This window comes from Bos indicus, chromosome 29 (genome assembly GCF_029378745.1).
Source record: "Bos indicus isolate NIAB-ARS_2022 breed Sahiwal x Tharparkar chromosome 29, NIAB-ARS_B.indTharparkar_mat_pri_1.0, whole genome shotgun sequence".
In the NCBI taxonomy this organism is placed as follows: Eukaryota; Metazoa; Chordata; class Mammalia; order Artiodactyla; family Bovidae; genus Bos; species Bos indicus.
Genome location: NC_091788.1, coordinates 9,599,187 through 9,671,275, shown reverse-complemented (window position 1 = coordinate 9,671,275; position 72,089 = coordinate 9,599,187). Strand labels below are relative to the sequence as shown.

At 39.0% G+C, this 72,089-nt stretch overlaps 1 protein-coding gene across 3 annotated transcripts; it reads left to right on the top strand.

The window, feature by feature from the left end:
• The first annotated feature begins 34,478 nt into the window (after positions 1-34,478).
• EED (embryonic ectoderm development) lies at positions 34,479-65,365 on the top strand. Of its 3 annotated transcripts, XM_019955017.2 has the most exons (13): positions 34,479-34,989; positions 39,711-39,863; positions 41,517-41,609; positions 45,233-45,298; positions 46,617-46,742; positions 47,363-47,444; positions 49,855-49,946; positions 51,700-51,833; positions 53,793-53,898; positions 55,049-55,123; positions 63,782-63,940; positions 64,686-64,759; positions 65,031-65,365. In XM_019955017.2, the coding sequence occupies exons 1-13, from the start codon at positions 34,876-34,878 to the stop codon at positions 65,155-65,157; spliced, it is 1,401 nt and encodes a 466-aa protein (XP_019810576.1). In that variant the 5' UTR covers positions 34,479-34,875; the 3' UTR covers positions 65,158-65,365. The 3 variants fall into 3 exon arrangements, with proteins under 3 accessions (XP_019810576.1, XP_019810575.1, XP_070639065.1); XM_019955016.2 differs by lacking the exon at positions 55,049-55,123; XM_070782964.1 differs by lacking the exons at positions 64,686-64,759; positions 65,031-65,365 and adding an exon at positions 54,864-54,948 and having other exon boundaries at positions 34,746-34,989.
• The last annotated feature ends 6,724 nt before the right edge of the window (positions 65,366-72,089 follow it).

The window sequence follows — 72,089 nt, the reverse complement described above, 5'->3', positions numbered from 1 at the left end:
GTCGTGTCCGACTCTGTGTGACCCCATAGACGGCAGCCCCCCAGGCTTCCCCATCCCTGGGATTCTCCAGGCAAGAACACTGGAGTGGGTTGCCATTTCCTTCTCCAATGCATGAAAGTGAAAAGTGAAAGTGAAGTCACTCATTCATGTCCGACTCTAGCGATCCCATGGACTGCAGCCTACCAGGCTCCTCCGTCCATGGGATCTTCCAGGCAAAAGCACTGGAGTGGGTTGCCATTGCCTGACATAAATCAGTTAAAGGGATAAGTAAACCATCTCCTTATAGAGATATTAACACAGCATCATAATTGTGGGCCTGCAAAGGCTTAGAAATATTTTCACCAGAAATCATCCTGGAAGTGAAATCTGTTCCCCAGAATTTGACCTGAAAGAACAGAACTTGGTCTTCAAGTTTCAAATATGTGGCAGATGGTGGGGAGGACATGACAGCCATCTTCACTCCTGGGAGCAGGGAGAGCTTTCCAGTTAGAGGGGGAATTGACATCAGATTGGTTCATTGGTTATCAGGGACACTAGCAGAACAGTATGCCTCCTCATTGCACCTTTAATAAGCCATCATGGTGGTTAAAGTTAGAACAACCGTTAGCTGGGGCCTGGGGCAAGCCTGTAGGAAGGTCTGCCAGGCGAAGGTTTAAGTGAAGCAGGCACTGGTCAAGCAGGGGATGTATAGAGAACAAGAGAACAGGCCATCTTGGGTGGCCTGATCCTACAGATGGCATGTGGCGAAACTGGTGTTTTGGTACGAAAGTTGAAAAGCCTGGTTGGTATTTTCTCACTGTTGTCACTACGCTTCCTGCTCCCAGTGGAAGGATCCTTACAATTTTGACAGCGCTTTCAGCATCTGGCCCCTAACTCATTACAGGTCTTTTAGTCATCAGATGATAACCCATCTCTACTGGCAGTTTGGTTTTTTTTTTTTGACTTTAGTTGCAGCACGCAGATCTTCGCTGAGTCACGAAGGACCTTTCATCGTGGCATACAGACTCTCTAGTTGCAGAGTACAGGCTTCAGTAGTTGTGGCACTTGGGTTTAGTTGTCCCACAGCATGTAGGATCTTAGTTCCCTGAACAGAGATGGAAACTGTGTCCCTTGCTGCACAAGGCAGATTCTTTTTTTTTTTTATTTTATTTTATTTTTTAAATTTACAATGTTGTATTGGTTTTGCCATATATCAACATGAATCCGCCACAGGTATACACGTGTTCCCCATTCCGAACCCTCCTCCCTCCTCCCTCCCCATACCATCCCTCTGGGTCGTCCCAGTGCACTAGCCCCAAGCATCCAGTATTGTGCATGAAACTTGGACTGGTGACTCGTTTCATATATGATATTATACATGCTTCAATGCCATTCTCCCAAATCATACCACCCTCTCCCTCTCCCACAGAGTCCAAAAGACTGTTCTACATATCAGTGTCTCTTTTGCTGTCTCGCATACAGGGTTATCATTACCATCTTTCTAAATTCCATATATATGCATTAGTATACTGTATTGGTGTTTTTCTTTCTGGCTTACTTCACTCTGTATAATAGGCTCCAGTTTCATCCACCTCATTAGAACTGATTCAAATGTATTCTTTTTAATGGCTGAGTAATACTCCATTATGTATATGTACCACAGCTTTTCAGCCACTATGGAGAACAGTGTGGAGATTCCTTAAAAAACTGGAAATAGAACTGCCATATGACCCAGCAATCTCACTGCTGGGCATACACACTGAGAATTGAAAGAGACATGTGTACCCCAATGTTCATCGCAGCACTGTTTATAATAGCCAGGACATGGAAGCAACCTAGATGTCCATCAGCAGATGCAAGGCAGATTCTCAGCACTGGACCACCAGGGAAGTCCCCTGGGAGTGTTAACTCATACAGCTTTGCCAGAGTGAAACAGTAACTTTGAATGAATGATTTAGCTTCCTCCCCTTTCCCTCTCCTAAGGAAACATTAAGACTCAGATATACATATGTACATATGTATGAAGAGATCAGAGACATTTTAAATGTGAAATGTTTGGGGTGTGGTTAAATAAATTACATATATATGAAGAGATCAGAGACATTTTAAATGTGAAACGTTTGGGGTGTGGTTAAATAAATTATAAATATCCTATGCAACCTGATGTGAAGAGCTGACTTACTGGAAAAGACCCTGATGCTGGGAAAGACTGAAGGCAGAAGGGGAAGACAGAAGATGAGATGGTTGGATGGCATCACTGACTCAATGGACGTGAATTTGAGTAAACTCTGGGAGTTGGTGATGGACAGGGAGGCCTGACGTGCTGCAGTCCATGGGGTTGCCAAGAGGCTGACACCACTGAGCGACTGAACAACATGCAGCCATGAACGATGTAATACTATATGGCCATAAAAACAATGCTTTAGGAAAACAAAGGAAAATATTCTATATGCTGTTGTAAAAATTGCTTACAACATGTAACATGGTATCAATTATATTTTCCAAATACGTGTATATTCATATTTGTGTGTGCAGAGAGAAACATTAGAAGACTAGAACACTCAAGTATTAATAGTGACTACCTCTGAGTGGTAAGATTATAAGACAGTTTTTGTTTTTGTAGTTTTCCTTGTATTTTATAGATTATCCAAAATGTACATGTGTTACTTTCAATATTTGAAACAAATATATTTTCAAAAAGAAGGACCAAAAAGTGGTCTAGCTCTTCCTATTTTGTAGCTGGTTTTGACAAAGAAGTTTTACCAAATTCCCCAAGGGCTGGAACGGAAGGCTATTTTAGTGATGCCAACTCTGCCAACTCAAAACATTACTCACAGCACTTGAATCGAGAAGCAGTGAAGAGTCACTTGCCAATCTGTCTGGGACACACTCACCAGGAGCTGCAGGGAGCATCCTTCCTACATCATTCTATGCCTTTATTTATTTATTTTTGACTGTGCTGGGTCTTCGGTGCTGTGAGTGGGCTTCTCACTGCGGTGGCTTCTCTTGTTGCAGAGCACGGGCCCTAGGGTGTGCAGGCTTGGTAGTTGTGGCTCACGGGCTTAGTTGCCCAGTGGCATGTGGGATCTTCCCGGACCAGGGATCAAACCTGTGTCCCCTGCACTGACAGGTGGATTCTTAACAACTGGGCCATCAGGGAAGTCCTTTCATACATCATCTTTTGTTCGGAGTTTTAAAATTATGGTATCCCTGGGACCTCACAAGTAATGCAAAGCTCCTCATCATCTCTTCCTGTATACTAGGTGGCCATGTGCAAATAGGATTATTCATGCCCTTCAGTCGTATCTAAGATTTCCTGAGCGAGGCTGGCAAAATAGGCTGTATGTGGAGACAGGACATCATATCAGTCAGGAATTCAGACTCTGTTGTCAACGCACTTTAGTTAGGACCCTAACACTAAAATGTACTAATTGTCTCAATTTCCTTATCTGTCACAATAATAATGTCTACCTATAATATATTATCTACCTAAATAATGTTTCTATGATGATTAAAAATAATAATACATGTTAAATACTTAAAACAGTGTCTGGCTCATAGTAAATAATCAATCAATACAAGGTGTTGAGCATTAAAATAAACTGTTAGAGGAGAGAACAAGAAGGTGGAGGAGTAGGTGGGCGTGGAGTACATCTCTCTCCACGGATACATCAGGAACACACCTTCAGACAGAGAAGTGCGTGCAGAACACCCGCTGAGAATGGACATGAGGACCTGACCAGCAGAAAAGAATATACAGACCCACACAAAACTCGGTAGGATGAAGGAACTAGTGGGGGAAACAGGAGTGTTAGTAGGATGGGACCTGCCCTCGGTAGGTGGGGGAACTGAAGCAGGGGTCCAATCCCCACATCGGGGCAATTGTAGAGTCAGAGGAGAAACCTTTAAGGATGAGAGTGAAACAGCTGACCTGTGGCAGCCTAAATGGAATGAGAATCAGACAGTCCTTGCTGCAGCCATACATACCCCAAATGACACAGTGGCTGGGAGTTGGAGTTTAGGGATTGTGGAGCAATCCCACGGCGAGGGCTGCTGGTGACTGTGGAGAGAAGGATCGAGGGAATGTGAGGGAGGAGATCGTGGTGGGAAATGCCTGGGAGGAAAGCAGGGCAGACATGGAAGCAAGGCGATACTGCTGAGTCACGCGTAGGGAGTGGAGCCATCATCATAGCCTCCCTCCCACCACACGCCAGCATCGGCAGCTGCACAGTAGAGAGGCTGGCCCGTCAAGCGCCTGACACACTCAACTACAGAGTAGGACCCCATCCAGGTTGATCCTTTAAGTGCCTGATGCACCCATGATCTACAGAGCAGGACCCCAGCCAGGGAGGCCCCTCTATATGCCTGATGCACCAAACAACAGAGAAGGACCCCAGGCAAGGGAGCCCTCTAAGTGCCTGAATGGGTGGAGTTAGGGAGAAAGATTGGCCAAAGAGGCCTTCTGATCGCCAGCTACAAGAGGCTCGAAAAAAGACTCTGATAGGGCCATAACTCCTGCGGTGGAGGCAGTCTATGTCCCTGCACACTTGGCACCACCAGGGTCCCCGCAAGCCAAGCAGCTGTGCCACCTTCATGCTCAATGCTCACTGGGGCAGAGCTGCCGCAGGCAAAAAAAAGTCTTGTGTCTATGTGAGCAGGGTAGGTTACTGAAGCAATCAAAAGGGAAATAAAAAAATTTCTAGAAACAAATGACAATGAAAACACGACAACTCAAAACCTATGGGACACAGCAAAAGCAGTCCGAAGAGGGAAGTTTATAGCAATATAATCTTACAAGAAACAAGAAAAACATAGAATAGACAACCTAATTTTACACCCAAAACAACTGGGAAAAAAAGAACAAAAAAACCCCCCAAAATTAGTAGAAGGAAAGAAATCATAAAGATCCAAGCAGAAATAAATGAAAAAGAAATGAAAGAAACAATAGTAAAGATCAATAAAACTAAAAGCTGGTTCTTTGAGAAGATAAACAAAATTGACAAACATTTAGCCAGACTCATCAAGAAAAAAAGAGAGAAGAGTCAAATCAACAAAATTAGAAATTAAAAAAGAGAGGTTACAACAGACCATGAAGAAATACAAAGGATTATAAGAGACTATTATGAACAACTATATGGCAATACAATGGATAACCTGAAAGAAATGGACAGATTCTTAGAAAAGTTCAATCTTCCAAGACTCAACCAGGAAGAAATAGAAATTGTGAACAAACCAATTACAAGCACTGAAATTGAAGCTGTGATAAAAAAAAATCTCCCAAAAAACAAAAGCCCAGGACCAGATGGCTTCACAGGAGAATTCTATCACACATTCAGAGAAAAGCTAATGCCTCTCCTTCTAACTCTCTTTCAAAAAATTGCAGAGGAAGGAACACTTCCAAACTCATTTTACAAGGCCACTCTCACCCTGATACCAAAACCAAACAAAGACAACAACAACAAGAAGAAAACTACAGGCCAATATCACTGATGAACATAGATGCAAACATTCTCAGCAAACAGAATTCAACAACACATCAAAAAGCTCATACACCATGATCAAGTTGGGTTTACTCTAGGGATGCAAGGATTCTTCAATATATGCAAATCAATTAATGTGATATACCATACTAACAAACTGAAAGATAAAAACCATGTGATCATCTCAGTAGAAGCAGAAAAAGCCTTTGACAAAATCCAGCACCCATTTATGATTAAAACTCTTCAAAAAATGGGCATAGAAGGAACCTACCTCAACACAAGTAAGGCCATATATGATAAACCTACAACAAACATTCTCAGTGGTGAAAACCAAAAGCATTCCCCCTAAGATCAGGAATAACACAAGAGTGTCCACTTTCACCACTATTATTCAATATGGTTCTGGAAGTCCTAGCTACAGCAATCAGAGAAGAAAAAGAAATAAAAGGAATCCAGATTGGAAAAGAAGAAGTAAAGCTGTTACTGTGTGCAGACGACATGAATCAGTTCAGTTCAGTCGCTCAGTCGTGTCCGACTCTTTGTGACCCCATGAATTGCAACACGCCAGGCCTCCCTGTCCATCACCAACTCCCGGAGTTCATTCAGACTCACGTCCATCAAGTCAGTGATGCCATCCAGCCATCTCATCCTCTGTCATCCCCTTCTCTTCCGGCCCCCAATCCCTCCCAGCATCAGAGTCTTTTCCAATGAGTCAACTCTTCGCATGAGGTGGCCAAAGTACTGGAGTTTCAGCTTCAGCATCATTCCTTCCAAAGAAATCCCAGGGCTGATCTTCTTCAGAATGGACTGGTTGGATCTCCTTGCAGTCCAAAGGACTCTCAAGAGTCTTCTCCAACACCACAGTTCAAAAGCATCAATTCTTCGGCACTCAGCCTTCTTCACATCCATACATGACCACAGGAAAAACCATAGCCTTGACTAGACGGACCTTTGTTGGCAAAGTAATGTCTCTGCTTTTGAATATGCTATCTAGGTTGGTCATAACTTTCCTTCCAAGGAGTAAGCGTCTTTTAATTTCATGGCTGCAGTCACCATCTGCAGTGATTTTGGAGCCCCCCAAAATAAAGCCTGACACTGTTTCCACTGTTTCCCTGTCTATTTGCCATAAAGTGATGGGACCAGATGCCATGATCTTCATTTTCTAAATGTTGAGTTTTAAGCCAACTTTTTCACGCTCCACTTTCACTTTCATCAAGAGGCTTTTTAGTTCCTTTTCACTTTCTGCCATAAGGGTGGTGTCATCTGCATATCTGAGGTTACTGATATTTCTCCCAGCAATCTTGATTCCAGCTTGTGTTTCTTCCAGCCCAGCGTTTCTCATGATGTACTCTGCATATAAGTTAAATAAGCAGGGTGACAATATACAGCCTTGACCTACTCCTTTTCCTATTTGGAACCAGTCTGTTGGTCCATGTCCAGTTCTAACTGTTGCTTCCTGACCTGCATACAAATTTCTCAAGAGGCAGGTCAGGTGGTCTGGTATTCCCATCTCTTTCAGAGTTTTCCACCGTTTATTGTGATCCACACAGTCAAAGGCTTTGGCATAGTCATGAATAGAAAACCCTAAAGATAGTATCAGAAAATTACTAGAACTAATCAGTGAACTTAGCAAAGTTGCAGGATACAAAATCAATACACAGAAATCACTTGCATTTCTATATACTAACAATGAAAAACCAGAAAGAGAAATTAAGGAATCAATCCCATTCACATTGCAACAAAAAGAATTAAGAATCTAGGAGTAAACTTACCTAAGGAGACAAAAGAACTGTACACAGAAAATTATAAGACACTGACGAAAGAAATCAAAGATGACATAAACAGATGGAGAGAGAGTTCATGTTCCTGGGTAGGAAGAATCAATATTGTGAAAATTACTATACTACCAAATGCAACCTACAGATTCAATGTGATCCCTATCAAATTACCAGTGGCATTTTTTTCACAGAGCTAGAACAAAAAATTTCACAATTCATATGGAAACACAAAAGACCCTGAATAGCCAAAGCAGTCTTGAGAAAGAAGAATGGAGCTGGAGGAATCAACCTTCCTGACTTCAGATTATACTACAAAGCTACGGTCATCAAGACAGTATGGTGCTGGCACAAAAACAGAAATATAGACCAATGGAACAAGATAGAAAGCCCAGAAATAAACCCTTGCACCTATGTGCACCTTATTTTTGACAAAGGAGGCAAGAATATACAATGGGGCAAAGACAGTCTCTTCAATAAATGGTGCTGGGAAAACTGGACAGCTACATGTAAAAGAATGAAATTAGAATACTTCTTAACACCATAGACAAAGATAAACTCAAAATGGATTAAAGACCTAAATGTAAGACCACACATTATAAAACTCTTAGAGGAAAACATAGGCAGAACACTTGCTTTGACATAAATCAAAGCAAGATCCTCTATGACACACCTCCTAGAGTAATGGAAATAAAAACAAAAGTAAACACATGGGACCTGACTAAACTTAAAAGCTTTTGCACAGCAAAGGAAACTATAAGCAAGGTGAAAAGCAACCCTCACAATGGGAGAAAATAATAGCAAATGAAACAACTGACAAAGGATTAATTTCCAAAATATACAAGCAGCTCATACAACTCAATGCCAGAAAAACAAACAACCCAATCAAAAGGTGGGGAAAAGACCTAAACAGACATTTCTCCAAAGAAGACATACAGAGGGCTAACAAACCCATGAAAAGATGCTCAACATCACTCATTATTAGAGAAATACAAATCAAAACCAGAATGAGATATCACCTCACACCAGGCAGAATGGCCATCATTAAAAAGTCTACAAACAATAAATGCTGGAGAGGGTGTGGAAAAAAGGGAACACTCTTGCACTGTTGGTGGGAATGTAAATTGGTACAGCCACTATGGAAGACAGTATGGAGTTTCCTTATAAAGCTAGGAATAAAACCACCATATGACCCAGCAATCCCACTCCTAGGCATATACTCAGAGGAAAACAAAATTGAGAAAGATATATGTATCCCATTGTTCATTGCAGCACTATTTACTATAGCTAGAACATGAAAGCAACCTAGATGTCCATCGACAGATGAATGTGTACAGAAGTTGTGGTACATATACACAATGGAATATCACTCAGCCATAAAAAGGAACACATTTGAGTAAGTTCTCTTGAGATGGATGAACCTAGACCTTATTATACAGAGTGAAGTGTGTCAGAAAGAGAAAGATAAATATTATATTCTAACGTGCATATACGGAATCTAGAAAAATGGTACTGAAGAATTTATTTACAGGGCAGCAATGGAGAAACAGACATAGAAAACAGACTTATGGACCTGGGGAGAGGGGAGGAGAGGGTGAGATGTGTGGAAAGAGTAACATGGAAACTTACATTCAGTTCAGTTCAGTCACTCAGTTGTGTCTGACTCTTTGCGAACCCATAAATTGCAGCACGCCAGGCCTCCTTGTCCATCACCAGCTCCTGGAGTTCACTCAGACTCACATCCATCGAGTCAGTGATGCCATCCAGCCATCTCATCCTCTGTCATCCCCTTCTCCTCCTGCCCCCAATCCCTCCCAGCATCAGAGTCTTTTCCAATGAGTCAACTCTTCGCATGAGGCAGCCAAAGTACTGGAGTTTCAGCTTCAGCATCATTCCCTCCAAAGAAATCCCAGGGCTGATCTCCTTCAGAATGGACTGGTTGGATCTCCTTGCAGTCCAAGGGACTCTCAAGAGTCTTTTCCAACACCACACTTCAAAAGCATCAATTCTTCGGTGCTCAACTTTCTTCACAGTCCAACTCTCACATCCATACATGACCACAGGAAAAACCATAGCCTTGACTAGACGGACCTTTGTTGGCAAAGTAATGTCTCTGCTTTTGAATATGCTATCTAGGTTGGTCATAACTTTTCTTCCAAGAAGTAAGCGTCTTTTAATGTCATGGCTGCAGTCACCATCTGCAGTGATTTTGGAGCCCAAAAAAATAAATTCTGACACTGTTTCCACTTTTCCCCATCTATTTCCCATGAAGTGGTGGGACCAGATGCCATGATCTTTGTTTTCTGAATGTTGAGCTTTAAGCCAACTTTTTCACTCTCCACTTTCACTTTCATCAAGAGGCTTTTGAGTTCCTCTTCACTTTCTGCCATAAGGGTGATGTCATCTGCATATCTAAGGTTATTGATATTTCTCCCGGCAATCTAGATTCCAGCTTGTGTTTCTTCCAGTCTAGCGTTTCTCATGATGTACTCTGCATATAAGTTAAATAAGCAGGGTGACAATATACAGCCTTGACCTACTCCTTTTCCTACATTACCATATGTAAAATAGATAGCCAACAGGAATTTGCTGTATGGCTCAGGAAACTCAAACAGGAGCTCTGTATCAACCTAGAGGGGTGGGATGGGGAGGGAGATGGGAGGGAGGTTCAAGAAGGAGGGGATATATGTTTACCTATGGCTGATTCATGTTGAGGTTTGACAGAAAACAACAAAATTCTGTAAAGCAATTATCCTTCAGTAAAAAATAAATTAAAAAGAAAAAAATAAAGTGTTAGATGCTTGCTGTTGCTGCTGCTGTTAAGTCGCTTCAGTCATGTCCGACTCTGTGCGATCCCGTAGACTGTAGCCCACCAGGCTCCTCCGTCCCTGGGATTCTCCAGGCAAGAATACTGGAGTGGGTTGCCATTTCCTCCTCCAGTTTTATGCTAAGACTCTGAAAAAAAGATACAAGGTGTTATATTACTATGATAAATGCAATGAAGAGATAAATATAAGCATCACAGGAGAGCTAGAAAAGGCATAATCACTCCTGGTTGATAAAATAACAAAAAGTTTCCCAGAAGGAGAAAATTTAGATATTCTAAGATGAAGGGTAAAGTCATTTCAAGAGATGGCAGTGTAAGAGCACAGAGATGAGGAAGCTATAGAACATAAATGTTGTACAGTTTTCCTGCTGTATCACATACATGAAGAAGCCTTTAGGAAACAAGAATGTCAGGTAAAGAAGTTTAGTCTTAGCTTATGGGTAGTAAAGACATGCTTCATCTATTTGTCATACTTTTCATCCTCAAATAACTTTTGTAAAATTACACAGAAATTTGGACTTCCTTGGAGGTCTAGTGACCAAGACTCCATGCTCCTGATGCAGGGGGCCCAGGTTCAATCCCTGGTCAGGGAACTAGATCCCATAGGCTGCAGCTAAAGATTCTTCATCTAACAATTAAAAGACACAGCTGAGTCAAAAAAATAAGTAAATAAATAAACATTTTTAAAAAATAGACAGAAATCTCTTTGCAATTCATCCGAGCATATGTGAAAGTTCCCCCTCATGACCCTATATATTATCTAGTTAAAACAAGTTGTAGTCATTGGTCAGCCAAAAAATTTCCTGGGTGTTTGATGCAGGAGACAGGGTGCTCAGGGCTGATGCACTGGGATGACCTTGAGGGATTGGATGAGGAGGGAGGTGGGAGGGGGGTTCAGGATGGGGAACACATGTACACCCATGACTGATTCATGTCAATGTATGGCAAAAACCCCTACAGTAATGTAAAGTAATTAGCCTCCAATTAAAATAAATTAATTAATTTAAAAAAATTTTTAAAAGAAAAAAAAAAAAAAAAAAAAAGACCACAGGCCAAGCATTAAAACAAACAAACAAACCCAAAGAATCTCCTGGCTAAGTGGTCTCTTGGGACAGAGGAATAAACTAGAGATGGCAGAGTAAGGAAAGCCTGATCCTTTCAAGTTACGGCTTCAGAAACACTTTAAGTTATCAAGGGCTATGAAAAGAAGTAAGGTTATGCTTGTCCTGTTAAATAGGCTCACCTCTGGGATAAACACTGAAATGACATAAAAAATATATGCAGAAAAAGAACAAAAGTTCATGACAGATTGATTTCAAGATTCACTATAAAAGCTAAAGTATTTCACTATTTGTGAAAGGATAAACATGCAGATCAATGAAATAGAAGAGAAAACCCAGAACTAGAGCTACACATTGGCAATCAGTTGATTTTTTGACAGTGGTGCCAAATTATTCAATGGGGAAAGAAAGTCTTTACAACAAATGGATATACACATGAGAAAAAATTAAACCTCAATCTTTATCTCACATCATACATGAAGATTAACTCGAGATTAACTCATATATATCTAAATACAAAAGCTAAAGCTATGAAACTGTAGAATAAAACATAAAATAAACAATTTTGTGACCTTAGAGTGGGATTTCTCAGAGAAAAGAAAAAAAGAAGAAATTATTTAAAAACTGATCATTTGAACTTAATCAAAATTTAGAACTTTTTACTACTTAAGAGATATCATTAAGCAAGTGAAAACACAGTTATGGACTAGAAAAAACTTTCCATAGTTTTTTATATAATAGACAAAGGACTTGTAAATAGGACGTATAAAGAACTCCTATAATTCAGTAAAAGAAAGGCAAACAATTTTTAAAAATAGACTGAAGACTTGGACAGATCCCTCACCAAAGAAGATAACTGGATTGAACAATGTGTTCAATATCAGAAAAATGCACATAAAAACCATAGTAAGACACCACTACCCACCCACCAAAATGGCTAAAATTAAAAAGACTGAGAATACCAAGTGGTGGGAAGAGTACTTGCAGAGCAAATGGAACTCTCAAGTATTTGCTGCTGATAATAAAAATATGGTACAACCACTTGGAAAATGATTTGATAGCTTCTTATATTGACTATCATACATTTGCCATATAATCAAGAATTCTACTCCTAGGCATTCACCCAAGGAAAATGGAAACATACATCTACCCAAAAACTTATCCATGAATATTTATAGAGGCCTTATTCATAATAGCCTCAAACTATAAAAAATTCAATTATCTATCAACAGGTGAATAGGTAAACAAATTATTATGTATGCATACAATGAAATGCATACTCAGCAGTAAAAAGAAACAAGCTATATATGCATGCAACAACAGAATGAATCTCAAGAAGTTATGCATGCGTAAAAGAGCACACACTGTGTGATCAAATTTATATAAAGTTCCAGCAAGTGCAAACTAGTCTACAGCAACAGAAAACAAATCAGTGGCTGTATGGGATGGAGGTAGAGGATAAAAACGACTACCAAGGGGCTAGGGAAGGTTTTGGAATGATGGAAAATTCTGTATCTCAGTGGCAGCTGTTAACACTGGTTTCAAAACTCATTGAGCTGCATACTCTAAATGAATGCAGTTTATTACATGTAAATTATACCTCAATAAAGAATAAGAGATCCTAGGCATGCCAGGTGCAGTGTTAGGGCCTTGTGGAACACACAGAAGAGTAGATTTTACAGCTTCCCAGACTTCAGAGTAGAACATGAAATGGGCATAGTGTTCGGTAAAGATAGAAGTCTTTTCCTTTGCCATCTTTCCTGACTTACCTGCCCAACTAATATTTTTTTAAAGTCAAATTTCATGCCAGGCATTTGGCTTAAAGTTAAAAGTTTCCAAAGGCAGGTAAACAACCTTGACGAGGTCCCTGAACTCCCAGAGCCTCCAGTGTTGGGTTGGCAGTGGGGAGACAGCAATGCCTACTACAATCCAGAATGATGATTTCTGTCAGGGGAAGGGGAGCATATAGGATGTCAGTGACTTGCATTTGTTTGGTTAGTGATGACTGATGACTTCCTGGAGCAAGTAACATCTAAACTTATATTGAAAGAGTTAATTTTTGTTAATCAAAACAATGCTAGCTGTCACCCCAGAAATGCTCCCTTTCAGCATCAACAGTGACATCTAACACTTGTGTATATATTTTGGGTTAATGCTTCCCCAACTAACCAGTTTTTCAAAAAAGTTTTTAAAATTGGGGGTAATTTATACATGCTTTTAGTTTAAAACCAAAAATGTACATGTGCGTTAACCAAAATCCTAATACTTTCATGACTAAAGTCCCAACCCACCTTTGCACACTATAGCTTAGTATACTGTTACACATTATAAGTAAGTGTTAGTCCCTCAGTAGTGCCCGACTCCTTGCAACCCCATGGACTGCAGCCCACCAGGTTCCTCTGTCCAAGAGATTTTCCAGGCCAGGCAAGGATACTGGAGTGGGTTGCCATTTCCTTCTCCAGGGGATCTTCTGAACCCAGGGATCAAACCCGGGTCTCTTGCACTGCAGGCAGATTCTTTACTGACTGAGCTACAAGGGAAGCCCAATACATTATGTTATACATTATAGCTTGTTATAACTACACACACACACACACACATATATATATATGCATAATTAATTCACAGTGTTTCAGGTGTACAGTCAAGTGATTCAGTTATACATATACATATACGGAGATATATATCTATTCCTTTTTTTTCTTGGCCACACCACATGGCATGTGGGATACTTATCCCTGACTAGGGACTGAACCTGTCCCCCTTGTATTGGAAGGGCAGAATCTTAACCACTGGACTGCCAAGGAAGTCTCTCAAATACATATATATATACATATATATATATACACAGACACACACACACACACACATATATATATATATTCAATTCAGTTCAGTTCAGTAGCTCAGTTGTGTCTGACTCTTTGCGACCCCACGGACTGCAGCACGCCAGGCCTACCTGTCCATCACCAACTCCCAGAGTTTACTCAAACTCATGTCCATTGAGTTGCTGATGCCTTCCAACCATCCCATTTTCTGTCGTCCCCTTCTCCTCCTGCCTTCAATCTTTCCCAGCATCAGGGTCTTTTCAAATGAGTCACCTCTTTGCATCAGATGGCCAAAGTATTGGAGTTTCAGCTTTAACATCAGTCCTTCCAATGAACACTCAGGAATAATCTCCTTTAGGATGGACTGGTTGGATCTCCTTTCTGTCCAAGGCACTCTCAAGAATCTGCTCCAACACCACAGTTCAAAAGCATCAATTCTTCAATGCGTAGCTTTCTTTATAATCCAACTCTCACATCCATACATGACTACTGGAAGAACCATAGCCTTGACTAGACGGACCTTTGCTGGCAAAGTAATGTCTCTGCTTTTTAATATGCAGTCTAGGTTGGTCATAACATTCCTTCCAAGGAGTAAGCGTCTTTTCATTTCATGGCTGCAATCACCATCTGCAGTGATTTTGGAACCCAAAAAAATTAAGTCAGCCACTGTTTCCACTGTTTCCCCATCCATTTGCCATGAAGTGATGGGACCAGATGCCATGATCTTTGTTTTCTGAATGTTGAGCTTTAAGCCAACTTTTTCACTCTCCTCTTTCACTTTCATCAAGAGGCTCTTTAGTTCTTCTTCACTTTATGCCATAAGGGTGATGTCATCTGCATATCTGAGGTTATTGATTTTTCTCCCGGCAATCTTGATTCCAGCTTGTGCTTCTTCCAGCCCAGCGTTTCTCATGATGTACTCTGCATATAAGTTAAATAAACAGGGTGACAATACACAGCCTTGACATAGTCCTTTTCCTATTTGGAACTAGACTCTTGTTCCATGTCCAGTTCTAACTGTTGCTTTTTGACCTGCATACAGATTTCTCAGGAGACAGATCAGGTGGTCTGGTATTCCCATCTCTTTCAGAATTTTCCACAGTTTATTGTGATCCACACAGTCAAAGGCTTTGACATAGTCAATAAGCAGATGTTTTTCTGGAACTCTCTTGCTTTTTCCATGATCCAGCGGATGTTGGCAGTTTGATCTCTGTTTCCTCTGCCTTTTCTAAAACCAGCTTGAACATCTGGAAGTTCACGGTTCACATATTGTTGAAGTCTGGCTTGGAGAATTTTGAGCATTACTTTACTAGTGTGTGAGATGAGTGCAATTGTGCAGTAGTTTGAGCATTCTTTGGCATTGCCTTTCTTAGGGATTGGAATGAAACTGACCTTTTCCAGTCCTGTGGATACTGCTGAGTTTTCCAAATTTGCTGGCATATTGAGTGCAGCACTTTCACAGCATCATCTTTCAGGATTTGAAATAGCTCAACTGGAATTCCATCACCTCCACTAGTTTTGTTTGTAGTGATGCTGTACTTGACTTCACATTGCAGGATGTCTGGCTCTAGGTGAATGATCACACCATAGTGATTATCTGGGTCATGAAGCTCTTTTTTGTATAGTTCTTCTGTGTATTCTTGCCACCTCTTCTTAATAATTTCTGCTTCTGTTAGGTCCATACCATTTGTGTCCTTTATCAAGCCCATATTTGCATGAAATATTCCCTTGCTATCTCAGATTTTCTTGAAGAAATCTCTAGTTTTTCCCATTCTATTGTTGTCCTCTATTTCTTTGCACTGATAACTGAGGAAGGCTTTCTTATGTCTCCTTGCTATTCTTTGGAACTCTGCATTCAAATGGGAATATCTTTCCTTTCCTCTTTTGCTTTTCACTTCTCTTCTTTTCACAGCTATTTGTAAGACCTCCTCAGACAGACATATTGCTTTTTTGCATTTCTTTTTCTTGGGGATGGTCTTGATCCCTGTCTCCTGTACAAAGTCACGAACCTCCATTCATAGTTCATCAGGCACTCTATCTATCAGATCTAGTCCCTTAAGTTATTTCTCACTTCCACTGTATAATCACAAGGGATTTGATTTAGGTCATACCTGAATGGTCTAGTGGTTTTCCCTACTTACTTCAATTTAAGTCTGAATTTGGCACTAAGGAGTTCATGATCTGAGCCACAGTCAGCTCCTGGTTTTGTTTTTGCTGACTGCATAGAGCTTCTCCATCATACGTATTCTTTTTCAGATTTCTTCCATTGTAGATTATTACAAAATATTGAATATAGTTCCCTGTGCTACACAGTAGGTCCCTGTTGTTTATCTCTTTTATTGTATAGTACTGTACATTGCTAATCCCAAATTCCAAGTTTATCCCCCTCCTTCAGAGTTTACAGGTTAAACTTTATTTTGTGTAGTTTAATTATAGCTTTACACATTATTTACAGTGACATAATCTGATACAATTAATTACCCTGTAAAGTCAGAATTAAAAAGAGAGAAAGCAATAGTCTTCATATAAGACATGGCAAAAGGAACCTTATTGAATCTATTTCCTCCTCTAAGAGAGAGCAGGAGGTGTTTCTTAATGAAGAGGGTTAACCCTATGCTAGGGTGTCTGGAGGTTCGTGACATTGTACAGGAGGCAGGGATCAAGACCATCCCCATGGAAAAGAAATGCAATCAAGCAAATGTCTGTCTGAGGAGGCCTTACAAATAGATGTGAAAAGAAGAGAAGCCAAAAGCAAAGGAGAAAAGGAAAGATATAAGCATCTGAATGCAGAGTTCCAAAGAATAGCAAGGAGAGATAAGAAAGCCTTCCTCAGAAATCAATGCAAAGAAATAGAGGAAAACAATAGAATGGGAAAGACTAGAGATCTCTTCAGGAAAATTAGAGATACCAAGGGAACATTTCATGCAAAGATGGGCTCGATAAAGGACACAAATGGTATGGACCTAAGAGAAGCAGAAATTATTAAGAAGAGGTGGCAAGAATACACAGAAGAACTATACAAAAAAGAGCTTCATGACCCAGATAATCATGATGATGTGATCACTCACCTAGAGCCAGACATCCTGGAATGTGAAGTCAAGTGGGCCTTAGAAAGCAAAGCTACGAACAAAGCTAGTGGAGGTGATGGAATTCCAGTTGAGCTATTTCAAATCCTGAAAGATGATGCTGTGAAAGTGCTGCACTCAACATGCCAGCAAATTTGGAAAACTCAGCAGTGGCCACAGGACTGGAAAAGGTCAGTTTCATTCCAATCCCAAAGAAAGGCAATGCCAAAGAATGTTCAAACTACCGCACAATTGCACTCATCTCACATGCTAGCAAAGTAATGCTCAAAATTCTCCAAACCAGGCTTCAGCAATATGTGAACCATGAACTTCCAGATGTTCAAGCTGGATTTAGAAAAAGCAGAGGAACAAGAGATCAAATTGCCAACATTCGCTGGATCATGGAAAAAGCAAGAGAGTTCCAGAAAAACATCTATTTCTGCTTTATTGACTATGCCAAAGCCTTTGACTCTGTGGATCACAATAAACTGTGGAAAATTCTGAAAGAGATGGGAATACCAGACCACCTGACCTGCCTCTTGAGAAACCTATATGCAGGTCAGGAAGCAACAGTTGGAACTGGACATGAAACAGACTGGTTCCAAATAGGGAAAGGAATACGTCAAGGCTGTATATTTTCACTCTGCTTATTTAACTTATATGCAGACTACATCATGAGAAACGCTGGGCTGGAAGAAGCACAAGTTGGAATCAAGATTGCTGGGAGAAAAATCAATAACCTCAGATATGCAGATGACACCACCCTTATGGCAGAAAGTGAAGAAGAACTAAAGAGCCTTTTGATAAAAGTGAAAGAGGAGAGTGAAAAAGTTGGCTTAAAGCTCAACATTCAGAAAATGAAGATCATGGCAGCTGGTCCCATCACTTCATGGCAAATAGATGGGGAAACAGTGGAAACAGTGTCAAACTTTATTTTGGGGGGCTCCAAAATCACTGCAGATAGTGATTGCAGCCATGATTTAAAAGATGCTTACTCCTTGGAAGGAAAGTTATGACCAACCTAGACAGCATATTGAAAAGCAGAGACATTAGTTTGCCAACAAAGGTCCGTCTAGTCAAGGCTATGGTTTTTCCAGTAGTCATGTATGGATGTGAGAGTTGGACTGTGAAGAAAGCTGAGCACAGAAGAACTGATGCTTTTGAACTGTGGTGTTGGAGAAGACTCTTGAGAGTCCCTTGGACTGCAAGGAGATCCAACCAGTTCATTCTGAAGGAGATCAGCCCCTGGGATTTCTTTGGAAGGAATGATGGTAAAGATGAAACTCCAGTACTTTGGCCACCTCATGCAAAGAGTTGACTCATTGGAAAAGACTCTGATGCTGGGAGGGATCGGGGGCAGGAGGAGAAGGGGATGACAGAGGATGAGATGGCTGGATGGCATCACCGACTCGATGGACAAGAGTTTGAGTGAACTCCAGGAGTAGGTGATGGACAGGGAGGCCTGGTGTGCTGCAATTCATGGGGTCGCAAAGAGTAGGACACAAGTGAGTGACGGAACTGAGGGTGTCTGAAAAACTGAGGGATAGTTTTGTGGTTGTCACAAAGATTGGGAGAGCTATTTTCATTCAGAAGTTAAAGCCAGGGATGCCAAATGCCCTTCAGTACTCATAACAATCCCCCACATACAAAATTACTTGCCCTCAATGCTAAAAGCATCCACACTGAGAAAGGCCGTTAGAAGATCTCCAATGGCCTTTCCAGATCTAAAAGTCTGTTAGTGAATTCTAGGCACTCATTTGAACTAGTATTGCTTTACTGTTCTAAATGTCAAATATAATAAGCAGATAATATCAGCCAACTAGGCATCTGTGATGATTGATTTTATGTGTCTATTTGGCCCAGCAATGGTACTAACATTAACAGTCAAACATTATTCTTAATTAAACCTGTGATGGTTTTTGGGTGAGAAAGTGAAAGTGAAGTCGCTCAGCCGTGTCCGACTCTTTGCAACCCCATGGACTGTAGCCCACCAGGCTCCTCTGTCCATGGAATTCTCCAGGCAAGAGTACTGGAGTGGGTTGCCATTTCCTTTGGATGAAATTAACATTTAAATCAGTGGACTGAAAAAAAAAAACTTTTTAATTTACATTGGAGTATAGCTGATTAACAATTCTGTGATAGTTTAAGGTGAAGCGTGAAGGGAACAATTCTGTGATAGTTTAAGGTGGAGCGTGAAGGGGCTCAGCCATACATATACATGTATGCGTTCTTCCCCAAACACCCTCCCACCCAAGCCCCAACATAACATTGAGCAGAGTTGCCTGTGCTATACAGTAGGAACTTTTTGGTTATTCATTTTCAATATAGCGGTGTGTACATGTAGATCCCAGACTCCCTAACTATCCCTTCCCCCATCTTTTTTCCCGGGCAACCATAAGTTCATTCTCTAAGACTGTGAGTCTGTTTCTGTTTTGCAAATAAGTTAATTTGTATCATTTCTTTTTAGATTCCACAAATAAGGAATGTCATGATGTAAATCAGTGGACTTTGAGTAAAGCCGATTGTCCTCCATAATGCAGGTGGGCTTCATTCAATCAGTTGAAGGCCTGAATAGAATAAAAAAATGACTGCCCACAAGCAAGAGAGAATTCTGCCAGCAGATGGGCTTTGAACCTGAACTGCAGATTTTGAACTTTCCAGACTTCATAACTGAGCGAGTGAATTCCTTTAAACCTGCCTCCCCACCCCCACACACACTTCCCATTGCTCCCATTTCTCTGGAGAACTCTCACTAATATAGCCTCCTTGAACTTTGACAGAAGATTTAGAAAATGTGCAATGGATAAATGAAGTTAAAGGAAATTATCACGTTTACCCTAGCTATGGATAGCCATGATCTCATTAAGTGCACATCTCAAATCTTAAACATTTCAAGTATTTGAATTTTAGAATGTCCCTGAGCATTTTACTAAGCATGTTTTCCTGTGCACTTTTAAATTCAAGTACATTGTGAGGGCTTCCCTGATAGCTCAGTTGGTAAAGAATCTGCCTGCAGTGCAGAAGACGCTGGTTGGATTCCTGGGTCAGGAAGATCTGCTGGAGAAGGGATAGACTACCCACTCCAGTATTCTTGGGCTTCCCTTGTGGCTCAGCTGGTAAAGAATCAGCCTGCAGTGTGGGAGACCTGGGTTTGATTCTTGGGTTGGGAAGATCCCCTGGAGGAGGGAAAGACCACCCACCCCAGTATTCTGGCCTGGAGAATTCCATGGAATATATAGTCCATGGTGTCACAAAGAGTCGGACACTACTGAGTGACTTTCACTTTCACACTTTGAGGAGTGTGTGTGTGTGTGTGTGTCTGTTAGTTGCTCAGTTGTGTCCAACTCTTGGTAACCCCATGGACTATAGCCCATCAGGCTCCTCTGTCCATGGATTTCTCCAGGCAAGAATACTGGAGTGGGTTGCCATTTCCTTCTCCAGGGGATCTTCCGGACCCAGGGATTGAACCTGGGTCTCCTGCATTGCAGGCAGATGCTTTACTATCTGAGGCACTGTAATGCATATGTTTCTAATTATTTATACTTAATTGATCAAAATCTCTTTCCTCAGTTGTCACTCTGAGCCTTCTGAATGCTTTAGCTCTACCAAGTCTTTGTTCTAAGAATCTGAAGTCACTTTTTGCTCACTCAAAGAAATGAAATACAGTAAAAACCCAAGTTGGACTAAATTTGAAATGTATAATTTTTTAATTTAGTTCTCACTCCCCTTCTAGAGGCACATTTATTTTTACTTATCACATTTTCATTAGGAAAAAACTGCCTTGGACCTAAAACCTATTGAAGGTTTTAAAAACCTATTGACATATTTTTAAATATAGATCTTCAAAGGCAGCAAATCATTTTTGTATCAAGCTTATTTACATTAAGTATATTTCTTTTCTTGCCTTGGTTATATATATACTTATGATGGACTAGTATCAAGTTGAGTGAATCCAAGTGTATTAGAGGTTGGTTTTCTTTTCCCCTTTAAGTGCCTCAGGTAGTACTGCAAAGTCCAAGTAATTTAATCTACGTAATTACCTTTTCAACACAAAAAACTTCCGTGGTGTTGCCTTGCTGCTGCTGCTGCTTCAGTCGTATCCGACTCTGTGCAACCCCATAGACGGCAGCCCACCAGGCTTCCCGGTCCCTGGGATTCTCCAGGCAAGAACACCGGAGTGGGTTGCCATTTCCTTCTCCATTCCAACAAAACTAGCCCTATCTGATCCAACAGATGAATATTCCTGAGACACCATACAACAACAATCCAATATTGACACAAGAAATAGGAAAAGTAGATACTGACAAAGAAATTAGAAATGCAACTTTGCACCTCTAAGGTGCTAACTCACATTTTTAATTTAAATATGAGATCTCAGGACTTTTACTTTAGTTTTTACTCCCCTTCTAGAGGCACATTGAGAGAAGGACATGAAGGACACATTTAGTCAGGGCACTGACTTTAACTTATAGATAGTAGTGAATTTCTTAAGGCTGATTAATAGTCTTTTAAACAATTTAAAGATTATAAATATTTTTAAGAAAACCTCCTGTTTCTCTGTCTTTGACAGCTAAACTTTAATTTCAGAATTGTTCATTTATCTCTATTATTCCAGACTCTAAAATAGTAACAGTTAATTAACCTGGCAATGATTGTCATCTGTTTTTGGAGAACTAAGCATACAATATGAACCATGCACCAGACAAAAGTTGGTCTTCAAACAGCTAGGTACTTAATCCTTAAAATGTATCAAGTTAGATACAGAGATGCTTTTTAAGGGAATGAAAGAGAATTAAGCAATTTTTAAAAATTCATGTATTTGATTGCTTTTCAAATTAAAATAAACTTTTCCTCAATCCCAAAGTAATACATGCTTATTAACAAAAATACAGAGAAGCAGAAAGAAAGAAATAAGGATACACTCAGGTCCACTACCCACCCAGAGATAAACATGTTGACAATTCAGTGCAAAGCCATGTGGTGCAGAGATGAACTCAGATCCCACAGTGAGACCGTATACTTTCAAATTTGGCTCCACAGTTTACCACTATTTACATCTGTGAGCTAGTGATTTAATTTCTCTGTCTCTTCTTCTTCATCTGTAAAATACAGGTGCAAGGATGTGGTGAAGATTATGAGACAAATCATGCAAGGTCCCAGGCATATAGCAAACCTTCAGTGAACATTAACTCTTTGTTCAAATTTCTAGATCCTTTTGTCTTAGCATTTTCATCTTAGGACAATGCTGAGTTTGATTTACATTTGAAAAGAGCACTGTCTCAGAAGATAGTCACTGAAAATAGTTATAATCAGATAATGTCTCAGAAGATCAGGTCAGTTCAGTTGCTCAGTTGTGTCCGACTCTTTGCGACCCCATGGACTGCAACATACCAGGCTTCCCTGTCCATCACCAACTCCCGGAGCTTGCTCAAACTCATGTCCATCGAGAAGGTGATGCCATCCAACCATCTCATTCTCTATCTTCCCCTTCTCCTTCCACCTTTGATCTTTTCCAGCATCAGGGTCTTTTCCAATGAGTAGTTCTTTGCATCAGGTAGCCAAAAGTATTGGAGTTTCAGCTTCAGCATCAGACCTTCCAATAAATATTCAGGACTGATTTCCTTTAGGATGGACTTGATGGATCTCCTTGCAGTCCAAGGGACTCTCAAGAGTCTTCTCCAACACCTTCAAAAGCATCAATTCTTTGGCACTCAGCTTTCTTTATAGTCCAACTCTCACATCCATACATGACTACTGGAAAAACCATAGCTTTGAGTAGATGGACATTTGTCAGTAAAGTAATGTCTCTGCTTTTTAATATGCTGTCTAGGTTTGTCATAGCTTTTCTTCCAAAAAGCAAGTGTCTTTTAGTTTCATGGCTGCAGTCACCATCTGCAGTGATTTTGGAGCCCCAAAAAAATAAAGTCAGCCACTGTTTCCACTGTTTTCCCATCTATTTGCCATGAAATGATGGGATAGGATGCCATGATCTTAGTTTTCAGAATGTTGAGTTTTAAGCCAACTTCTTCACTCTCCTCTTCACTTTCATCAAGAGGCTCTTTAGTTCTTTACTTTCTGCCATAAGGGTGGTGCCATCTGCATATCTGAGGTTATTGATATTTCTCCCAGCAATCTTGATTCCAGCTTGTGCTTCATCCAGCCTGGCATTTCTCATGATGTACTACTCTGCATATAAGTTAAATAAGCAAGGTGACAATATACAGCCTCACATACACATTTCCAGCACTGTTGGAACCAGTCTGTTGTTCCATGTCCAGTTCTAACTGTTGCTTCTTGACCTGCAAACAGATTTCTCAGCAGCCAGGTCAGGTGGTCTAGTATTCCCATCTCTTGAAGAATTTTCCACAGTTTATTGTGATCCACACAGTCAAAGGCTTTGGTGTAGTCAAGCAAAAGTAGATGTTTTTCTGGAACTCTCTTGCTTTTTCCATGATCCAGCAGATGTTGGCAATTTGATTTCTTGTCCCTCTGCCTTTTCTAAATCCAATTTGAACATCTGGAAGTTCACAGTTCACATACTATTGAAGCCTGGCTTGGAGAATTTTGAGCATTACTTTGCTAGCATGTGAGATGAGTGCAATTGTGTGGTAGTTTGAACATTCTTTAGCATTGCCTTTCTTTGGGATTATAATCAAAATATATTTTCCTTCTTGCTGTTGTTTAGTCACTAAGTCGTGTCCTTCTCTTTGGCAGCCTTCCAGGCTTCTCTGTCCATAGGATTTTCCAGCAAGAATACTGGAGTGGGTTGCCATTTCCTTTTCCAGGGAATCTTCCCGAGCCAGGGATCAAACCTGCGTCTCCTACATCTCCTGCATGGACAGGTGGGTTCTTTACTGCTGCACCACTAACGAAGCCCAATTTCATCCTATCTTTTTTAAACTTTTATTTTAGAAGGAGGACATTGTGGGTAAAATCTTATTATTCCTAAAATCAAGGCTGGTGATTTTAAAGCCCAAGCAAGCTCTTCTTCCAAAAAAACAAAATATATTTATCATTCAACAACTTTTCATGCAGTAACAAATGTTTCAGTCTCTCCTACACAGATTGTCTCATTTAATGCTCACACAAAACTCTTTTGACAGCATAAAACATTAGAATTAACTCTATTTTTTTAGCTAGCTCTTCCCTTAGATAAAGGACAGATTATTATCTTTTCCACTGGCTCTTGAAGACCATATTTAGATTTGGGGAGAAGTAAAATCACGAGTCTCTCTGCTCAACACTGAAAGTTAAAAATTCCATGTGCTTCTCCTCTTATTTTTTTTTTTTTTAATCTTATTTAGAGATGCCTCCACCCAGGAATTCAGGCATACTATTAACCTGAGTCACTCTGTGCCCCTCTCTCTTCATCCCTCACATTCCATGAATTACCGAGTCCAGTTGATTATGTCTCTTAAATGCCTTTGGAAACAACTCTTTACCTTCCATCTTCTTTGGCCACTGTCTGCAGCAGTGGCCTTGGAGTTCATCTCCCTGCCTCCAGTCACACCCACTGACGTCTGCCAAAGGGAAAACTCTTCTTTGACCACCCATTATTTACAGACTAATGGCAGAAGGCTTTTCATAATCTGGCCCCTTCCCAACTAACAAGACACCCATTTATAAATGATATGCCCAAGTATTAACGTTATGCTGTAAAATATACCTCTCCAGTGACAAAAACACGAATGTCTACACTTTAGAGCACTGTCTTCTGGTTATCAAGGAAACCAGAAAGTCGAACTAATGATTATAAGGTAGTATTTGGTAAGCAAAGTCACTGCATAATCACGACAGAGATTTTATTCAGGCTATCACTGATCCCAATAAACTTTCCTTTATTCACAATGGAGTGTGCTTCTCCTGTGATTGGAATATAGTATTTGCATCCACTGAGTTATCTTTGCTTCTCAGACTCTGTTAGAAAAGACTGATAAAAATGTATTTCCCAAGATAATTGCCACCTCTTTATGAAGACTTCTCATATGTCCACTCAATTAGTGTTATATATCCCCCTACCCATCCTATTCTAGTTCTGTATTCAGTGTTGGGAATTTCTACTGTAGGACTCATTTGTATTTTTATCACTATAATAATTCATTTTCTTCTAGAAAGCTGAATGTTAGTGATAAAAAGGACTAGCACATGGGTCGGCCAGATGTGGGTTTGAATTCTGATTCTCCCGCTCACTTTTTGAGTGGCCTTTCTCTAGTGCCTTAACCTCTCCAGCTACTCTTCCCTCATCCATAAGAAGCAGATAATACGGTACTGGCTTCACAGAGTTATTGAGAGAATTAAAGGGCAAGCTGCATGGAAAACACTTTCCACAGTACTGGACGCACTCAATAAAGAAAACACTCGGTAAAGTCAATCTAAGGGATCGTCCTTTTATTCAGCCATGGCAGTGAGGAGCCCTGTGTGTAGGATGGGAATGATTAGACAGTCTTGCTTTACTCTTAGTGGTTTATCGATCTTGGAAAGCAAGAGCACTTTCTCTTTTAAAATATCTTGTCCATTATTGAGTGAAAAGACTTTCTCAGATAGCTGGAAATATGCATTTGGTTTACCTGTCTTCTTACCAGACTGTCAGTTACTCGAGGAGAAGCATAATATTTAGTTAATTTTGAATCCCCAGCACCTAGAAAGTGCCTGGCACATGAAGTGAAGTGAAGTGAAGTTGCTCTCAGTCGTGTCCGAGTCTTTGCGACCCCATGGACTGTAGCCTGCCAGTCTCCTCTGTCCATGAGATTCTCCAGGCAAGAATACTGGAGTGGGTTGCCATTTCCTTCTCCAGGGGATCTTCCCGACCCAGGGATCAAAGCCAGGTCTCCTGCATTGTAGGCAGACACTTTACCATAAAAATATGTTTAACTAAGTGAATAGCTAAATTTCTAGAAACTGTTCATAAGACATTTCTGAATTTATCGTCTAGACCAGTGGTTCTGAAAGTGTGGTTTTTGAATCAGCAGCTCAGGCATATCCTTCAGTTTATTGGAAATGTACACGAAAGGGCCCTTTCCCAACGTAGTGCATCAGAGGTTCCGGGGGGGAGTCTGTTAAACTGTGACTTAACAAGATATTCAGCTGACTTAAAAGCCTCTTATAGTTTGGGAACCACTGATCCAGATAACTGGGCTTCCCTGGTGGCTCAGTGGTAAAGAATCCATCTGCCAATGCAGGAGATGTGGGTCTGATCCCTGAGTCAGGTAGATCCTCTGAAGAAGGAAATGGCAACCCACTGCACTATTATTGCCCAGAGAATCCTGGACAGAGGAACCCGGAGGGCTACAGTCCATGGGGTCACAAAGAATCGGACATGACTTAGCAACTAAACAACAACGATTCAGGTAATTAACACCATTTTATAAATCTCAAAAACATTAAGCTGAGCAAAAGAAGTCAGAGACAGGACTTCGCTGGTGGTTCAGTGGTTAAGAATCCACATGCCAGTGCAGGGGACAAGGGTTCAGTCCCTGGTCTGGGAAGATTTCACAGTCTTGGAGCAACTAAGCCTGTGTGCCACAACTACCAACTCTGCTGTGCTCTAGAGCCCAGGAGCCGCGACTCCTGAAGCCCTTGTGCCCTGGAGCCCGTGCTCTGCAACAGGAGAAGCCGCTGCAGTGAGCAGTCCATACGCTGTAACTACAGAGTAGCCCCACTCGCTGCAACTAGAGAAAAGTCTGCACAGCAAAAAAGACCCAGTACAGTCAAATATAAATAAATTAAAAAAATAAAAAGCAGTCAGAGACAAAAGAATTGCTCCTTTTACATGAAGTTCTAGAACAGGCAAAACTAATAGAAGGTGCACAAATCCATAATAGTGTTTTCCCTGGAGGGTGGGGTGGGGGTTCGAACAGAAAGAGGCAGGAGGAAAGCAGACTGCGTGGGTATACGCTTATGTTAAAACCCAACAATCTGTGTACTGAAGATCTGTGAATTTTGCTGCACTTAAATGCAATACCAACAAAAAATTAAGATGAAATAAATTAATGCCCTTTGAGTTCTTTCTGTGTGAGTCTTATCAGCAGGAGATCTATTTTCACATTGCAGTCTTCAGCTGGTCTACAAGGCTCCACATGATCTGACCCCTACCTGCTTTCTCTAACCTTATCTGTCAGCACTCTTCCTGTCACTGTTTCAGTCCTTCTCCAGCAGCGACCTTTCAGTTTCCCGATGGTATACATTCCTATCCTGCCCCAGGGCCTTTGCACATGTTGCTACCACTCCCTGGAATGTTTCTTGCTCTTTCTTTTCACCTGGTTAACTCCCATTCTCCTTTGGTTCTTATTCCCTGTTTTGCAGGGAAACCGTACCAAATCCTACTTAACTGCGTGTCCACAGAACCTTCTGTAGGGCTGCTGTGTACACTCGTGCAGGTTATTCATCTAAAGAACGGTTCCCAGCTGAGGTAACGGTGGCTGAAATCTGCTTTAGTCCACTTACAATGCCTTGCACAAAGATCAAGGCTGTGTCACCAGGCTGAAGGGCTGCCTTTTTCTAATTCATCGAAGGCACAGTCTGCTTGTCAAGCTGGGTTGTTTCTGCCTATGGAGGTGCCTCTTGAAAAATAGCACAAAGACACTATACGGATTAACAGCAGTCCCGGTTTTGCACTTTCTCTTCATAGTACTTCACAGTTGTAGTTTTACCATTATCTGCGTGAATCTTTGGTTACTGTTTATTTCCCCCACGACACAGTAAGCTCTACGTCACTAGGAAACTGTCTAGTTTTATTATCAAGTATTTCTAGCACCTAGAACAGTGCCTGGCACACAGCGGTGGTGGTGGTGGTTTAGTCGTTCAGTCGTGTCCGACTCTGGCGATCACATGGACTGTAGCCTGCCAGGCTCCTGTGACCATGGGATTCTCCAGGCAAGCATACTGGAGTGGGTTGCCATTTCCTTCTCCAGGGGATCTTCCCGACCCAGGAATCGAACCTGGGTCTCCTGCGTAGCAGATTCTTTATGGGCTGAGCTATGAGGGAGCACTCAGCAAATATTTCTGAAATGCATGAGACATTTCTCACTGCAGGAAGACCAGGTTGCTGCTGCTGCTGCTAAGTTGCTTCAGTCGTGTCCGACTCTGTGTGACCCCAGAGACGGCAGCCCACCAGGCTCCCCCGTCCCTGGGATTCTCCAGGCAAGAACACTGGAGTGGGTTGCCATTTCCTTCTCCAATGCATGAAAGTGAAAAGTGAAAGTGAAGTCACTCAGTTGTGTCTGACTCTTTAGCGACCCCATAGACTGCAGCCTACCAGGCTCCTCCGTCCATGAGATTTTCCAGGCAAGAGTACTGGAGTGGGGTGCCATTGCCTTCTCCGGGAAAACTAGGTAGATCCTCTTATTTTCCCTCTTTCCCTCCCCCACTCTCCCCCACAATTACCACACTGCTTTGCACATAAATGACATTCAGTAAATTCCTTCTGATTGACTTTAAAATGTTCAAAGAAGCCATATGATGTTCTTTTCAGAGAAAAGTGGATCTGCAAGCATCTGATTTCACACTGCCTGAGCGATGATGAACAGCTGCTATTTATGAAGCAGAAGAGACAAAAAATGTTGAATGAATGAGAAATAGACTTCAATTGAAATGGTAAGGATTTAATTTAGCTTTTGAAATTCATTTCCTGATATGAAGCTTACAAAATACTAAAAGGCAACACAAAGGAGACTGTGAAAAAATTTCATTCTTTATAAATAGATTATCTTTGAACGTTTCCCAAAATAGATCAAGTACTTATTTGAAGGTTAACGGGTATTTCTGACCTGAGTTCTCAACAGTCTGATATGAGACAGATTTTTTTTTTTAAATAAAGTTTTTCATAGGGGATAATTTTACAGGAAAGTTGGAAAGTTTTTCTCATTAACATCTTACATTACCATGGTACACTTACCAAAATTAAGAAATTGGAACATGTAATTGTTAAAAAAAACTTCAAACTTTATTTGAATTTCCTGCTTCTCCAGTTATCTCCTCTTTCTGACCCAAGTGAGACAGCCTTCTGATATTCTTCAGTGGTGTGTAAAAGACTGTGTGTTCTAGACATCAAGCTCTGTAAGTAGAAATACACATGTCTAGAGTTGCCTCGGGTCCTTCATCTTGAGGCAGAAGTATTTTCCGATCAACCAGACTTGATTAGGATCCTTAGCTCTATCACTTGGAAGAGCTGTGTGCTTGTGGGCAACTTGTTTAATTACACTGAACCATGCTTTCCACAGGGTTTCTCTGGTGGTTCAGAGGGAAAGAATCTGCCTGCAATTTAGGAGACCCAGGTTTGATCCCTAAGTTGGGAAGATCCCCTGGAGAATAATCTCCATTATTCTTGCCTGGAGAATTTAATGGACAGAGTAAACTGGCGAGCTACAGTCCAGGGGGTTGCAAAGAATCAGACATGAATGAGCAACTAACACACACGTGTTCTACACATCTGTTTTGTTTTTGGCCACCGCATGGCTTCCTGGATCTTTTTCCCCGACCAGGGACTGAATCCAGGGCCCTCAGCAGATTGGAGTCCTAACCACCAGATCACCAGGGAATTACCTCCACATTTGTAAAATGTAGGTAGTAAGACCTCTCCAACTGTGATGGTTTTTGAAATCTTTCACAGTAAGAGAATTCAGTATTGAAAAACTTGATTTTTAATAGGTAGTCTTTCGTATTTATTAAACTAGTGTCATAAGAATAGCACTCTAAATAGCATACCTGTGATATTTTACACGTTGAATTAAAAGAGGGTTCAGAGAAGCCTGACTAAAGACTCTTTAACTAAACATTAGTCAGGCTCTTCTGAGCCCTGTCCTCAACTTGACCTTATCCTAGGACTTGCCTAATTCAGTTTTCACAAGAATTCTGCTAAGTTGGTTTGGAAAGAATTTTCCAGGTTTGATATCTTATAACCCTGGCATAAAGCTCAACATTCAGAAAACTAAGATCATGGCATCTGGTCCCATCACTTCATGGCAAATAGATGGGGAAACAGTGGAAACAGTGTCAGACTTTATTTTTGGGGGCTCCAAAATCACTGCAGATGGTGACTGCAGCCATGAAATTAAAAGACGCTTACTCCTTGGAAGGAAAGTTATGACCAACTTAGATAGCATATTCAAAAGCAGAGACATTACTTTGCCAGCAAAGGTCTGTCTAGTCAAGGCTATGGTTTTTCCAGTGGTCACGAATGGATGTGAGAGTTGTACTGTGAAGAAAGCTGAGTGCCGAAGAATAGATGCTTTTGAACTGTGGTGTTGGAGAAGATTCTTGAGAGTCCCTTGGACTGCAAGGAGATCCAACCAGTCCATCCTAAAGGAGATCAGTCCTCGGTGTTCTTTGGAAGGATTGATGTTGAAGCTGAAACTCCAATACTTTGGCCATCTCATGCGAAGAGTCGACTCATTGGAAAAGACTCTGATGCTGGGAGGGATTGGGGGCAGGAGGAGAAGGGGACGACAGAGGATGAGATGGCTGGATGGCATCACTGACTCAATGGACGTGGGTTTGGGTGAACTCCGGGAGTTGGTGATGGACAGGGAGGCCTGATGTGCTGCAGTCCATGGGGTCACAAAGAGTCAGACACGACTGAGCCACTGAACTGAACTGAACTGAACTGAACCCTGGCGAGTTGGATTAGGAAGAATCCCCCTACTCTTGATGTCTCCTTTAGCAAATTTCCACCCACCAACTTCCCTGAAGGAGAGACAAACTTTCCCTCTAACCTTCTAGGTTTGATAGCGATGCCTAAGAAACAAACTAAAAGCAAGCAAGTTACCAAAATAAAAGGTATATAAATCTATTAATTTTTAATAACACATGCACAGGGGCATCATTGGGGGGAAATTGAATATCTAAAAAAGCAGTGATCTTTGACAGTTCATACCAATCTCAGTAGGGGAAGGGGAAGGAGATGTATGCCACTTGAGCAACAGTAATGTTTTAGAAAGATGAATGGGCTCAGAATAGAGGGGAGGTAATGACAATGTGTTGAAAAATTTCTCTCGGTGTGGTGTTGAGTCCTGTCTTCTAGTCTCTTCTTTGGTGATTAGAGTCAATCTTCCCCGATTGCCGAAACTACTGGGGAGGGAATTTATGACAGTTCAGTTCCTTTTGGAGGACTATCTTTAGGCAGAAAAGTGGAGCTCAAAGAAGTCTGTTTTTCAAAGTGTCTTCACCTCAGAATTATTACTTCTCTGGTGGTCCAGTGGCTAAGACTTCAAGCTCCCAATGCTGGAGACTGGGGTTCAAATCCCTGTTTGGAGAATTAGATACCATATGCCCCAACTAGTTCACAGGCACCAGGAAAACTGAAGGTCCTGCATGTTGAGACCAAGACCCAGCTCAGCCAAATAAATATATATATATATGTTAAAAAATTAATATACCAAAGCAACATATTGCAAGTGACATGCCTAACTCCTTCATGCCCCACTGTTCTCCTTGGTTATAAATCCCCACCTACCCTTGCTGTATTCAGAGCTGAGTCCTATCTCTCTCTCTCTACTGTGACAGTCTTGACATTTATCATGATAAGTACTGAATAAAGTTCCTGTTTTAACAAGCATAATTTTTTAACATTAGCAACAATGAGTATTAACTTATTTCTATTATCTCTGATTCATTGTACAAAACTTTAAAACTATCCCTCCAAGTTTTAACAAACAAAACTCTTTAAAAATATTTTTGTTTTGTTATGGGTCTTACGAATGCTGAAAGACATCTTCCTTCCATATGTGTCCTTTATCCAAATGAAAGGGACGGAGTAAAGGGACAAAGTAGGTGATTAAATAGCTAGTCCCACTAGGGGATTGTAAGTAGGAAAAAATACGGGAGATTCCACAAATTAATGATTACTCAGGAGAGTTCATTTACTTAACCACGCAGGCTTGCTTAGCAACAAAACCATGTACTAGAAGCACAGGACACGACCCAAAACAATGAAACAATGGTGGCATGAGACCGAAATCCTGCCCAGTGAGCTCAATAGGTTAGTGATCCTTAGGACATACTCTGCACACATAAAAAACAATAACTCTGGACTTAGCTTGACCATGTAAGTACATGAAAACTTCCCTGTCCGACCTGGAGGAGGAACTGATGATGGAAGCATGAGGTCTACTCAAGAAAGACAAAGAAGGTCTTCGCCTCTTCCCCTCTCTTCCTCTGACTATAAAAATGTAACCCACTAAGTACTCAGGGCACAGCACCCCCTCGCCCACCTGCTTGTAAACATCACAAGCACCCTATTCTAACAAATTGTTTACCTGTCACTTTCAGTTCAGTTCAGTTCAGTTCAGTCGCTCAGTCGTGTCCGACTCTTTGCAACCCCATGAATTGCAGCACTCAGGCCTCCCTGTCCATCACCAACTCCCGGAGTTCATCCAAACCCATGTCCATCGAGTCAGTAATGCCATCCAGCCATTTCATCCTCTGTCGTCCCCTTTTCCTCCTGCCCCCAATCCCTCCCAGGGCTGATCTCCTTTAGAATGGACTGGTTGGATCTCCTTGCAGTCCAAGGGACTCTCAAGAGTCTTCTCCAACACCACAGTTCAAAAGCATCAATTCTTCAGCACTCAGCTTTCTTCACAGTCCAATTCTCACATCCATACATGACTACTAGAAAAACCATAGCCTTGACTAGATGGACCTTTGTTGGCAAAGTAACGTCTCTGCTTTTGAATATGCTATCTAGGTTGGTCATAACTTTCCTTCCAAGGAGTAAGCGTCTTTTAATTTCATGGCTGCAAATTCTTCCTTTGCTTAGACATAAACGACTGTGGTACTGAGCTCTTTGGAGCCCCCTGAAAGGACACCATCGAGTTTCACAGTCATTTAGCACCTTTAAAATTTTATCAGTAGAAGTTGATGCCCACTTCCCAGCTGCCACTGATCCCAGATACAAAGAGTAATTTGGATTAGAATTGCTTTAGTTGATTACCCTTTTAGTTGTAGGACTATATTTCACAAACATCCTTCTCAACAGGTAAGTGGGGATGTTTGTCTCTGCCCATGAACATGTCAAAGACACATCTTACTTTCTCACTGGAGACTCCATACTAGTCTCATCTCTCTCTAGCCAACTAACTGATTAGCAGTGCCTGGCACTTTAGGAGTTCAACAAATAAGGGCAATTACTATACGAAATCCAAACTTTTTTTTCAGCTTCCTTATTTTTTCTTGAATCTTCATTGCAAAAACATCTAAATTCTGCCCTGCCTCTGCCTTACTTTTCTTATTCTCAGGAGTTCTCTCCTTGTCTCCAAAAGAAGTGACTTGCAATCTGCAATATGTTAAGGCATCTAGTTCAAGGACACTAGAATTTTATGGATGGGGCATTCTTCTACTGTTGTATCCAAAGGGTGATGTAATGAGCTCTAGAACATACAAAAAAGTAGATACTACCCAGTAGTGCTCAAGAAATGTTAGGTCCCTTCTTTAATCGTCATTTTTACAGGTGAGGACAATGACGGCCAGAAAGTTAAGTAGTCACAGCTAAGTTCCCAAAGAGGCAGGTAAGAGAGGGCTGGTCTTTTGTTTATCATAGTTCCCCTTTTCTGGGCTACTCCTTTGGTTATGTGGCTTAACGACCCATCTAACAAATCCACAAGGCTCACCAATGCGCTTAGCACCTGTCAAGAGCCCAGACGTAACAAAAACATTTTTGTAAAACATCACAGTTTTTGTTGACTTCCCCTAAAATTTTATTGTCAAAATCATGCCAAAAAAATATTGTCCGTCATTTAAGTCGCACAGTCTCATACATATTTGGAGGTGAACATTGCTTTTCAGGCCTTGGCATTGTTCAGGGCCATTAACATTCTTTAAGACATAAAGGAAGCACTTTGGGATGTAATTCAAGGGAATCTAGAATTATGCTTTTAGGGTATTCCTACTTAAGCCCTACCCAATATTGGGACTAATTGGACGAGGATAATCATCCCTTGCGATCAATATTCACTAGAATAAATATTCATCAAGAAATCAGGACGCACTCAGGGGACTACAATCGGGTGGCGCCTTGAGACCCATCCTTTGCCACGGAAACCCGGTGGAAGACTACCTGGTTGGAAAACAAGATTTCCAAGAGGAGGGGCCTGGAGGAGGCGGGCCCGGACAACCAAGCGCGAGCACACGCCCCGGCGCATGCGCACCTGTTAGCGGGCACCTTCCATTAGCTAGGCAGGGGAGGCAGGCGCGAGGCTCGCTAGTTTTTGAATTTCTGTTCTCAACTGCAAGTGAGGTGGCGACTAGTTCCGCGCATAACGTGACACCGTTACTCCTCGAGTTCAAGATGAAGAACACTCGGCACAGACGCCCGAACCGTGAGGCGACTTCTCGTCTGGTTCCCCCCGTCCCCCGGGACCCGAGTCGGCCCGTCCATTCCACAGACTTTCGAGTCCTCGCAGCGGGGTCGGGGGATCGAAGGATTGGGCCAATTGCGGCTGAACCGTCTCTCGAAGGAGGAAGGGGGTGAGGGTGCACCCCCTCTTCAGAGTTCCGCCTCTCCCTTTACAGGGCGGTCGCGGGGAAGGGGGACGTTGGAAATAACTGCCCTCAGAAGCCGACGGATCCCACACCCGCTCCGTGCAAACTGCCGGGAGGGCGGCGGGAAGAGGGCAAGACGGGAGCGGGGACAGGGAAGGACCCGGGAAGCCGCGCGGGAGGGCGCGCGCGCGCGCGCCCCTTTTTCAGCAGTGTGGCGGGGTCGCACGCACGCCCGCCTCGGCGGCTGGGCGCGGTTTGCGACAGTGGGGGGAGCGGCGGCGGTGGCGGCGGCGGCAGCTTTGCGGCAAGCTCCGGCCGGGCTTGCTTGACGGCGGTGTGGCGGAGGCCCCGCCCCCGGCGGCAGGAACCTGGAGGGAGGCGGAGGAATATGTCCGAGAGGGAAGTGTCGACAGTGCCGGCGGGAACAGACATGCCTGCGGCCAAGAAGCAGAAGCTGAGCAGCGACGAGAATAGCAACCCGGACCTCTCTGGAGACGAGAATGTGAGCGCAGCCCCCTAGGGCAGTCCGGACGGGACTTGGCCGTCAAAGTTTTCAGTTCTTTTTAAACTGGGCGCGGGGGCGGGCGGACGGCTGTGGTAAGGTGGGGTGGGGGGAGGGAGAGGTGTCACCGCTCTGCTGAGGAAAACGCGGGCGTGGAGGAGAAAATCGAACTCGTCTCTGAGGGGATTTTTTTGATCTGGGGCGCCTAGAGCGAAAGGAAACTTCGCGAAGGAGAGTGTGGCTGGGGCCAGAGCGTGGTGGTGGAGGGTCGGAGGGGGTCTTCCCTGAGAGCGTTTTGCGTGGAGGGGGAGAGTTTGGGCCTTTGGGGGCAAAGTGCGGATCTGAGATTCCAGTAGTTTAAAAGGCAAGTTAGAGGTTGTTTTTTTTTTTTTTTTTTTCCTAAGACAGTTGGAAGGAGGGGCCAGCGTGTGTTACGGACTTTTAAAAAAGGGATTTAGGGATCGTGTCCTTAGACCCTTCCAGGCAGTCCACGATGGGAAGAGCAGATCTCGGACGTCTGGGACTTCGGTGACTCTTAAAGGGGCTTTTGTGTTTGCTCCTGTCTAGTTGGTGAAGGGTGCGCCTGACAGTCGGTCTCACTTCTGGAGGAGGAGAACTGCGCGAGTCGTCTCCAGAGTTGGAGGGGGAGCGACTCCTGAGGAAAGGATGAGAAGGGACAGTTAGTCTTTCGTCGGTTTTCACTAGGATAACGGGGACAACCTAGAAGACACTAGGCAACTGTGGTAAAGGTAGATGGCTTTAGGTGTAGGCTCGTGGTCTCGCATGTGTAAAGGTGCTCTGAAATCAGATTTTTAAACTTTTTTAAAATAGTCATAACTCTAGTCCGTCCCAACAGTTGACCCCACTTGTGTTTAGGTGAAACGCCAGTGATAACCGAATTGACGTTAATTTTCAGTTTCATGTTTTAAGTTTATATCCAATAAGTTCAGGAAAAAATGTCTCGAGGATTCATTCAAAGGTGATACTCTAAAATGTGAACCCTCCGAGGGAATGTCTTCTGAAGTGTTATAGAAGGGTGGTGTAAGTTCTTTTTCTCAGTTTGCCTAGTTTTAAGAGTAAATGGTGTATCTTACACACCGACTGAAGCACATGTATGGCATGGTATCAAGACAAAATTTTCACTGAACAGATAGGAAGGAATTCTTTTTGCAGATAGAGGAAAGATATTTGGGGGGTTGTCAGTTTGTGGGATTTGGACTTGAAATATCTGAAAGGCTTAGTAGGTGTTGATTGTTACTTTAAATCTTTTTATTTTCCTGTTTGTGCTTTCCAGTTGTATATATTGGGATCTAACATTTTTGACCCTCTTCACTCAGGCCGTTGGAATCTGTTTTATTTCCACCTTCTCTTAAATTTCTCTTGGCAGATTAGATTAGTGACTAGGAGCACAAACTGGATCCAGGTGTTAGGTTAAAATCCGCCACTCTACTGCTTTACCGGTTGCTTGATCTAGGTACTTTACCTAGTTTCCTTGGATTCTTATCTTAAAAATGGGGATAATAACAGTATTTACCTCATGGGATGTTTGTGAGGATTAAATGAGATAATATAGGTAAAGTGCTGAACCGAATGCCCCGTTCATAAATACCATGCAAGTGTTATTTAAATATTATTCCTTATTTTGTAATCATATTATCTAGACTTGTGTTTCTGGCCCTTCCAGATATTTATCAGGCAGAAATGTAATGAAGATGTCAATACCCAATTTAGACTGAGGAAAATTTCAGGGAACTAAATAAATTGAAAAGTTATTTTCTTTTTACAGACCCTTAAGAGGAATGTATTCTTTGATGCATACTGAAGCTATTCAGAGCTACATGGTTGGACTAAGCCTTTGTTTTGGTTCCTTCCTTTAGATGGCGACTTTTAACCTTTTCTCTGCCTTGGACACTTTTCCTGTGAAACTTCAGAGTAATATTTTCAAATGTATAAAATACAATATATAAGATTACAAACAAAATCAGTGATAAAATTATAAGGAAGTTATAAAATTGTTTAAAACAAATTTCAGGTTTGTTTTAATAAAGTACGTCTTTATTACATTAAGTAACTAGACCTCACAATGACTGATAGTACTGATGGGTATAGACAGCTTTTGAGATCTGCAACAACTATAATGGAATATAAAAATTCATGATTTCCATTGCTGAGAAGGTTACAGCTACAGTAACATTAGCACATATACTGCCTGTATTATAATAGAAGGAAGTAATAGATTTCAGTTAAAAATGTAAAAATTAAGATGCAATCTTAAATTTACTTATGAATTTATTCAACTGCATAAGTTCACAGGCCCTCTGAATTCCGTCCAGGGACCCAGATCTAGGACATAGGTTAAGAGAAGCGATAAAGGGAGTAGAGAACTTTGTATAAAAATGAATTCAGAAAAAGCTAATAAGGGCAGTGGTTTAACTCTTGAAGGAGCCAAATAATGACAGGAAGGCCAAAGGCAAGTGGAGGAAAGAATGTGGTATTTGTAAATTGGAGTTATGGTAATCTGAGCAGTTGATACTGTTAAAGTGAATCAAAGAACTGATAGGATGTTAAACTTTTAAAAAATTTAGATATAATTGACCAATAACATTATGTTGTTAGTTTTAGGTGCACAACATAATGATTCAGTATTTGCATTGCAGAATGATCAGCACAGTAAGTGTAGTTAATGTCGGACCTATTTTAAGTTCATTGTATGTGTATCTGCCATTTTATTAACTTTTTCATATAAGTGCAGCATAATTGGCTTCTGAAAGAATACTGATTGTTGCCTGGTAATAAGATCAGAAGGCTGAATCTGAAGACTTGACTTGCTTAAGGAACCCGTGGCAAGATCAAGGGACAAATTACTATCCCCGTTTGCTTGTGGAGCAGATGAAGGTGGTAGTGCCATGTCTGTTATACAGTACCATTCTATACTTTGAGGAGGAGGAGTCAAGGTGGATATCAGCTTGTGCACATACTAGATGCTCAGGAAAGGTTTGAATTTGCAAATAAAATGAAAGCATTGTGAGTGTATTGCATTTCCATTTGATTCTGTCTTGATTTGACTATTTGAGGAGACGGGTAAATTAAATGGGTAAAAGGTGTGTGTGTGTAATGTTCTCCGGTTATTTACTATGTTTTGTGTGGCTTCTTGATTAGCAGTTGACTCTTTAGCCAGAGTGGAAAGAAGCTGGTGAATAAGTGTCTAACCATTGTATTGTTTTCATTTCTCTAGTGTTAAAAGATAATTTTCAGAAACATTTTACTCACGTAAGGGAACTGGTCAAGTTTAAGTCACACAGTACAAACTATACAGATGAAAGGAATGTAGAGATGAAATTGCAAATGGAGACAAAAACTTTTCTTCAGAATGAAAGGGAAGACATTTTGAACCTCTGCCTTTGGCTGTCCACAGTGTAAGAGATGTAAGATTGTTCAAAGGCATTGAAGCAGACTAGAATCTGATAACATGGAAGAAAAGTGCAGTAGACATGAAGTTTTCCAATGAAACACAAAATTGTTTTCTACACTAAATTTTAACTTTGTAAATTCAACTGAAAGGTAGAAAGAAATAGAGATTAAAAAGCAGTGATTTCGACCTAGGAACTGAACTCTATAAATATAGTTTTGTATTTTCTGTATCTAAAAGCTGATTGTGTTTACATTAAGTTACAATCTAGATATTTTTTGATATTCTAGTGGATTTTTAACTTTCTGTTATATCATAAAACTAACTTTAGAAAGCAATACTTTAAAAAATAGCTCCTAGGGCAATGGTTTCTAGTCTGTATTCTCATTGATGTTAGTGGGCACTCCATGAAAAAAGCTTCCTCTGGAATGAATTTAGTAACTACTGCCCTAAGGTGATACAGGTTTAAATAAATCTCTTTATTCCAGAGAACACTTTGGAATGTGTAATTGGAAGAGGTAGTGAAATCCTCTTCTGAGAGTAGAGGACCATTAATATATCTTGTGGACTGGAGACAGGTTATAAATTAGGTGAAATTTTAAGGTTTATAGTCACTTCTGCATTTGGAAAGATTTTACTTTATAGTGAGCTTCTAGAGTTCTGAATCATGAGTATTTTAGAGCCATGAGTCAGATTTCACTGGTAAATAGCACATAATATGTAGAACCTAAAAAGGTTTCTAAATGGTTTAAGTGTTAAAAATAAGCAGAGTTTGAATGATAATCAGGATTTTCATCTAAAATAGGAAGTACTAACACACTGGCCTCAAACAGCCACCCACTACCATGCTCCAAACTGAGCAGCAAGCAGTCAAATAAACTATGAGGACATGTAGGTCAGTCAGATTTAGGAGTCACAGCTCTGGTTTTCAATCCCAGCAACCCTAACCAGCAAGACACCACCTTAGGCTCTCTAAGCAACACTTTATTATCTGACAGTACCTTGTATGAAGAGCAGTAAAGATGAAGTGAGGCAATGTAATGTCATGGCTGGCACAAACCAGTGCTTTATTATTTAAAGGCAGTATTATTCTTACCATTAGCAACATCAGGATTAGTTTTTTGTTTAAATTTTTGCTGAAATAGCAAATATCCACAAATCTAATGCATTTGCGGGAATACATGTTTTCATTTCTTGCAGGGTTTATTACTTGTTTTACTTTGGTCAGCAGCTGTCCAGTTTGAAGTCATTTCCTAAGTACAGTGTACAGTATTGCTGTTTCATATAGTTTTTTCTGATTTGCTGCTTATAGGATGATGCTGTCAGTATAGAAAGCGGTACCAACACAGAACGCCCTGATACACCTACAAATACGCCAAATGCACCTGGAAGGAAGAGTTGGGGGAAGGGAAAATGGAAATCAAAGAAATGCAAATATTCTTTCAAATGTGTAAATAGTCTCAAGGTATGTGGAGAAAGACACAATCTATGGGCTGAATGCAGGGTTTCAGGATTGCAGGTTTCTCAATGGCAAACATTTTATGCTCAAGGTTCTCTGTCAAGTTAAAAATATTTTAAAGTTATAATAGTTGGAAGTCTTTAAAAATTTAAGTCTTATTTGTAATTGTTTTCAAGAAAAAAGGTATAAATTAAAATTTGTTTTGCATAGTTAATATTTGGGAGAAATAATAGGTTGGAGTTATTTAGATTGCTGTTTTCTCAATAGTCTTTTTATTTTTAAAAAATATTTACTGATATTTAAGTGTCTTATATATTCATTTTCTGTTTTTTTAATTTGGGGATATTTTTCCTATACTGAGCAAAAATATACATTATAGTGTCTTGTGCATATGTTAGATTCTTTTTAAAATATCTAAATATCCTTTTAAAGTCTTTGAAAAGCATAAGAAGCTATGGCCATATGGAAATTATTTTCCTATCTAGGTAGCAAAATTCATTGCTGTGTGTGTCAAATTATACTCTTAAAAGGAGAGAAATTAATTTCAGTGTTTTTGTATGTGTGTTTTTTCTTCTAAAGCAAAGTGTCCCTTTGTAGTTTCATGTTAATATTTAGGTATATTAACCTATTTTTACATAGTATATTTGGAAAATGGTTTGAACTGTATTATTTTTATTAAATATTTCCAAAGCCTAAAACTGTGGCTTTTTAAAGGATAAGAAATGAAAGTTGTCAGACTTTAAAGTGCCTTAAAGTGAATATGAAAGTTACTGTTAAACATCAGGAAATTGCCAGTAAAATCCTAAGGCTAAAAAATAACTTTATGAACAAAACTGAATACTTTTAGCAGAGGGAACTCTGCTCAGTACTCTGTGATAACCTAGATGGCAAAAGAGTTTGAAAAAGAATGGATGTGGGGGGGGGGGTGTGTGTGTGTGTGTGTGGCTGAATCACGTTGCTGTGCACCTGAGACTGACACCACATTGTTAATCAGCTCTGCTCCAATTAAAAAACAAAAAACGGAATGCTTGTTTTTTATATACTTCCTTATAGTTACAGCCTACTGCCTCCCTGGCCCCCACTTTCAAGTGTTCTTGTTCATTATAAAACTTCTTAGGTGGTTTTTCTTTTAGGATCCAAATTCAAGTAATTTAAAATTGTTTCTATAGAACTAATGGAGAGCAGTGATTTGAATGGAATCAATTTTCTTCACTTCACAAGGGAAGAATTCAACCAGAAAACGTTTAATGAGTACTGGAGAAACTGTATTAACTCTCAGGTTATTTGTTATTTCAGAAAAATAAATTGGGTCCTAAGAGATTAAATGCATTTGTCACAATTATCCATTATATTTTGATTCAAAAGCATGCCATTTGGGTTTAAGAAGATACAGAGCAACTATTAAAGTATTTTCATTGATGAGTACTTGTTACCTAACCTCTTAAGTCTTTAATTATTACATAGTTTTATCATGCACCAGTATTTTAAAATGTGAAAACTGGACTAACATATCTTTTAAGTGTCGAAAGTCAGTTTATGTATGATAAAATTGCAGCTTGCATTTTGTGGAGGGGAAGGTTTTTAATGGGAATGATCAGTTTACTACCTTTTTGGTTTTTAAAATATATTGATTTTTCTTATTTCTTGGTTATTTTATAGGAAGATCATAATCAACCATTGTTTGGAGTTCAGTTTAACTGGCACAGTAAAGAAGGAGATCCATTAGTGTTTGCAACTGTAGGAAGCAACAGAGTGAGTGTTAAGGGGCTGTTTGGCATTTGGCTCATCAGTCTCTGGTATTAGTGTAACACTGAAGTGTAATGATTTTGAAGTAAACTTTGTGTAGCCAATTTGACAATATCATTCCTTTATGTAAAAATGAAACATTCTAGAAATTGTCAAAAATTAAAACTAATATTCATGACTGAAAATACATCTTTTTTCATATATACTCACAAAATTGTTCATGAAACAAGTCTCTATTTATATTTTGTCTTCATAAATATTGTTCTAAGTGGCTGAAAAAATTGACTTTGCTTTTTCCAAGTGACTGTGATAGTTGTTTGTAAACTTGGAGTAACAGGTCTGTGATTTCTTAAAAATAATAAATATAATTAGTTGCTCTCTATAAATGCAAAGCATAAATCCAATGGATTTGTATAATAGTTACTGAAAATATTTTAATTATACACAGTAAACATTTGTTTTTTGAATTATTTTTATTTAAGGAAGCCAGAGTATCTTGAACTGAGAGAATGCATGGAAAAAAACCGTAGTAGACAGGTTTTGATGTAAAATGTTATTTAACTTTTTAGTTGAACCTAGGGCTGAAAAAGTGGATTGCAAAGACTTATTTCCATTCACTTCTAAATGAATGGGAAAAAGGAAGATTCCTAGTGCTTCCCGGGGAGTCTCAGGAGTCTGTTAAAATCATTTTGGAAAAGTTGTCTTCCTAACAATAAGTCTTTTAATTAACTTACATTCTGGTTATTCATTAATAATGTACTAGGAGTTAGGAATAACGGAGAAACAGATTGGTGTATTTGGAAATAGAAAGATGGGGGAAATTGACTTAACTGGTGTGGGTTGACAGTAAAGTCACTTGTTTTACCTTTAGCCCAAGAGGGGAAGGGAAGGAGGTGAATCTGGGAGCTATTCTGTAACTTTATTTAAACTGAGTGAAATTCAGTCTTATGCTTCTTTAATAATTGTGCTAAGCTTGTAAGAGAAATAAAAGACCATGATTTTGAATGCACTGTTTCCTATATTTATGTTTTTAGTGTTAGTATTCTGTTTTCAGTCAACACCAACCTAGGAGTTGTCAGCTGAGTATTTTCCAAATGTCAGCATATTTCCAAGCTTTTTTCTTTTTATTTTCTGGAAGTTTGAAAATCTTACAAACATGCATGCATCTATTCCGGGCTAAATCCTTCCTATTCCTATTTTCCGAAAAGTAAAATTTGGCTTTAAATAATTCCCTGGAAGTCTTCCAAGAAGTTTTTATATATATATATAACTTTATTATTGGCTCTGCTGGGTGTTTGTTGCTGTGTGGGCTTTTCTCTACGGCAAGCATAGATTACTCCCTAGTTGAGGTACACAGGATTCTTCCTGAGGTGGCTTCTCTTGTTGCGGAGCACAGGCTCTGGAACGTTAGGGCTTCAGTAGCTGTGACACGTGGGCTCAGCATTGTGGCTCCTAGGCTGTAGAGCATAGGCTCAGTAGTTGTGGCACACAGGCTTAGTTAGTTGCCCTACATTCAGAGAAGATGCGTTTATTTGTTGTAAAGTTCTGAAAATTTGAAACTCACTACTTAAGTTGATAACCTGGATAACAGCCTTTTTTTTATATTTAGCCAAATGTATGTTATGATATGTAGCTCGAAAACAGTGATTCAGAGGGAACGTGATGCAGTTCAAAGAAAAAAATTAAGGTTATTTGTTTCTGAGAATTGGGAATATAATCCATTAATTGATTTGAATTCACTTTTAAGACATCACTATAAGCATACTTCACTAACTTTACCATAATTATTATTAATTGTCATGTTCGTGTAATTAGAATTAATACAACTCGTGCTTCAGAATGCCTCTTGTAATGTTGCAGGCTTTGTAACAAAAAGAATCCCTAGTTTAACTTAAAATGACATTGAATTATAGGTTATTGAATTATAAGAAAGTCTGCTATTTGGACCTCTTTTTTTTTTTTAATCAAAATACTTTCTAAAGACATAACCTAGTTAATGTCCATATAAAGAATATGCTTTTAGAATATTAATGTAGAGATTATCTTATTAATAGGTGATTTAAAGGATTTTTATAGAGTTCTTACAGACTTATTAAAATTAGTAACAGTATTGCTAGCATGACTAAACTGTAAGAAAAATGGAAAGAGATTTTTTAAAATGTAGTATTACAGGGACTTCCTTAGCGAACCAGTGGTTAAGACTTTGCCTTCTAATGCAGAGGGTGCAAGTTCTATCCCTGGTTGGGGAGCTAAGATCCCACATGCTTTGGGGCCAAAAAACCAAAACATAAAACAAGCAATATTGTAAAAAAATTCAATAAAGACAATGGTCCACATCAAAAAGTGTTTAAAAAAATTTTAGTGTTACAGAGTAAGCCCTCTGTATCCTCAGGGTTCCACATCCACAGATTCAGCCAACTATGGATTGAGAACATTCAGAAAAGAAAATTCCAGAAAGTTCCAAAAAAGCAAAACTTGAATTTGCTTTGTGCTGGCACCTTTATTTGCATAGCATTTGCATTGTATTAGGAGAAGGCAATGGCAACCCACTCCAGTACTCTTGCCTGGAAAATCCCATGGACGGAGGAGCCTGGTAGGCTGCAGTCCATGGGGTCACTACAAATCGGACACGACTGAGCGTCTTCACTTTCACTTTTCAGTTTCATGCATTGGAGAAGGAAATGGCACCCCACTCCAGTGTTCTTGCCTGGAGAATCCCAGGGATGGGGAAGCCTCATGGGCTGCCGTCTATGGGGTCGCACAGAGTTGGACACAGCTGAAGCGACTTAGCAGCAGCAGTGGTCTAAAGATAAAGTATACTGGAGGATATGTGAGGTTATAGGCAAATACTATGCCGTTTTATATGAGGAACTTGAGCCTTCTCAGATTTTGGTATCTGTGAGTGTCCTGGAACCTGTCCCCTTGGAGATACTGAGGGACAACTGTACATAATTGAGTAAAGTGAATATGTTATTAATTTTAGAAAATGATAAATGGAAAGGGCCACTGTACAACACAAAGTTAATATTTGATGAGCAATGTTCATGAGGCAAATTTTAGATTTTCTTTTATGTAATTAATAAATGCTCTAAAACTACCCAAAGACTTTAAAGAGGATAAGCCACAGGAATTCCCTGGAGGTCCAGTGGTTGGAACTCTGCAGTTTGACTGCCATGGGCCTAAGTTCAGTCTCTGGTCAGGGACTAAGTTCAGTCTCTGGTCAGGGAACTGGGATCTTGCAAGCCATATGGCACAACGGGAAAAAAAAAAAAAAGAGAGAGAATAAACCACAGTTTTAGGAAGTAGTTATACTTTACTGTGAGGTACTCAAGTCTATTTACTTGGAAGAATTGGTCCAGTTATATGAATAAGTTGAAAACATTGGAAATAGAAACCATTATTATTACTACAGTGTTTAGTATACTCTGGAAAATATGTAATGTATTAGAGTTTATAATGGTTTCCTTAAATTTAAAGGAGTTCTCCTTTTTTAATAGTTTTCTGTATTATTTAAGTTATTTTAAAAAAGTTTTTTTTGACTGTACTGCACAGTAAAATAAAGTATGTTCAAAAGCTGAAGAGTGTTTCTGTATTTGAGATAAACTTTGCTGTATTTTTGTTTTCATTAGGTTACCTTATATGAATGTCATTCACAAGGAGAAATCCGGTTGTTGCAGTCTTATGTGGATGCTGATGTATCCTTTCCTGGGTTTTTGGTATCATTGGCTAAAGAAATTGACTTTGAATAAGTACCCCAAAGCTTTTGTACCTTTCTTTCTTAACTTTATCCAATGCTATTCCTTCATTGTTACCCAAGAGATTCTTGGTATCTAGTTTTCCTGATCCCGCGAAGCCACTGTCAGGGTGGATATGAGGGCGGACAATACAGGTGCCTAGAGATGAGTGCTGGAAATCCAGTAATAGAAAGTGATAGCAGAACGTAGGTAAAACTTGCTATTTCTTTGACCTTGCTTAGATTTTTATCATTTCAGGGCAGGGATATTGGTGAATTTGGGTTGATCAGAAACTGTGCCTGACAGTCATATCAGGTATTTGGTCAGCAGAGCCTACAGGGAAAAAAAAGAAGCATGTTTGTTTAGGAAATGAAATATTGCAAAACATGGGTTTATAAAGAAAAAGAAAGCATTAAAAAGCCAAAGGATACAACAGTCAAAGCTTGGTGATAAGATTTCTTCCAGATCCATTTGAAAAACCTAGCAAGTAAGAAAAAGAACATTTTAGTCTTCCCTTAGGTGATAAGGAAGGAGGTGACCTTTGGCAGTATTGGGAAAATCTCACACAGGAAAAGGTGGAAAACTGAATAGTTAACTGATTTTTATCTAGAGGCATGTAGAGTTATTGAGATAGAGCCAGAGTCAGCAAATTACAGCCTGTGGAACTGGACACCTGGTTTTGTTTTTGTTGGTTTGTTTGTTTTTTAATTTTAATTATTTATTCTTAATACCAAAAACATTTTGTATTGGGGAATAGCCAATTAACAATGTTGTGTTAGTTTCAGGTGAACAGTGAGGGGACTCAGCCATGCACATACATATATCCATTCTCTCCCAAACCTCACTCTTCATCCAGGCTGGCACATAATGTTGAGCAGAGTTCCATGTGCTACACAAGGGTTTTAGTTGGTTATGCATCTTAAATACAGCAGTGTATACATAATCTTCCCAAAGTCCTTGACTATCCCTTCCTCCGGAAATCTGTTTTTGTAGATAAATTTGGGGGAGGATACAACCTATGCCTATTCATTTACATATTGGCCATGGCTGCTTTCAAAAGACAGGTAAATAGTTGTGCAAACAGCAAAATAGTAATCAAAATTGAGTGGAAAGATTGGGTTTGTTTCATCACTTGGTATAGATTTTAGACCTAAAATCTTCATTGTTTCAACCCTGATGGTATAAAGAAAAATGGGAACTTCTTATTTGGACATTATTGTGATCATTGATGTGTTTCCTTTTCAAAAACAAATTATATTTCTTAACTGGAATTTCTTAGGCTGATGAAAACTTTTACACTTGTGCGTGGACATATGATAGCAATACAAGCCATCCCCTGCTGGCTGTTGCTGGATCTAGAGGCATAATTAGGATAATTAATCCCATAACAATGCAGTGCATAAAGGTGGGTTTTCTTGTTAAATTGTAGATCTGCTTTTTTTGTATGCACACCTGTGAAAACTTGCCATGTTGAATTTAAAACTGAGTCAATTTCTGTGCAGTTTTTAATTTGGTTTGTACTTTGCCTGTTGCTTCCTTTAGACAAGTCTTTTGAGACCTTTGTCACATTTGGGTAATGCAAATTAAGGAATGGAAATTTTTATCATTTGCACTGTTTTCTGTTAAAATCATTTCTGTTCTTTTGCTTTATCCTGAGAAGCTCTAAATGAACAATAACGAAAGAGTGAGCTCATTTTTCAAGAACCCCTAAATAGGAGTATGGAGTCAAGGATACTTTGTAAAGAATTAAAAAGTGAAGCCTTGGAAGAAATTTTACAAATCACTTTAACCCTGGGGGCACATTAGAATCACCTGAGAATCTTTTAAATCCTTGCTGTGCCTCAGAATATCTGCAAATGGGACTTGAACATCTTTTACTTTTCCTTCAAGCTAGGTAATTTTAATATGCAGCCAAGGTTGAGAACCACTACTTCAAGTGAAATTATTTTTCCATTCATTTAAGATTAATGAAAATGAATTTATTGACTTTTATATGAAAGTTGAAGTATCTTGAATTTATTATAGCACTATGTTGGCCATGGAAATGCTATCAATGAGCTGAAATTCCACCCAAGAGATCCAAATCTTCTCCTGTCAGTAAGTAAAGGTAAGAGAAATAAATATTTCCTTGTATAGTTGTATTTATTTGGCAGTGAGTTGGGTTTTGTTTGTTTTGTTTTGTTTGACTTCGGGACAAACTAATCTAAGGGAAAATTCCAAATTTAAAAAGAAGTTTTAGAAAAATCTTGGGCTACATTAGCATCCCCAAACCAAGAACTGGAGAATGGGACCATGAAATACACTGTTCCTGTAAGATGTAGATAAAATAATTGACACTGAGGATTAGGTGTGTGTTACCCTTATTTACCGTATTGCATTATGATAGTTCTAGAACTTTATCCTCAATTGAATTATCATAGTAAACTATTAATTTTAATGGCAGATCACTGAAGATGAAACATTTTTAATAGTTTGAAGGTAGTCTAGCAAATCATCTGATGCTTTCCAACCATGTAATAAGAAATAGTGTATCTGAAAATCCATAATGCTTTTTTTTGCCTCCCTCTCTCTCTCTAAAGCTTCTATTTTATAAAAGATTCCCTACAGGATTCCTTAAAATGCTGTTATCCAGCGTAAGCTCTTCTAAGTTATCCAGTGTAAGCTCTTCCTTGTTTTCCTTCCTTACAAAGAGAAAGCATTGTCTTGCTCTGTATGCCTCTGTTGGCTTATAAGTTTATTTTGGGTTCAGAAGGCCTCTGAATCATTCTTAATCATTTCTGAGCTCTCTAAAGTGATTTGAGTTGTTCTTATTTCTACATTTTGTTTTTTATTGCCCTTTCTCTTTTCATATTTCTACATTATTATTCTAGTCAAATGTATTCTTTTCTTAACAGCTATCACACCTATAACCTAATCCCCATATTAAAAGATATCCTCAAATTAAAACTCTTAAATGAAAAAAATTTGTGTGGTATTTCAACTATCAAGGCTTGTTTGGAAATAGACACCTAAGAAGAGAGCTGATAACTTTTTCTCTTCTGTTAATAACAGTAACTGGGCTTAGATATTCTTTTACAAGTAACATAGACCATAATGCCTTACTTGTTCTTAATATCACAGTTTCTTAATCTTGCTCTTCCCCCATTGTGTTAGAGCATTTTTTCAAACAGCTTTTCAAAATGAACAGGAATTTTTCTACAAGTAAAACTCTCAAGAAAGGAAAAGACAACTTACAGGGAAAAAAAAATATGCAAAGTGTGTATCTAATAAGGGACTTAAATCAAGAGGTCATACAGTTCAGTAATAAAAAGACAACCAAATTAAAAGCAAACAAAGGCTTTTTAAGTAGACATCTTTCCAAAGAATAGGCAAGAATGTCCAATAAGCACATGGAAAAGCACTCATTGTTAATCATTCAGTTCAGTTCAGTCGCTCAGTTGTGTCCTACTCTTTGCGACTCCATGAATCACAGCACGCCAGGCTTCCCTTCCATCACCAACTCCCAGAGTTCACCCAAACTCACGTCCATTGAGTTGGTGATGCCATCCAGCCATCTCATCCTCTGTTGTCCCCTTCTCCTCCTGCCCCCAATCCCTCCCAGCATCAGGGTCTTTTCCAATGAGTCAGCTCTTCGCATGAGGTGGCCAAAGTACTGGAGTTTCAGCTTTAGCATCATTCCTTCCAAAGAACACCCAGGGTTGATCTCCTTTAGAATGGACTGGTTGGATCTCCTTGCAGTCCAAGGGACTCTCAAGAGTTAGTCATTAGGGAAATGCAAATCAAAAATACAGTGAGATACCACTTCACATCTTCTAGGATGACTGCAGTCAAAAAGACAGTAAAATATGGAACCCCTTCATCCATTGTTGGTGGGAATGTAAAATGTGTAAGCACATTGAAAAATAATCTGGCAGTTCCTTAAAAAACTAAACATAGAATTACACTCCTAGGTACATGTATCTTCAAGAGAAATGTAAATGTCTGCACAAAAACTTGGATGCAGATTGAAATCATTGCTACAAAAAGAAGTCATTTTTGTAGCAATGTTTATTTCCACTACTAACAATATATTATATAATATGTTAATATTACACAATATAGACATTGTTTCAAACTCTGCTTGGTATTTATGAATATTGCTTTATTTTGCTGATGTTCAGTGGAAACTGAGATTGCTCAGATTACAGAATTTTTGAAAGGTCCATAATACTCTGTGTATGTTTCAATCGTATTTTTAGATTTACTATAGAGATCTTATAAATCTACTTTGTTCTCTTCAATTTGTAAATGTGGGTATGGTGGAGGGAAAAACTAGTACCCTTGAAAGTTTGAACTCATACCTAGTTAAATCTACAAGTAATATAAATATTTTAAGTTCCTATATGATATGGATTCCTTCTTAGTCATTACTGTGAATGAGTTAAGTCCAGACTTTGGTAGTTTTTTCTTTAAAGACATATTAAATGTCCACAGTAAATGAATGATAAAAGTTTGTTATTTTTTTGTATCTGTACTAGATCATGCTTTACGATTATGGAATATCCAGACGGACACTCTGGTGGCAATATTTGGAGGTGTAGAAGGGCACAGAGATGAAGTTCTAAGTGCTGTAAGTTGAAAGCTGCAGGGCAGTGGCCTTCAGGCTACAAAGCTGTGAGCACTCCCGATAAGAAAGCGTGTGGTTTGTTTCACGTAGCTTGGCAGGCAGGTATTTCATTTACTGTGACAGACAAGGTTTTAACTTAAAGATGAAGAAATAAAGCAAGTAGGCTCTTTGTGTTTTATCTGTACTCTTGCACATGTTTTACCAGTGCCTGGATTCTCATGAAAGAATTCTGTGAACTTGTTCTTTTCCTTTTGTAATCTAAAATCATGAAGTGACCTTTTGTTGTTTTCTCAGTTATTAAAGGAAAAGGTTAACCTACTTGGCAATTAAGAAATTTTTTCACCTTTTATTTGAAGTTGAAATACAACTTACTCATTTCTAGGAGGCATTGTTCACACTGACTTTTAGATAACTTCCCTTTGATGGCATGGTGTTGTCTTTATGCTTTGTATTACAATCTGTTGATCTGTTCTAGTGATATTAAGTGTTTTTAGTTAAGTTTCAGATTCTGTGTTTAGGTTTATTTACGTTCTGTGTGTAGCTTACTTATTTAGTAGTCTTACAGCTCTTCAGTTTTTGTTTTTGTTTTTTTAACTATTTTAAAAGGGCATTATATTTTGAAGCATGTGATATTTTAATTGGAGGTACTAAATATTCCTATATGCTTTCGTGAGAATCATACCTATCTTAAAGGATTTTCTAGAACTTGCAGAACTCCATCTGGCTTTATGTGTGAAAAAACAAAGACTACTGTCCTTTCTTAAAAACTAAATGAGAGCTTCTGGCTCTAGAGGTGTCTTGTTGCTATTGACAGTGAGGTTATTAGGAAAAGTAGCAGCTGCCAGACTTCTGAATTCAATAAACACCAAACCTGAAGCTCTCAGGCTTTTGTAAAACTGTGTTCATGATTGATTCAAAGGTTGGATTAACATAGAATATCTAGATTAATGAGGAAAGTACTCTCCTTAAATAGAACTCTCTACTGTTATTTCTTAACATGAAAGTAGGGGATAGATTGTATCTCTTTTGTACCAATAGGAGTTCACTGCTAGAAGGATTGATGTGTGAGATTGTCATTGACCCATGTACCATGTGCTAAAGTAAATATCTCTGAGCCTCAGTGTCTGATCTGTGAGATGAGGTGGAATAAGGTGGTTACAATAGATGATCTGTTAGGAGCTCATTAAAAATTAGTAAACAGCAAATGAGGAAATGTTGCTTCCTTTTTAAGACATATTTTTCTTTATTCATTTAAAAAGTGAACTCTAAAACCAAGGTACCTGACTTATCTAAGTGTTTTGGCTTAGATGTACAAATAAATTTCAGTTGTTTAAAGGACTCCTAATTTCACATGCAGATACCAGTTTCATTGCTTCATCTGGGTTGGACAAAGAAAAATAACCATTCAGGTTTTTTTGTCATAGAATAATTGTTTTACCTCAGCATTAGATTCACCTTCAAAATCAAACAAAGGAAATATTTGGCTAAAGATAATTGAATAGATAAAACTAAATTAAAAGAGTTTACTTCTTACCTGCCATATTGCATAAGCTCATATATTGTGGTGATAACAAGTCAGTTAAAACTAAATCTTGAAAGTGGTAAAAACTTTGTGACTTATGGCCTGTATATATGAAACACAAAATGTTAGTGTTGTGGTTTGAAATACAATTTTCACAATACTGGACATGAGGTGAAAATCAGCATAATTTGGGGAAATAATTTACATATTTAAGCTTTTCTGTTTTATATACAGGATTATGATCTTTTGGGTGAAAAAATAATGTCTTGTGGTATGGATCACTCTCTTAAACTTTGGAGGATCAATTCAAAGAGAATGATGAATGCGATTAAGGAATCTTATGATTATAACCCAAATAAAACTAACAGGTAACAACTGTAGTATTTAAAACAATGTGCTATCTCATGCCTTTGAATAGTGTTTTACTTTTCAAAAATTGTTATATAAGTCTCCAGTATGGAGTTGAGAACCCCCTCTTTTAATAATGTTAAGGTATAATTTATATGCCATAAAACTTATTAAATTTAAATGAAAGCCTTTATTTTTATCTAATTATGTTTGTGGCTCATTTTTCAAAATCCCTTTCAGTTATATTTTTCTCTTAACTTAGTAGGCCATTTCACATATTTTATTTAGGTATGCATGTGCTAATGTTATTAGCACTGCTTGTCAACACTGTAAATTCTAATTAAAGACAGTCATAATTTTTTCAGTGGGTTTCTTAGCTTTAATTCATGATACATGCTTTCCTTTAAATGATACTCACTTCACTAAACAGAAAATTCAAAAGCAGGAGCTTTGTTCTAAGGGACTACATGTGGAAACTTTTCAGTTTTCTTATTTTTGAAAAACCTCAGTTCTTAATTAATTTACTGTCTTTTTCAGAATCTTATCAAGCTATTAACGCTTTCACTATGACTATCCTATGTTTGTAAATGTTAACTTTGTTTGCTCTCTTCATTTTAGCAGTTAATTCCCTGGTTATCGACCCACATTATGAGTAGATTGTTAGTTGAATTTGTAACCATAAGTAAATATTTTAATACAGTGACATCAAATCTCAGGCCTCTTAAGAATTGGCACAGCTTTTAAATTCTGTTTTAAAACATCAGGGGTTAGTACAATATTAAATTTATGTTTTTATATTTTCTAGAGCTTTGGAATAAATAGAAGTTGTTGTATTTTACAGCTTACAGAAAGTAACAGTGAATTATGCTGGTCTTCTTGAGAGAGGTTAACCATAGATTATAATACATATTTGGCTAAAAAGCAATTAATAAAGCTAAAAAGCAATTAATAGTAGTTAAGAATTTATATCAAGTCATTAATAACATTTTAATGTTTTAATAAAGAAAAGATCTGGGAGTTTCCTGGTGGCCGAGGGGTTAGGATTCCAGGCTTTCACTGCTGTGGCCCTAGTTCAGTCCCTGGCTGGGGAACTGAGATCCTGTGAGCCACCCAAAAAAGGTAAAAAAAAAGATCCCACAATTTGAATTGGAAAATGTATTTGAAATGATTGAGCCCAACGTCCTTTTTATGTATGAGGGAAAAGCCAAAGAGAAGACTTGTGCCCAAGATATAACTAATTCATGGCATGTGATACTTCTTCAGTTACTTCACTTTAAAAACTGAATCACTTACTAGATTAGAAATGTTAGGTATACATTTAATTAACTGAAGAATTGATAGCAACTTCTCTGGCTTACAGTTTTGTCACAAACATCTTTAAGGAAAAATTGTGCCATATTTTACTTTTCTAAGTACAGGAAAAGTTCTAACTAATAAATGTCAAATTCCTGTCAGATGTCATCTTCAGAAATTGTTGTTCTAGGCAGGATTCGCACCTAACTTTATCTTTACCAGACTTTGAAATGTGTCATTGTTTCTGAAAGATGACTATCTTTTGAAATAAGGTAGGTGTGTTAACTTTCATAGACCGTTGTTAATATGAAAGGATTGAGTTGGTAGCTTAGCATCTTCTATGAGAAATTTTCAACTCTAAGCAGATGTCTTTTGTTATTGGTTAAGATAACCAGAATTGAAATAATTGATTTTGGTCTATAGTAAGGCAGAAAGTTGCAGTTATAAATGAAATTTCATAGGATGAATACAAAATTCAGTTGCGAGCTAATAATGGAGTAAAATGTAGAAACAAAAACGGAATGAGATTTTAGTTGCCAGTAAACAGATCAGAAGGTATTTAGTTTTATAGGAACATAGACAAACTAATACTCATCTGTTTTTCTTTTCAGAGTTTTATAAATCCTAAAAGGAAAATTAGCTTCTGCTACACATTTTTCTCTTAACTTTTGATGTTTCTATTTCAGGCCATTTATTTCTCAGAAAATTCATTTTCCTGACTTTTCTACCAGAGACATACATAGAAATTATGTCGATTGTGTACGATGGTTAGGTGATTTGATACTTTCCAAGGTATGGTAACTGCTGTTAAGGTGTATTTCCATTGTTGTGTGAGTTGGAACTCTGCAGGGAGCACAGTTTTTTATGCAGTTGATAAATTGTGTAACAGATGGGAAATGGCTTTTTTTTTTTAAGTCTCATGATACTTTGAAAATTCAGAAACTTATTTTAGGCATAAAACATCCTGATGAACTATAATTTGTGCTCCAGTAAGAAAAAAAAAATGTTAACTTGCAAGATGATATTCTCTGATATCCACTGTTACTGTAAAATTACCAATATCTAAAGCCAGTAGTAGGGGTTTTTTTTTGGTTTTTGTTTTGAATGTTTGTGTCCATTTTAGTGAACTTACATGTACAAAAACAAACAGATGGAGTTGGCTCATGGGCTCTAGTTTGCCAGCCCCTGCTCTAGTATGTTGATATATATTTTTTCTACTGATAATTTAGGAAAGTTGGTGGTGATGTCATCTGAACATTTAGGATTGTCAGATTTGAACAAATTGCTATCCAGTTTCTTCTTGGTATAGGTTTCAGGGCATTTCACTTTTTCTTGGGTAGAGCCTGATTATTTATTTTTTCCTTACCAATGAGGGTAAAGAAAAAATTTTACTTTTCTATTTTTTAACCTTTGATTTTGAAATTAAATCCACAGGAAGTTTCAGAAACAGTTTAGAGAGGTTTCACACTGTCCTTCACCCAGTTTCTCCCATTGGTTACACCTTATATATACAGTATAGTATCAAATCCAGGAAATTGACATTATAAGTGTATGTGTATGTGTAGTTGTATGTTATTTTATCACATGTGATTTTTGTCATTTTAAGAATGTTTCTGTATGGGACCTTTTAAGATTATTTTTCACTCAGTATAATGCCATCCAAGTTGTGTATATCATAGGTCTCCCTTTTAGTTGCTAAATAGTACCCCATGGTATGGATGTACCACAGTTTATTTAACCTTATTCATCTATTGTAGGACATTTTGGTCCTTTCCAGTTTTTGGCCTGTTACAAATAAAGCTGCTATTGAACAGTCGTGTGTAGGTTTTTGTGTGGACTTACGTAAGTTTTCACTTCTCTGGGATAAATGCCTAGAAGGGCAATTGCTGGGTCATGGTTACGTTTGTTTAGTTTTTTAAGAACCTGCCAAACTATTTTCCAGAGTGGCCGTGCCATTTTACATTCCCACCAGCAATGTATGAAAGATGCAGTGTCTTCGAATCTTCGCCAGCATTTGGTATTGTCACTATTTTTTATTCTAGCTGTTCTGATAGGTGTGTAGTGATACATCATCATGGTCTTAATTTACGTTTCCCTGATGGTTAGTGGTGTTGAACATCTTTTTTATGTGCTTATTTGCCATCCATATATCCTTTCAATGATGTCTCTTCATATCTTCTGCTCATTTTCTAATTGGATTTGTTTTGTTTTTTTTACTGTTGAGTTTTGAAAGTTCTTCATATATTCTAAATCCTATGTCAGATAAGTAGTTTGCAAATTTTCTCTTCCAGTCTGTAGCTTGTCTTTTCATTCTCTTAACAGGGTCTTCTGCTGAGCAAATATTTGCAGTTTTGATAAAGTTTATTTTTTTTAAATTATTTTTTTATGGATAATGCTTTTGCTATTATTTTGAAATGCTCTTCACTAAGCCCTGGATCCTAAAGATTTTCCCCTGTGTTTCCTTCAAAAGTTTTTATAATGTTTTATATTAAATTTATGGTCCATTTTAAGTTAGTTTTTGTATGACATTTAGGTAGAAAGTTCATTTTTGCCTATAGTTTATCCAGTTGTTCCAGTACCATTTGTTGAAAGCCTGTCTTTCCTCCTTTGGATTGCTTTTGCACTTTTTTCAAAATTGTTTGGCCATGCTTGTATCTGGCTGTTTCTGGTTATTCTATTCTGTTCCCTCTACCAGCACTACATACACAGGCTTGATTATTCTAGCTCTGTAATAAGTCTTGGAATTGGTAGAGTGATTTCATCCACTTTATTCTTTTTCAAAATTATTTTTGTCTAGTTCCTTTGCCTTTCTATATAAGGTCTAGAATTATCTTGTCTACATTTACTGAAAATCTTGCTGGAATTTCTTTGACGGTAAGGAACATTTTAATTGGAGTTGTGTTAAACCTGTGTATCAATTTGGTGGTGAATTAATATCTACTCTGCTTAGTTTTCTTGTCCTTGACTGATATGTCTGTTCATTTATTTAGACCTTCTTGGATTTTTTATTATCAGCATTTTGTAGGTGTTTTTAAGTATAATTTTTTTTATTTTGTTTTTTGGGTGTGGTGGGGTTTTTTGCTGCACAGGCTTTTCTCTGGTTGTGGCGAGTGAGGGCTGCTCTCGAGTTGTGGTGCGTGGACTTCTCGTTGCAGTGGCTTCTCTTGTTGCAGAGGACAGGCTCAATAATGCAGTGCATGGGCTAAGCTCTGTGGCATGTGGGATCTTCCTCGATCAGGGATCAAACCCATGTCTCCTGCATTGGCAGATGGATTCTTCACCACTGAGCCACCAGGGAATCCCCCAGCATTTTGTAGTTTTGAGCATGCAAGTCCTGTACCTACTTTGTTAGATGTATACCTTAAGTATTTCTCTTTTTTGAGTGACTATAATAAATGGTATTTCTGATTTCCATCTCTTTGTGTTCATCGCTAATATATAGAAATAAATTTATTTTTGTGTATTAATCTTGAGTCCTATCTATTTTAACTACTTATAGTTCAAGAAGGGTGGTTTGAGGGGTTTTTTTTTTTTTGGCTAATTACTTGGGATTTTCTACATAAATCATTTCATCTCTAAATAAGGACAGTTTTTGTATATTCCTTTCTGAACTGAATTTTTAAAGAACTTTCCACTTCTTGTCTCATTTAACTGACATGATTCTGGCACTACATTGAATAGCAGTGTTAACTCATTAATGACTGGGGAATTTTTGCAGAAACTAACTCCTGTGGCCGGTGATATTTATTTTGACTGGCCAAAAATTAGTTCTGTTATTTCACTAACACTGTACAGGTACCTGTGGTCAGTTACACCTTACATACCTATAATTCCTCCAATTTTTGTGAAATGTTGTCTTCAATCCACTCTTCTGTAGAAGTACAGGAGCAGTCTCCAGCACTGTTGCATTTTCACTTTGTATCAGAATCTATCACTAAGATTTTTTGTTGGTCTGATATTCACATCATCTGAATTAGAACTATATTCTGGAAGAACTATCATCTTCTGAGACACTAGTATATATGTCACTTAGACATAGAACATATCCGCATAAAATTCACTGAAAAATTCTTCCTCAAAATTTCATGACATGTCACTTCTGAAAATTTTATGTTTATAATATACACAGAGTTGGAACAAAATGTAAGTGATAATGACAGTCATAAGTTGTATGATGAACCCTTGGTGCAGTTTAAGCTCTAACAGCTTCACATGGTGATATTGATTGTATCACTCTAAAAACATTGATAACATCTCCAGTCAATAGCATTCAGGTAACAAAAGATATATTAATATGTCTCTGGTCAGTAATGTGTTAAGAGCAGACTTCCTAGGCTTGTTTCTGATGTTAAAGGGGTAAAGAATTCAGTCTTTTGCAATTACACATATCAGCTGTATGATTCTTTTTTAGTACTTATTTTTGGGCTGTGTCAGGTCTTAGTAGCGGCACTCGGGACCTTCGTCACCTCGTTCAGGATCTTTCCTTGTACCACATAGGTTCTTGGTTGTGGTGCGCGGGCATAGTTGCCCTGCAGCATGTGGGATTTTAGTTCCCCCCGCCAATGATCAAACCACTGTCCCCTGTATTGCCAGACACTCTAGACCACCATGGAAGTCCTAGCTGTATGATTTTTGTAGATGTTCTATATCCATTTGAGAGTTGTTCTTTTTCCTAATTTTTTCAGAGTTTTATCATGAATAGGTGTTGAAGTTTGTCAGATGCTTTTTCAGCGTCAATTGATATGATCATTGTTTTTTCTATTTTAGCCTATTAATGCAATGAAATAAGTTTACTTGGTCATGCTGTATAATTCTTTTTATATGTTGCTGAATTCTGTTTGCTAATATTTTGTTAAGAATTTTATGTGTATTAATGATATATAATATTGGTCTGAAGTTTTGTTAGTTGTCTTTGTCTGGTTTTGATATCAATAATACTGGCATTAGGGCCTAAAAATTTTTGAGGAGGAATTTAAAAATTAAAAACTTGATTTCCTTAGAAGTGAAAAGGTTGTTCGAATGAAGTTTCATATTGGGTGAGTTGTGGTAGTTTGTGCTATTTCAGGAATTGATCCATCCCATCTAATAGAAAAATTTATGTGTAGAGAGCTGTTTGAGTATTCCCTTATTATCCTTTTGATATCTGCAAGGTCTTTAGTGATAGCCCGTTTCATTCCTGAAATCAGTAATTTATGTCTTCTTCTCTTCCGTCAATCTTTTTAGGAGTTTGTCAAAATTATTTTGTTACCTCCTGTCTCCCTTTTTTTAGTTTCCTATGAGTGTGTTTTGTTTTTCTGTTTGCTAGTTTTGGGAGCTTAGATTATTTAGTCAAGACTTTTCTAATGTAAGCTTTTGGTGCTATAAATTTCCCAGTCAGCATATGCAGTGTGCTATTTAGTTTTTGGTAGTGGTTTAGTCACTAAGTCATGTCCGACTCTTTGCGACCCCATGGACTGTATGTAGCCTGCCAGGGTCCTCTGTCCATAGGATTTTCCAGGCAAGAGTACTGGAGTGGGTTGCCATTCTCTTCTTCAGGGGATCTTCCCAACCCAGGGATCAAACCTGGGTCTCCTGCAGTGCAGGCAGATTCTTTACTGACTAAGCTACTAGGGAAGCCCATTTAGTTTTTAGGTGTTGGAAAATTTTCATTATCTTTCTCTTACTGATTCTAGTTTGATTCCATTTTGGTCAGTCGGTATATTCTTTATGATTTTGATTCTTTAAAATTTTTCAGATTTGTTTTATGACCCTGTTTTGGGTATGTTCCATGGGAGCTTTAAAAGAACGTGTTCTATTGTTGGGTGGAGTGTTGTGTAAATGTCAGCTAGATCCTATTGGTTGCTGCTGCTGCTAAGTCGCTTCAGTCCGTCCGACTCTGTGCAGACCCCATAGACGGCAGCCCAACAGGCTTCCCCGTCCCTGGGATTCTCTAGGCAAGAACAATGGAGTGGGTTGCCATTTCCTTCTCCAAGATCCTATTGGTTGAGTGTGGTTGAATTCTTCTGTTTCTTTGTTGATGTCTGTCTGCTCTTAAGTGCTGAAGTCTTTAACTATAATCATGAATTTTTCCCTTTCTCCTTCAGTTCTGTGACATATTGCAGGTCTGTTGGTTAGCATATACACATTTAGTATTGCTTTTTCTTGGTAGCTTGACCCTTTTATCATTGTGGAAGGTCCATCTCTTTCTCTGGTAGATTTTTTTGCTTTGATGTCTCCTTTTATCTTGTAGTATAGCCGTTCTTTCTTTCCTTTAATTAATGCTTACATGGTATATCTATTTCAAACCCTTTACCTTTAATCTACGTATATTCTTACATTTGAAGTGAGTTTCTTACAACATACAGTTGGGTCATACTGTTTTTTAATTCACTTTGAGAAACTGTTTTAGCTTGTAAATTTAGACTGTTTATATTTGAGCCTTAAACTTACCAATTGTTACATTGTCTGGCATTTAATTTTTTTTTTTCATTTCTCTGGGTTTTCTCCCCTAAATTCCTGTAGGTTATATGCACATATTTTAAAATTCCAATTTGATTTATCTGTACTACCTCTGAGTGTATTTCTTTGTGTAGTTTGTTTTGTTTTTATGTTTGCTCTGAGAGTTGCAATATATGTATGTGATCATCAGTATATCAGCATTTTACCACTTCAAATGCAGTATAGGAAGCTTATCTCCCACTTTGTCCTGCACTTATAATTGTTTTAAATATTTCCTTTACAATTGAGAACTTTGTTAAATAATATTACAATTTTTGCTTGAACCATCAAGCAGAATTTAAAAACTTGAAGAAAAGGAGAATTTTGTGTTTACTCGTTTTGCTTTTTCTGTTGTTCATTCCTCCTTTCTAATATTCCAAGATTCCTTCTTTTATCATTTCCTTTCTGTTCGTAAAACATTCTGTAGCTATTGATTTAGAATGTTGACAGATTCTTTTAGTTTTTCTTAGTTTAGGGATGTCCTCATTTCCGGTTTACTCCTGAAGTGTATAGAGGATTCAGTAAATCCCACAGTTCTTTCTTTAAACATTTGAACACTGTTGTTCCCCCTCTTTCTGGTCTCTGTCATTTGTAATGAGACATCTGCCACCATTGGAATTGGTTTTTCCTTATAGCTTAGGTATTCTTTCTGACTTAACTGCTTTGGGGATTTTTTTTTTTTTCCTTTATTTTTAGTTTTCAGAAGTTTGACTGTGCTCAGCTTGATATTTATGTCTTTGAGGGATTCATTTACTGTCTTGAATCTTGGATCTGTAGGTCTTTAGGGGACATAATTCATCCCAAATATGGGGATTTTTCAGCCATTACTCAAATTCTTTTTTATCCCCCTTTTCTCCCCGCTCTCCTCTAATGATACTTTAGATTTTTTGTTTGGTCCCTGAGACTCTGTCATTTAATAAGTCTGTTTTTCTTTTTTCAGTTGGTAACTTCTTTGTTCAAGTCTTGTTCAAATTGGGTAATTTCTATGTTCTAACTTTAAATTTACTGACTCTCATCTCTCTTCTGCTGGTGAGCCCTTCAGTTGTTCTTTGATTATAGTATTTTTAGTTCTGAAATTTCCACATGGTTCTTACCTTTTCTTTTCTTTGCTGAGACTGTATTCTAAGTGTGTTTGTAATTTCTTATTGAACCATTTTTTTTCCCCAGATTTTGAACTTTTAATTTTGTATTAGGGTGAAGCATTTTTAAGATCAGTTCAGTCACTCAGTCATGTCCGACTCTTTGCTTTAAAATCCTTGTCAGATAGTTCTAACATCTGTGTCATCTCATTGTTTGTGTCTCTTGTTATCATTTCTCATTAAAGTTGAGATTTTACATTTCTTGGTATGAAAAATGAATTTTGATAGAGATATGGATAATTTGGGTACTGTTAGGAAACTTGGGCTCTTATTTAGCTCTCTTACAGCAGGCTTCCTTTGATAAATTTTCAGCTGTAAAGTGAATGCTGCTTCATGATTGGCAGGTGGCAGGGGACATTCCCCACTTGGTTGACTTAGTGGTGATGCCTCTTTTCTAAGGGGCAAGAGTTTAGGCTTTTCACAGGGACTCTGCTGACACCGCCCTAGCAGGGAGGGGTTTGGAGCCCGCATGACTGCTCCCTGGGTGGTCTCAGCTGACACTGTGGTAGGTGGTTGTGAACATCCTGGCGCTCTGTTCAGTTCAGTCAGTCACTTCAGTTGCTCAGTTGCTCTTTGCAACCCATGGACTGCAACACGCCAGGCCTCCCTGTCCATCACCAATTCTCTGAGCTCACTCAAACTCATGTCCATTGAGTCAGTGATGCCATCCAACCATCTCACCCTCTGTTGTCCACTTCTCTTGACACTCTGCTGCTGCTGCTGCTGCTAAGTCGCTTCAGTCGTGTCCGACTCTGTGTGACCCCATAGATGGCAGCCCAACAGGCTTCCCCGTCCCTGGGATTCTCCAGGCAAGAACACTAGAGTGGGTTGCCATTTCCTTCTCCAGTGCATGAAAGGGAAAAGTGAAAGTGAAGTCGCTCAGTCGTGTCCAACTCTAGCGACCCCATGGACTGCAGCCTACCAGGCTCCTCCGTCCATGGGATTTTCTAGACTCTTTGCTACCTTGCCTCTAATACAACCCCAGCCAGAGAGGAGGAGGAGTCACGTCATTACCATGAGGAGTAGGGAGGAGTCAGCAGGGTATTATGTACTTGAAGTGTTTAGTTACCACCTGTGAGAAGGGATCCCCACTGGGACTGTGCTGGTTGGTATGTGGGCGGGTCCACAATTTTTTCTGTGGTATTGTTTACCTGAAAATTTTCTCTTATGCTGGGTTGCCACTTTACTGATCCTTTGGAGAGAGTAGGCTTTGGGGGGCTTTGTTTTGTCTTTAGCTTTGTTGAGTCACTACCTTCTCTAGCATGTAGTCTGGGATACAGAAAGGAGGCAAAACCAAGGAACTCAGTGTCCCTCATGTCCCAGGGTCCTTAACCAGTCGGCCTCCTCCATGCCCTTCAGACTTTTAAGTTGTATTTAGTGAGATGAATAGGGAAAAGTACCTCTACTTCATTGGTTGCTGGAAGCAGATGTAAAAAGGCAGTAGGTCTAAAATTTCTGCTCTTAGAACTTAATCAGATGATAGGAAAAGATAATCTGCATTTTAGCTAAGAGGCTGAACTGAGTATTGGTGGTCTCAAATCTGGCTCCACATGAGAACTACTGGGAGGACATTGTAAAAACAGATTCCTAAGCTTCTTCCCCATGTATTCTACATCTGGCACAAGGACCTGCGGATTTGTAATTGTTAGAAACTCTCTGGATGATTTTCAAGTACAGCCATCCATTAGTGTGGGTAGACTCTTTTTACCTCCCTATGCTTTAGCTCTCTGTGAGGGGACTCTACTGACTAAGGGTCCTTTACCAGTACAGTCAGTAAGAAGCACTTGAAGAGCTATGTTACAGTTCTGCTGCTTTGGCCTCCTCTCTCAGAAATTGTGATTCAGTGGGGTTGGGACCAAGATGTGTTTTAAAGAAAGCTCTACAGGCTGTCAATCCAACTGTGCACTTAAAAGAGTCACCAGACTGGGTGCTCTCTAAGGTACTTTACAATAAAGAACTTGTATAATGGATCTGTAACCCTGGGATTTTATATAATCTAAAAAGGGCAGAGAAAAAAAAAAACATGTTCTTCACTTCCTAATCTCCCTATGACCCCGCTGTTAAACCATTGAAATGCCAGTGAACCCCACAGGGCTACCATATGTGGTTGTGTGGAATGTGTCCTGTAAAATTCCAGTAAGCACCCTTCACCTCCACCAGGATTTCTCAGTCCTGGGTCTGAGATAATGAGGTCAGACAGTTCTTTTTTGTGGGAGGAGCTGTTCTCTACATGCAGTTTTCAGCATTCTCTGGCCTCTGTTACCTGGAAGCCAGAGACATTGCCAAAGATTCCTTAACTGGCAAACCACTAGCCTACACAGTAATATAAATAGCGCCCTCTGTGTTGCATTTTCTTCTCTCATTGTATTCTCCACCACTCGCTACTAAAGTAGAATGTATGTAAAGATTTCACTGTTGCAGGACAGAGAAGGTGTAACTCAGCCCATTTCACTCCCATCCCCTTACCAGTGTTGGGATATTGAATCACTGCTTTTATTGCCTTTTGTATAATCCGATCTGTAAGGCCCCTTCTATGAATTCATTAGCTTTCCTACAACATCTATTGAGTACCTACCATGTAGTACAGATACTGCAGACGAAGGATTAATAGTTAACTGTATAAAGGGAACCACAGGAGATTGGAACTGCAGGAAATTAGAAGTGAAATAGAGAAAGATGGAATAAGCAGGGGTCATATTGAAGAACCGTGTATTCTAATATGTTTGTAACTTTATCTTTGCTATAAAATACTTAAGTCTCTGTATGCTGAAGTAGTTAAGGCTGAAACTTGGTTTGGAAGAGAAGTTGTGACTTCAAAAATGAATATTCTAGATAGTGTAATGCTTTTGTATTGTTAAAATCTGTTGATAATCTGTAAGTGTAGATACTGATTCTTGCAAATACAAATGAATATGTTTATCATTGGACTCAATTGAGGGATAACCAGGTTTAAAGAGCTGTGAATTCTGAAATGATAGTTGAGAAAAGCTTTGTTTGTAATGTTTAAAATTCAGTTCTACAATTAACATTTCTTTTTTATCTTGTGTCTTTTTTTTAAGTCTTGTGAAAATGCCATTGTATGCTGGAAACCTGGCAAAATGGAAGATGATATAGATAAAATTAAACCCAGTGAGTCTAATGTGACTATTCTTGGGCGATTTGATTACAGCCAGTGTGACATTTGGTACATGAGGTTTTCTATGGATTTCTGGCAAAAGGTAGCAACATATTTTACATTTTGAAAGTATTTGACTTAAAACCATGCAATTTTAGTTTTCTCTGAGTGCATCTGTGTTCTCTTTCCTCTTTAAGTGTAATCTACCTTGATTTTTTTGTATTGTTTGCTTTGGCCTTTGATGTTATTTATTCTCCCCTTGTGGCTCTGCACACCATCTGCAGTGCTTATTATAGATGAAATTGACAGGTGTCAGTGGTGGCAGTTAGGTGTTTACTTTCCATAACATCTGTTAGTAAGATTTAATGTTTTGGTGATTGGAATTTTCATCTTCTTATATAGAAAACCATCATGGAAGATAGAGACAAAATATTAGTTATCTAAAATTTTACAGAAGTTTGGTATTATAATTTTATGGTAACAAATTACTTGGTTATTTCTTGCTATATGAAAGCTTTGGAAATTTTCTGTGGCTTTTATTATAGTTCTTTAGAGCAGAATGAAGAATATATGCTAATTGTGTACATTGTATAGCTCTTCAAAAATTTGCAAAATGGTTTAATTTATTCAGGGCACCTTTGTGAAGTATTAGTTGCTCTTATCTTCATTTACAAATCAGAAATATAAGATGCAAAGAAATAACCAAGAGCATTGCCACAGGGTGGAGCTGAGATGTTTCTGCAATAAGAAAGATATCTTAGGATTGCTTGAAATCTTTATAGCTTATATTAATAATTTGATAGGTTTTTGTTTTGTTTTTGATGGGTTTTTAAAATATGTTTATACAGATGCTTGCATTGGGCAATCAGGTTGGCAAACTTTATGTTTGGGATTTAGAAGTAGAAGATCCTCATAAAGCCAAGTAAGTATTTAGAAATTCCTCTTCATAATTTCTGACTTTTCCTTCAGAGTGTTGTCACTATAGAGTAAGTAATTGATACTTACAATGCCATCCTTAACATCATTTGTAACATTTACATTCTCAGCATATTGTAAAGTATTTCTTTTTTATTCTAATAATAATTGTTTTTCCTGAGTACTTTGGTAGTAAGTTACATTCACTGGTTTTAAGTTTGATACTGACAGCATTGTGTGTGTGTGATATTTAACCTGTTGTCATGTTTTCTCCCTAGATGCACAACGCTGACTCATCACAAATGCGGGGCTGCTATTCGACAAACCAGTTTCAGCAGGGACAGCAGCATTCTTATAGCTGTTTGTGATGATGCCAGCATTTGGCGCTGGGACCGACTGCGATAAAGTACTTTTCCCAATCAAAATTAGCGTGTGTTTTCTGTGTACAATAGAACTAATGTATCCTGCTAGTAAGGGCACATAGAGCATTTAGAGTTGTCTTTCAGCATTCAATCAGGCTGAGCTGAATGTAGTGATGTTTACATTGTTTACACTCTTTGTACTGTCTCCTGCTCAGACTCTACTGCTTTTAATAAAAATTTATTTTTGTAAAGCTGTGTGTTACTTTAGTTTGTTTTATTCATTGTGATGCAGTGTTGAAAGTAATAAAATTACACCTTATCTTTTTTCAGTGATGATGATTGTTTTATTTGCCTAATGGAAAAAGTTATAAAACATAGTGATTAAGTATAAGCTCTGGAACTAAACTGAATTTTAATCTTGGCTCTGCCATTAACTGACGTTGGATAATTAAAAGGATCATGTGATTTAATACATGAGAAGCAATTTGAACAGAATTTGACTCACCAAACCCTTAGCTTTATTGGAAATTGTATTCCTGTGGTTTTATATTTCTTAATGATTTGTTCTATACTAACTTTGTAATAAGCAGTCTATAAGAGTTATATAATATTTTATCTTTACAGTTAGGAAACATTGCCATTTGATTTACAACTTCATCATTAGTAATCTTAGTGGAAATATCATCACAGCAAGGGAGGAGAGGACACAGCAGCTTAAATGCAGTGGGTTGAAAAATGAAGGAAATGGAGAATGTGTTTGTATAGTGAGTTCTTGTCCCCTTTTCTAGAAGAGTATTGGTTAAAACAAGCAAATTGATATCATAGGGTTGAAATACTTAGTGATTTTGTCCCAAACATAGGGTACTTTGGTTATATTTACGGAAAAGAATAGAATTAAAATACAAAGCAAGAATAGGATTAAAATACAAAGGCCATAAAAATTCTCCAAAGAGGACCAAGATGACATACGGAGCATTTAACCAGAAGCAGAAGAAAACCTGAGCAATCATACAGGTAAGGTAGAAGGTGAAATGAAGGGAACAGGGTACAATACAAAAGAATGAATCTTGTCCAGCCCAGTACAGAAGTACTGTACAGTCCAGTACAGGAGTCTTTGTCTACATCTCTGATTATTTCCTTAGGCTCATTTGTCAGAATTAATAGGTGAAAGGGCATTTTTGTTAAGGAACCAAGTTCATTTGCTCCAACAGTGTAGGTTTCTGAACTCATGAACCTTTTCTATAAATACATTTCTATGAATATACCACTATTTAATATCTTCTGGACATGGTAATTGCTTTTTACTATTTGCTGTTACATTTATTAACAGCCCAGTGCAGAAGTCTTTGTCTACTCTGATTATTTCCTTAGGCTCATTTGTCAGAATTAATAGGGGAAAGGGCATTTTTGTTAAGGAACCAAATTCATTTGCTCCAACAGCGTAGGTTAGTGCTTCCTGAGGTTTTTGTTTTTAGTTCCTTTGTATATCTCTGTAGATGAGAGGTCAGCTAACTTTTTTCTGACCTCTGTAACAGCCAGATGTAAATATTTTAGTACAGTCTCCATGACGTGTACTCAGCTCTGCTGCTGTAGCATGAATGCAGCCTTAGACATTACATAAACGAGGCTCACTGGTGCCAGAAACACTAGTTAACAGAAATAGGCAGTGGGCCATATTCAGCTCACAAGCCATTCATTGTTATGGATGTTAACTATTAAAACAAGAAACCTCAACGAGGCCCCTAAGGTTGCTAAAAATTGAGGTTAACTAGCTTATGATCAAAGATCACCAGACAGAAAATGAAAAAATCTGCTGTGACAGTTTAAACAATTTGCAATATACTGAGACCACTAAAGATTTCAGAATTATCAGAATACAAAGTCACATTTAAAATCAAATTCTTGTGTCCTCTTCCTTATTTTCCATCAGTTTACCTACTTGGTTTGTTGTATTTCTCCCACTAGGATGTGGACTTTCTGAGAGTAGATGGGTTTTTTTCCCTTCCGTTTCATTTCACTGGTATAACTGCAGTACTTATAACTTGCATTTGGTGGGTGCTCAATAAATACTTGTTAAATGAATGAACATTTAAATAAAAGATGCAGTCACAAAAATAAGCAGTAAGAGACTCCCAAGATGGAACAAGAGGAATTGAAAAGTAGAATTTTCTGAAAATGAAAAGTATGATTATTGAGATAAACTCAGTGGATGGGTTAGACAGTAGATTAGACACAACTGGAATAGAGATAAATTAACTGAAAGCCTAATTACTTAGAATGTGGTGTAGTAGAGAATCAAAATGGGGAATACAGAGTTAAACCTGTAGAGGATAAAATGAAAAGATCTAATGATACTTTTAACTGGAGATCCAGGGGAAAAAAAATGAAGGATAAGTAATAATTTGAGATTATTCTTTTACTTGCTTCCAAATCCTGCAAGCCAGACTTCAGCAGTACATGAACCGTGAACTTCCAGATGTTCAAGCTGGTTTTAGAAAAGGCAGAGGAACCAGAGATCAAATTGCCAACATCTGCTGGATCATCGAAAAAGCAAGAGAGTTCCAGAAAAACATCTATTTCTGCTTTATTGACTGTGCCAAAGCCTTTGACTGTGTGGATCACAATAAGCTGTGGAAGATGAAATCTTCAAGAGATGGGAATACCAGACCACCTGACCTACCTCTTGAAAAACCTGTATGCAGGTCAGGAAGCAACAGTTAGAACTGGACATGGAACAACAGACTGGTTCCAAATAGGGAGAGGAGTACGTCAAGGCTGTATATCGTCACCCTGCTTATTTAGCTTATATGCAGAGTACATCATGAGAAACACTGGGCTGGAAGAAGCACAAGCTGGAATCAAGATTGCCGGGAGAAATATCAACAACCTCAGATATGCAGATGACACCACCCTTATGGCAGAAAGTGAAGAGGAACTAAAAAGCCTCTTGGTGAAAGAGGAGAGTGAAAAAGTTGGCTTAAAGCTCAAGATTCAGAAAACGAAGATCATGGCATCTGGTCCCATCACTTCATGGGAAATAGATGGGGAAACAGTGTCAGACTTTATTTTTTGGGGCTCCAAAATCACTGCAGATGATGATTGCAGCCATGAAACTAAAAGAGGCTTACTCCTTGGAAGGAAAGTTATGACCAACCTAGACAGCATATTCAAAAGCAGAGACATTACTTTGCCAGCAAAGGTCCGTCTAGTCAAGGCTATGGTTTTTCCTGTGTTCATGTATGGATGTGAGGGTTGGACTGTGAAGAAAGCTGAGCGCCAAAGAATTGATGCTTTTGAACTGTGGTGTTGGAGAAGACTCTTGAGAGTCCCTTGGACTGCAAGGAGATCCAACCAGTCCATTCTAAAGGAGATCAGTCCTGGGTGTTCTTTGGAAGAAATGATGATAAAGCTGAAACTCCAATATTTTGGCCACCTCGTGCAAAGAGTTGACTCATTGGAAAAGACTGATTCTGGGAGGGATTGGGGGCAGGAGGAGAAGGGGATGACAGAGGATGAGATGGTTGGATGGCATCACCAACTCGATGGATGTGAGTTTGAGTGAACTCTGGGAGTTGGTGATGGACAGGGAGGCCTGGTGTGCTGCAATTCATGGGGTCGCAAAGAGTTGGGCACAACTGAGCAACTGAACTGAAATGATGATACCTAAGTGCCAAGTTGGCATGTATGATAGAAAAGGAGAGCGCTGTTGGTCCCAACAGCTTCCATACCATCATGTCTCCTGCTTCTACTGCAGTTGTAGCCACTAATGTGCCATCTGCTGAAGTTTCTACCAGACCTGGAACTTCACCCCTATCTGTATCCATGTCCTGAGAAAAGGCTTCCAAAGTTAATTTCAAGCTGGATGAGCAGCCAACTGATGCCATATCCCTATTGTAGTTTTTTGGGGTGAGGCAAGGTGCTCACTAGGACAGGTGAGCCTTCTGCAGCATAATTTGAACGACAGGAAGACGAAGTCCCTGTGTGGTTTTGTTTCTTGAACAATGGGATCCAAGGACTGGCATTCCTACACTATGCATCTACCCAGGGCTAGATGCTTGATCTAAACTCCCTCTTTTGTCATTTGCCTCAGGTAGTCAGTCCAGCAGTATGAAGAGCCACAAATTCTCCCTTTAATTCCACATTGTGGAGCCCATTTTCTTGCTCAATTACAACTACACTTGCAATAGCAAGGGAAGGTGCACATTTAGCTCACCTGGACCTCCAATCCAAAAAGGAACAAGAAACCCTGTTCAGTGGTGGTGTTAAGCACTGACACTCTCCATGCATGCCAACATTATGCTCACTGCCCCGAGGGAGCCAAGGTCATGACACACGCGTGGGTAAGGGACACGTGATTCTTGTCTATGGAGATCAGAACGAAGTCTTCCCCGAGCCCATTGTGCTTTGGAATCTGTTGTGCTTTGTGGGCCTCACATACCCAGCTCTTTGAAAAGAAATGTGGAATAATCCAAGAGGGACAGCATGCTATTGATCTTGTTTCTAGTCCTGAAGGCAGGGTCAGCTACATAATTTGCAGGGCCTAGTGCAAAATGAAAATGCAAGCCTCTTGTTTAAGCAGCAGGAAAAATGTAAGATGCTGAAATTCTAAGCTTTTCCCCTTCTGTGATTTCTTAACTTGTATTTTTAAAATTTTCAATGCCACTCCAAGTTAAACTTCTATCAACACAAATTTTATTATTCATCTTTATATTATATAGCAACAGTTTTAAGTGCAAACAAAAGCATTTAACTCCTTTGTGGAATCATTGAAATTACACAATTGGTATTTTGTAGCTCATGCATTCATGTGTATTTACTAGTGCAGTGGGAATGTTGGGCAAAAGTAACTCAGCTTTTTATTTCACTTCTTGGTACAATATATTCTACCAACATGCCCTGTGTTTGATGTACTGATGTGTAAGGACAAACTGAAAGGAAGATAAACTGTTGATTGCCCTATCTCCATTTTCTTCAACGTCATAAACTGTGGTGCAAGTAGTTGGCTAATAAGGGCTTCCCAGGTGGTGCAGCGGTAAAGAATCTGCATGACAATGCAGGAGACTCTATCAAGAGAGTCTTGAGTCTCTCTTGAGTTGCAGGTGCAACCCCTCAGTCGGGAAGATCCCCTGAAGAAGGAAATGGCAACCCATTCCTGTATTCTAGCCTGGAAAATTCCATGGACAGAGGAACCTGGAGGGCTACACTTCATGGGGTCGTAAAGAATCAGATGCAACTGAGCACACAGTTGGCTAATGTGAGGAACTGATAAGAATAGGGTTTCTTGGTTGTTTGACTTTCCTAAAATGTCTTATCTTTGTTGAAAACAAATGTCAAGATGGGACAACAGAGCATCATGCTAAGCATCTTCCTGATCTCAGTGTTCTGCACGACTGCATTGGTCACACGCTCGTGAAGCTGACCCTGCCGGGGGCTGACCTGAAACCCCGTGCCTCCCTTTTCCCAGCAGCTCCACGTGGTACTGACATCTCTGTTGACAGGTTCTCATTTCTTTTACGAACTATTCAGTCTTGTTACCAGTCTCTTTCTGTTGGCGTCTTTGGTCCATTTAAATAAAATGAATAGGACAGTTATCCATGTCCCTGTGGTCCCGCATTTGCCCCAAAGAAAAGCAATTGTGTTTCTTTTAGCAGTAGGAAATCGGGGAGAAGCTGGGAACCATACTGTACTCTGTGGGGAGGAGACCAGAGTCCCAAGAAACGGGTTAAAAAAGGACTAGGTGTATCATTCTACTACAAAGTAATGATTATAAAGGTTGTTTTTTTTTGTTTGTTTTTTTAAGCAAATGCCTGAGAAGGGCAGAGGTCTAAAGAATTAATGGTCACCTTGTCCAAACATTCTTAAAGAATTAAAGTGTTCACTTGAGGCAAAGGGGACAGTCATTCTGCTTAATCTCATCTTCAAACTAGGATGAGGTAATCTAGGATGTAATTTTTGAACCTAAAAAAAAATATGCTACCCACAGTGAGACACAGCCTATATATAGTATATCCCAATCACACACACATATAAGTTCCATGAGTCAATCACACAAAAGTTCCATTAAATGATACACTTTACATGTATTCTGAAATTTTCTTTTTTTCTTGTAATTTTGTTGAGACTCACTACATTGATTAACCAGCTCGATAATGGATCTCAGTCCACAGTTTGAAACACACTGATCTAGAGGAAATGAGTCTAGACGGCTTTTACAAAGGAGACTGGGAGCAGAACTCACATTTTACAAGCAAAAGTAAAAAAATACTACATGGTCTCTTTAACCACTGAACGTATCTCTAACCCTGTAAAGTTTCTAATTTCCCCTACTTTCATTTATCACCTGTGGGTTTCCCCTGTTGTCATTTTGGAATTGAGCTGGTGGATTTCTGAAGAGATTCTTGGTATTTTGTGGTTAGTTTCTGATGTAGACCAAGACTTCGGATGTAAAAGCAGACTCATTTCACCGTCCTCACTTCAGTCACCCCAGGCTGATGCGAAATGTGTTGGGTGGGCCAAAAAGTTCATGTGGGTTTTTAAGCCACATGGAGAAACCCGAATGAACGTTTTTGGCTAACCTGATAACAAGTTGGTTGATTTCTGTGACATTTTTGTGTGATGAGTTGAGGGAGTGTGCATTTGTGTTTAATTCTAAAACTAATCATAGGTTGTCAGAAAATCCTTGTGAGAAATGTCTAACACTGTATTGGCCATTATTTGATTTTTTTGGATGCAAAATCACTTTTAAAAAATTATTTATTTTTAGCTACGCTGGGTCTTTGTTGCTGCATACAAGTGTTCTCTAGTTGCGGCAAGCGGGAGCTACTCTTGGTTGCGTTGTGAGGGCTTATTGCAGTGGCTTCTCCTGGTGGAGCCCAGGCTCTAGGCTCTCAACCTTTGGTAGCTTCGGTACACAGGCTCAGTAGTTGCCCTCCAGGCTCTAGAGCACAGGCTCAGTAGTTAACCGTGCACAGGCTT

Bases quoted from the DNA above. Each gene is read 5' to 3' on its own strand.
- EED (XM_019955017.2), top strand. From the start codon at position 34,876: ATGTCCGAGAGGGAAGTGTCGACAGTGCCGGCGGGAACAGACATGCCT. The intron at 49,947-51,699 runs GTAAGTTGAAAG...TTTTATATACAG, and splicing joins GAGATGAAGTTCTAAGTGCT to GATTATGATCTTTTGGGTGA. The intron at 63,941-64,685 runs GTAGCAACATAT...ATGTTTATACAG, and splicing joins CTATGGATTTCTGGCAAAAG to ATGCTTGCATTGGGCAATCA.